The sequence below is a fragment of the Capra hircus genome, chromosome 10, assembly GCF_001704415.2.
Source record: "Capra hircus breed San Clemente chromosome 10, ASM170441v1, whole genome shotgun sequence".
In the NCBI taxonomy this organism is placed as follows: Eukaryota; Metazoa; Chordata; class Mammalia; order Artiodactyla; family Bovidae; genus Capra; species Capra hircus.
In genome coordinates, this window is record NC_030817.1 from 75,405,564 (window position 1) to 75,462,319 (window position 56,756).

General features: G+C 37.1%; 5 protein-coding genes and 1 pseudogene across 5 annotated transcripts; 1 reads left to right on the forward strand and 5 right to left on the reverse strand.

Moving 5' to 3' along the window:
* LOC102184439 lies at positions 674 to 1,634 on the forward strand (annotated as a pseudogene).
* Positions 5,382 to 7,045, reverse strand: LOC108636862 (olfactory receptor 4F4-like). Its single transcript, XM_018053772.1, has 2 exons — positions 7,022 to 7,045; positions 5,382 to 6,302 (listed from the first exon to the last, which is right to left on the reverse strand). The coding sequence occupies exons 1-2, from the start codon at positions 7,043 to 7,045 to the stop codon at positions 5,382 to 5,384; spliced, it is 945 nt and encodes a 314-aa protein (XP_017909261.1).
* Positions 18,887 to 19,828, reverse strand: LOC102183877 (olfactory receptor 4K14-like). The gene has a single exon (XM_005685580.3). The coding sequence runs from the start codon at positions 19,823 to 19,825 to the stop codon at positions 18,887 to 18,889; it is 939 nt and encodes a 312-aa protein (XP_005685637.2). The 5' UTR covers positions 19,826 to 19,828.
* Positions 38,569 to 39,510, reverse strand: LOC102183604 (olfactory receptor 4L1-like). Its single transcript, XM_005685579.2, has one exon. The coding sequence runs from the start codon at positions 39,508 to 39,510 to the stop codon at positions 38,569 to 38,571; it is 942 nt and encodes a 313-aa protein (XP_005685636.2).
* On the reverse strand, positions 47,787 to 48,728 carry LOC102183332 (olfactory receptor 4K13-like). The gene has a single exon (XM_005685578.3). The coding sequence runs from the start codon at positions 48,726 to 48,728 to the stop codon at positions 47,787 to 47,789; it is 942 nt and encodes a 313-aa protein (XP_005685635.3).
* LOC102183072 (olfactory receptor 4K13-like) lies at positions 52,579 to 55,961 on the reverse strand. Its single transcript, XM_005685577.3, has 2 exons — positions 55,044 to 55,961; positions 52,579 to 52,623 (listed from the first exon to the last, which is right to left on the reverse strand). The coding sequence occupies exons 1-2, from the start codon at positions 55,959 to 55,961 to the stop codon at positions 52,579 to 52,581; spliced, it is 963 nt and encodes a 320-aa protein (XP_005685634.3).

Here is a 56,756-nt window from a genome sequence, read left to right on the forward strand (position 1 = left end):
TTCTTTACATTGAAGCTTTTGTAACTGTTTGAGAACAAAAAGATTACCAGCTACAACTGAATATCCCCCAGATTTTCTACTGCTCTTAGGATAAAAAGCAAAGTTCATAACATGGATACAAGATTCCATCCTGTCTGGCCTGTTTCTCCTCCTGAGCTCAATCATTCACCTTCCTTCCTCATTGTCCTTCATGTCTCAGGGTCTTTACACTTGGCATTCCAAAGTCTGGACCACTGTATTTACTCTTCAAAAATAACTCATATTTAGCAGAGTTTGAGTAAATATGATGGTGATGTGTCATATTGTTCTCATAGCCCTCTGTTCTTTTCCTTGAAATCAGTTGTCAGAGATGTATCTGTATTTAAATTCATTTAATCTATGTATCTACCTGTATCTACCCATAGAGATCTAGTCCATTTTCTCTCAAAGTCAGAATTACTGTTTCACCTCAGAACTTGACACTGAACTTGCAATATAGTGGATACTCATTAGTAATATCAGTTACACTCATTAGCTGCATTAGTTGAAGAAATAAATTAATGCATTATATTTTCAGAATATATTAATGGCTGTTAGGGAAGATTTCTGATTTAAAACCATATTTGATAAAAGCTTAAATCTGTTTCTTTAAATAAAAATGTTTCATAAATGCTTTGGTTATGTTTTGTTTCTAGTCTTTAGGTATCTCCAGACCAAGTCAATGTATGAAGCAAATGACTCTTCGGTGTCTCAATTTGTTTTCCTGGGACTTTCTACCTCTAGGCCAGTGCAGAATTTCCTCCTTGCCTTCTCTACAGTGTTTTATGTAACAATTGTTCTAGGGAATCTCTTTGTTGTGTTTACAGTGACCTTTGACCCTCATCTACATTCCCCCATGTACTTCCTTTTAACCAACCTCTCATTCATTGATTTGTGTCTTTCTACCTTAACAGTGCCTAAGATGATCTCTGACCTGTACTCTGGGCACAAAACCATATCCTTCCAGGGGTGTGTCACCCAGATATTTGTCCTTCACACCCTGGGTGGGTCTGAGATGGTGCTGCTCACTGCCATGGCCTTAGACCGCTATGTGGCCGTATGGAAGCCCCTGCACTACCTGACCATCATGAGCCCTCGGGTGTGCCTTTTGCTTCTGTGTGGTGCCTGGGCTACTGGCCTCATTCACTCAGTGGTCCAGTTAGCTTTTGTGGTCCATTTGCCTTTCTGTGGTCCTAATGAAATCGACAGCTTTTACTGCGACCTTCCTTGGTTTATCAAACTTGCCTGCACAGATTCCTACAGAATGGAATTCATGGTCACTGCCAACAGTGGGTTCATATCCATGGGCACTTTCTTCTTGTTGATCATCTCCTATGTTTTCATTCTGGTCACCGTATGGAGACGCTCCTCATGTGGTTTGCGCGAGGCCCTCTCTGCTCTGCCGGCGCATCACTGTGGTGGTCTTGTTCCTTGGACCCTGCATCTTTGTTTACATGTGGCCATTTCCCACGGTGCCAGTGGACAAGTTTCTTGCCATTTTAGACTTTCTGGTTACACCCATCCTGAATCCTGCCATTTACACGCTGAGGAACAAGGAAATGAAGACGGCAGTGAGGAGACTGAGTAGTCAGTTCTTGAGCTGGAAGATCTCTTAAGTAACTCATGGGAGCACAGTTTATTTCAAACAACTTCATGTAATAAAAGTGCTTAAATTAATATACAAAATTTGGGGATTTTTTTTTCCTAAAATCACCATTTTAGAATATTCAGACCATTTATTATGAGGTTACACTGAACTCTTTAGGTAACAAGTTGTTTGATAGTCAGATTAATCCCAGGAATTGCTTGGTGGAAATTTTTGAAAAAGTGTCAGTTATACACTTCAAATCTGCCGAGTGTATGGCCTTATACATCACCCTGCTTAGATTCAATTAATAAATTTAATTCAATTAATTGAATTAACTTATACCTAATATTGTCAAAAGTTTGAGAGAGTTGTGAAATATCTAACTTTCCTTTGATTTAAAGCCAGGATGTGAAAAAATCATATTTTTTCTGAAAGACAAAAAAGTGTGGATTTAAATGAGGATTTAAAACCTGCAGAAACAAAACAGGGTAATAGAAGTGGAGTGGACAGAAGATGGATAAGGTAGCATAATAAAGGGAGATTAACAGAGGGCAGAAAAAAAGCATTTGGGAGAGCCTCATAATATATTTCATGAGCTTGGCCTCTGGCTACTAATCTCACCCTAGCTTATCTCAATTTCAGACTCAAGTCATCTACAATTGGCTTCAGACAGCGAAATTTATGAATATGTTGTTATTTCACAATTTTCTGAAATTATGACTTAATCCATCAATGAATATTCCTCCAACACTGAAACGTTGGTCTGACCATAGCCTGGCTGGTATAATCATTAGCTAACAGCCATTCTGTCCAAATCACTATTTTTCTTTGATAACTCATCTTATATAACTCTTTTATGTCAAAACATGGGTGTCAGTTATGTGTTATTGTGTATAACCTGTGTAAATAACAAAACTAATTTAATTTATAGATTACTTTGATAACTAGAAGACTGAACCAAATTTTCTGCAAAGCTGTGAAAGGACCCTATGTTTGAGTATTGTAATCCAAGATTCATTTAAGATTATCAATCAGTTGTACATTTTATATTTTTCCTGTTCACAATTATTTCATTGCTTTTGTATTTTTAATGGATTCTTGTTAGGTACATTAATTAAAAAGAACAATGTAAAGCAAATTTCTCTTTGGGTAATTTTCCATACTTTTTGAAAGTAGCAAGAGAAGGAAGAAGACTAAAGTCTAAAGTTTTAAGCATAAAAGTTCTGAAGGGCAAAACTGAATCACCTGAATTCTTTCAGACTGAGGAGAAAAAGATCTAGCAGAATCATCATCCAAACGTGGATGGGATATATACAAGGAACAGGAATAAACCTGAGGGTATACTAAGTTTTATAAAATTTACAATCCAGATTCAAATAGGCTTTAGTACTTGACTGGATTGAAGTGATTACACCATAATCTTTTATTCCTCATAGAAGAGAGAGTAGATAATTTGTGGAGGAATAGTGACTCAGATGGAAAAGATTCCACCTGCAGTGCAGGAAACCTGGGTTCGATCCCTGGATGAAGAAGATCCTGCGAAGAAGGAAATGGCAACCCACTCCAGTGTCCTTTTGTGGAGAATTTTGTGGACAGAGGAACCTGGTGGGCTTCAGTCCATGGGATCGCAAAGGGTCAGACATGATTGGGTGACTAATACACACATATCATGCCAGAGCTAAATATTCGTTTATACACAGTATTTAAAATAGAAAAAAATATGATATATAAGTAGCAAGGATATGTAACTGATAATTAAGCGGAAAATAATAGAAGTAGACTATGGATGGCTCAGTTGTTGACATTAGCAAAGAGTATAACTTGTATACAGAGAAGGCAATGGCACCCCACTGCAGTACTCTTGCCTGGAAAATCCCATGGACGCAGGAGCCTGGTAGGCTGCAGTCCATGGGGTCGCTAAGTCGGACATGACTGAGCGACTTCAGTTTCATTTTTTACTTTCATGCATTGGAGAAGGAAATGGCAACCCACTCCAGTGTTCTTGCCTGGAGGATCCCAGGGATGGGGGAGCCTGGTGGGCTGCCATCTATGGGGTCACACAGAGTTGGACATGACTGAAGTGACTTAGCAATAACTCATATAATTTAAAGCAACGTGAAGAAGTTGAAAAACTGAAAAAAATTTCAGAGAAACAATCTAAGAAAGAATCAAGGATGTTTTGAAATAAAATTAACTATGTGCAATTATGAATTTAAGGGGGCTTGATTTAAAAACAGACAGAAGAAAGGCTCAGTGGATTCAAAGACAAGTCAATATATATTATCCAAACTGAGTAAAGAGAGATTAAAAGAACAAAAAATGTCAGAATACATACACGTATGAAAATAGCAATTCTTTTATTTAAGGGTTTATTCCTGAGATTTTCTATTGGGAATGTTACAAAATACACAGAACCATGTCATCTTTTGCTTCCGTGGAGGCTCAGATGGTAAAGAATCTGTCTGGAATGCAAGGGACCTGCCTTCAATCCCTGGGTCGGGAAGATGCCCTGAAGAAGGGAATGGCAACCCACTCCAATATTCTTTCCGAGAGAATTCCATGGAGAGAGGAGCCTGATAGGCTGCAGTCCATGGGGTCACAGAGTTGGACACGATGGAGTGATTAGCATACATGTCATCTTTAAAAAGTAATATAAATTTGAGATATATCTACATCCATGGATTCAGATAAATGGATGTAAACTTGTATAATTTTTTGAGGAAGATTTCTGAATAAAAGTTTTGTTTTGTTATATGTAGTAATGAGTAATTTGCAAACTTTGTGTATAACATTGTTTTTACAGGCTATTTGAACACTGCAGTGAGTTAAATGGATAGTTTATTACAAAACTAAATTTTTTTTACCTATCTATATGATGAACTGACTAACGTATTTATAAATTGGAAGGAAAAAAGCAAACTCTCTAAAGGTTTTTAATATAGCCATCTTTGTATTTCATACACATCATTTAAAGACACTTACGGTGTTTCACAAATAAAACATGATGTTGAGGGAACAAAGCTCTATCTAGATTACGATTATGATTCAACTTTCTGAATATGATTAGGAATGCTTAATGATTACTTTTATAGATACGTCTATAGAAGATAATTAGAATGTTTTGTAAAAGTAAAGAGAGCAATATAATGCAGTAACATTAAAGAAAACATTAGAGAAGGTCTATATGCAATGTTCTGCTAAAAGAAATGCATAAGATAATAGAAAATTATTATCCACACTGATATAGTGGTCAGTGTTGAAGTAATAGTAAGAATAGTAATATAAAATATTAACATTCTTACTAATTTCAAGTCATTCTTGAGAACAATCAAAATCATGCTTTTAAAGACTGGCCAAATTTTCCAAACAGGAACTCATTTTAACAATTCTAGACTCCTAAAGAATTGACACAAAATTTTCATCAACAGATACACATGATTTCCATATGTGAATTGGGAAACTCTTCCCAGTCTTAAGTAACAGGGTGAAAGTGAAAGTGAAAGTGAAGTTGCTCAATCGTGTCCGACTCTTTGTGATCCCATAGAGTGTAGCCTGTCAGGCTCCTCCGTCCATGGGATTTTCCAGGCAAGAGTGCTGGGGTGGATTGCCAATTCCTTCTCCAGGGACTCTTCCTGACCCAGGAATCGAACCCGGGTCTCCCTCATTGCAGGCAGACGCTTTACCGTCTGAGCCACCAGGTGTGGCTAATTTAGTGTGCTCACAGTAGACATTCTGATAATTTGAAATGATGAAATACCAACAGAAATCTAAGTCATCATAGCCGCTTAATGGCATTTCTAATCTCTTTGTTTCTTAAAGTATAAATGACTGGATTTAGTAGTGGTGTGATGATTGCGTAAAATACAGCAAGGAACTTGTCCACCCAAGTGATGCTGAGTGGACATAGGTAGATGAAGATGCAAGGCCCAAAGAATAACATGACCACTGTGATGTGGGCAGTGCAGGTGGAGAGCGCCTTGGATGTGCCACCCTTTGATTGGTGACAGACAGTAAGTAGAATATAAGAGTAAGAGATCAGCAACAGAATGAAGCAAACGGTTGCAAGTACCCCACTGTTAGCATTTGTCAACACTTCTAGAATATAAGTGTCCATGCGGACTAACTTGATCACCAATGGAATATCACAGAAAAAGCTATCCAGTTCTCTAGGCCCACAGAAGGGCAGTTGTGTAATTATAGCTAGTTGGCTTATTGAATGCACAAAGCCAATGATCCATGATGTCATCACTAGTCGAATGCACATTTTTGTATTCATGATGCTGGAGTAATGGAGTGGCTTGCAGATGGCCACATAACGGTCATAGGCCATCATCACTAGGAACACCATCTCACCCCCTCCAAAAAAATGTCCAAAAAACATCTGACACATGCAGCCTCTAAAGGAGATGGTCTTATTTTCTTTCAGAAAGTCTGTGATCAATTTAGGGGTGGTTACTGAGGAAAAGCATAAGTCAGAGAATGACAGATTAGCTAATAGGAAGTACATAGGCGAGTGGAGGTGAAGGTCAGCAATAACGAGGAGCACAATGAAGACATTGCCTAAAATGGTGATCAAGTAAAGTGAAGAAAATACCACTAGGAGGAAGGCCTGGAGGTCCCATGAGTCACACAGCCCAAGCAAAATAAATTCAGATATCACAGACTGGTTTACTTCTTCCGTTCTGTTCAGTGTCTTCTAAATTTATCTGAAGAAAAGATGTAAAAATCGATTTTCTAAATAAACAGTCTGTGCATCAAGTGTGTTTTTTATGCGCTACTAATGAAAGTGTGTACTTACATAATCACTGTAAAAAGCAATTGGACTTCTCTTTTAATGCTCAATATACATATATTCTATGGTGCAGCAATTTCACTCCCATTTGTATGCTCAATGTAAACTCTTGTATCTGTATACAAGGAAAATTTACAGCAATGCCTATAAACATAGTGATAGAATCTTAACAAAGTACAGCTATATAAAATGACATGAGTGTGTGTTAGTAAAATATAGTAATAAAGAAATAAAAAGCCTCAAATAGATCCTCTCAGCATAAATTTTATAAGATGAAGAGCACTACAAAAATAACAGTATATTTTGCAGGAGCTTGTATAAGTCATAAAGCTATGTCCCAAAATGTAACCTCAATTGTGGAAAGCCAAGATTCTGTGTGAGGATGAACACATAAGCAATTGTCCATTATTATCATCTGTTTAGGTCTTGGACTGGGCAATGTTTCATAGGTATAGTTTTATTATTATGTAAACAAGCAAACAAACTCAAAATGGACATGGAAAAATTAGGAGAATATACTGTGAATCAAGAATGATGATCTATTCAATACAGCAGACCTGAGTTAAATAATGGTTTCAAAAAAATGACATTTGCATTTGTTAATTGAAGTATAGTTGACTTACATTAAATGACTTAAATTCTGCCATCCACAGAAACATAGATGGACCTATAAAGTATTACTGTTAGTGAAATACCAGAGAAAGACCAGTACTGTTTGATATCACTCATATGTGGAATCTAAAAAATACTACAAAAAGTGACATTTTATTAATATCTTTTGAAGCTGTGTGGTAAAAAGACATTTATTATACATAAATTTGAAAAACTCAAACAATATTTAATGCATTATTGAAGAGTAATAATAATTTTAATGAATAGATCCAGTAAAAAAGAGATATTAATACTAGCTTTGATAAAATGACAAAATGCTTTTACCAAGAAACAGTTAATTATGTATAAGAGCAGATAAGCTAATCAACGATAGTGTGGAAGAGTACATGTTGCGTGCATAAGGAGTAAATCACAAGCATCAGGAAGAAACGTATTCTGTTCATGAAATTCAAAGCTATATAGCCTGTAATTGAGATAAGAACATACGTGTTTCTCAAACTCTATGAAGTTGCATTACTGCTCTTGGCACTCATTGCTTCTGGTTTTGCTTTCCTTTAGTCTTGGTTTACTCTCCCTGTTTTCTATAATTGAAGTTGTTGTTGATTATATGTTTGTTGTGTAAATCCACACAGTTATTATACTAGGGATGAAAATAAGAACAGAATTAGAAAACCCTAGATGTAGAAGGGATTTTCAATTTTTTCTGATAGGGTAAACAGGAATTTATTGAATGCTTTCTTACTGTGAACTGTAATCACTTTTGAGCACTTCACTGAAAAAAAAGTTGATTGCAGTCATTCGAGGTTATACTAAAGAAGAAAAAGGTTATGTTTACTTTCTCACCTAATTGCTGTAAATGGTGTTAATATTATTTTAGTTGAATTACAAAAGATAAAATATCACTGCTAAATTAATTATGAAAAATGAAAGTGAAAGTTACTCAGTCATGTCTGACTCTTTGTGACCCCAAGGGCCATTCCAGTCCATGGAATTCTCCAGGCCAGAATACTGAGGTGGGTAGCCTTTCTCTTCTCCAGGGGAACTTCCCAACCCAGGTATTGAACCCAGGTCTCCCACATTGCAGGTGGATTCTTTACCAGCTGAGCTACTATATTTAATTTTCAAGCAAATACTACATGGGAGAAGTAAATCTAAAGATTTTTAAGAGTACAGTTGCAAAATCAAATGAATTAAAGCAAGACTCACAAAAAAGAATCAAAAGTTAGGATAATTAAAAATAAAAAAGAAAAGGAGGTAATTCTCATTTTTTTAAGCTGCTATTTTTAGGGTCATACATAAATTAAGTCTCTCTGTTTCTTTGTATCTCCCTGTCTCTCTCTGACTAGCTCCCCTGTGCTAGAAATTTTCACCCACATTATCAAAAGTAATCTTCACAATAAGCCCGTGAAAGACATCTTATTCTGAGTTTGACCATCAGTGTAACCTGTTAGAGTCTCAGAGCTGAGAAACAGCATGACTAGAGTGCAATCCCAGTGCTCTCTGATGCTAGTCCTTCATTTATGCTGTCATTCTGCGCATCTTTCTGTTCAGTTTCAAGAGCGTAATTCCATTTACATGGTAACTATTGACTGTTACAAACTTTAAGAGATTTCTCTTTGTGTTCTTTGTCATTTTCCTTCCTGAGCTAAATTAATAGCAATCACTTTTCTCAATATTCAGAAATTTCTGTTAATTACAGTTACACACCTGTGTCTAGAACACAGTTTCCCTTAATTCAGGGAAACTGTAGACACCAATGATTGTGGCTCTATGAGGACATGAACGCATCCTCAAAAAGGGAGCTGTAAGGCTGTATAGAAGGTATTCCTTTTGATGCTGAAGGGAGTCTAGAAGTCCCAGCATGTAACTGGGAGAAGAAATCCATGATATTATTGGAAGGCATACAGCAATTCCCAGAGAAGGCAATGGCACCCCACTCCAGTACTCTTGCCCGGAAAATCCCATGGATGCAGGAGCCTGGTAGGTTGCAGTCCATGGGGTCGCTAAGAGTCGGACATGACTGAGCGACTTCACTTTCACTTTTCACTTTCATGCACTGGAGAAGGAAATGGCAACCCACTCCAGTGTTCTTGCCCGGAGAATCCCAGGGACGGTGGAGCCTGATGAGCTACTGTCTATGGGGTCGCACAGAGTCAGACACGACTGAAGCGACTTAGCAGCAGGAGCATACGGCAATTCCAAACCATCCTAATTAGCACGTATGGAAATATGATATTGAAACATCCTCTTAAATGTGATAGAGGAAGGGAACTAAGGGGGAAATTAAGATATTTACAGAACATATAGACTATATCCTTACCAGAGAGACGCCATACTTGATTACCTTTTTTTCCCAAGAATAAAGCATTGTTTATATTCTTAACTAGAATCTGAAATAAAATTATTACTTCATCAAAATAGAATCTGCTTTCTGTTGTGATCAGCATTCATGGGGGACTGTGAGACATACATTTAGTGTAGAAAGTGGCCTCTGGGATAGGAGACTCTCTAGCTAGGTTCCTTTGGGACCACTTTATTCTGAGTCTTTCTGAATTGAGAGTTCACCTGGAAAGTGTTCCTTTTGTGTAGATCAGAAAGAGACCTGTGGGGACAATAATAAAAGTTCTACTGGTGGAAGTTAAGCACAGTTTTAAAACATCTCTTTGCTTACTGTTTTAAAAAAAGAAAAAAAAATTATTCCAGAACTAAGTTGTCATGTCTAGTTCCAGATGACTTGGGTGGGTAGACAGGGGATGACCAGCAGAGGGAGATGACCTAGTCACTGCTGTTCACCACCTATGTCCATGGTGAAACAGCCTTGACTGCTGGCTTTGTTGGGTTTCAATGAAGATTAGAAACATTATAAACTATCAAAAATTTCTGATTATTTGAACAATGATCTTGGTTTAGCATTGAGTAATGTGTATGTACAGTTGTTCAGTCATGTCTGACTCTGTGGCCTCATGGTCTGTAGCCCACCAGGTTCCTCTGTCCATGAAATTTTCTAGGCAAAATACTGGAGGGAGTTGCCATTTCCTACTCCAGAGCATCGTCCTGACCCAGGAATCGAACCATGTCTTTTCTGCATTTCCTGCATTGGTAAGCAGATTGCTCAACATTCAGAAAACGAAGATCATGGCATCCGGTCCCATCACTTCATGGGAAATAGATGGAGAAACAGTGGAAACACTGCAGATGGTGATTGCAGCCATGAAATTGAAAGACACTTACTCCTTGGAAGAAAAGTTATGACCAACCTAGATGGCATATTCAAAAGCAGAGACATTACTTTGCCAACTAAGGTCTGTCTAGTCAAGGCTATGGTTTTTCCAGTAGTCATGTATGGATGGTGAGAGTTGGACTGTGAAGAAGGCTGAGTGCCGAAGCTTTTGAACTATGGTGTTGGAGAAGAGTCTTGAGAGTCCCTTGGACTGCAAAGAGATCCAACCAGTCCATTCTGAAGGAGATCAGCCCTGAGATTTCTTTGGAAGGAATGATGCTGAAGCTGAAACTCCAGTGCTTTGGCCACCTCATGTGAAGAGTTGACTCATTGGAAAAGACTCTGATGCTGGGAAGGATTGGGGGCAGGAGGAGAAGGAGACGACAGAGGATGAGATGGCTGGATGGCATCACTGACTCAATGGACATGAGTCTGAGTGAACTCCGGGAGTTGGTGATGGACAGGGAGGTCTGGCATGCTGCGATTCATGGGGTCGCAAAGAGTTGGACACGACTGAGCGACTGAACTGAACTGAACATTGAGTAAAGGGAAATATTATTAATATTCTATAAGATAAAAGGCAATAAAGGAAGCCTACATTTATTTTTCATTTAGGGACTATTATATAAATTCAATATTATTGACAAGATTCCAACATTTTAGAAGCTTGAGAAAGAAATGTGATAGTCTGTCTCCACCCATCTCTGTTACTTTTTTCACCAGAAAAAAAGTTATCCATACTTAGTGGTTATTCCATGCAATTACATATGCATATGTTAGCATATATGTTATGGAGGAGTCTTCTTTGCTTTGTGGATTATATAGTACATGTAAGGGTGTTTTAAATTCCAATTTATTTAAAATCAATTTATGCTTAAATATCTGTCAGTCAATGTAAATGGTTGCTTTTAGAGAAATTAAGAGAGAAATTTATGTAACAACACATTTTTAGTGTTTTCTTCACACTTTAGGAACAGATGCTTGTGGTTTGGAAAGCAGATGTGAAAAGATAATGAGGTACAAAGATGGGATTATTGGGCTTGACATTAACTATACGGATACTGTTAACGATGTCAGCCCACCACTGATCAACTTGGCTGATGATCAGGCATGGGAAGATCCTCTGTCTTGACATATAGCCTAGAACATCTGTGCATTAAAGTATCGTTGACTACAGTTAAGGAATAGAAACTCAAGGTAAATCAGGAAACTACTTCAAGCCCAATATTCTTGAACATAGGGTAGCACAAACATACAAATATGACAACTATACTAAAATATTCTTGAATATGGAGGGGGCAGAGTCAAAGTACTTCATCTCAGCTCCACATAAACTCATAAAGAAAAGGTGGCTATAATGCAGCATATCTGCAGGATGACTTTTGTTCATTTCTTTTCCTTCTCATTGTTAGAGAACTTTTGATAAACAGACATTTCACTCTTCCCGAGTGATGGGGAACTCTGGACAGGTTTCAAGAATTTATATAAACTTAATAGTCACTGTCTTATCTACCTGGTAAATCTATCTATGTGTTCTAGGGAAGAAATGAATCCCATGTTTTAGCTTCACCAAGTTTTTAGGTGACACAACAGTAGAGGAGGATGGTGACAAGATTCTATTCAGTTAATCAAGGTAGTAAGACTGTTATTCTTATACTCCTATGCAAAGAAATCAAATGGGGCAGCCAACCAAATAATAATATATTGAAATCTCTAGCCTGGTTAATACAATTCTAAATAAAGACATACATTTGGAAGATAGCTTTGTGGTGCCTTATAAAGCTAAAGATCCTATTGCCATTTGATAAAGTGGTAGTACTCCTAGGTATTTACCAAATTGAGTTAAAAAAACCTGTTCATACAAAACCTGAATGTTAATGTTTCTGGCAGCTTATTCATAATTTTCAAAAACTAGAGATAACCAATATTTCTGGAATTTTGTTCATGGACAAACTGTGATACATCCTTATAATGGAATACTATGCAACAATAAAGGGATGTAATCTATCAAGTCATGAATAGATATAGAAAATCCTTAATATCTTGCTACATGAAATAAGCCAATCTGAAAAATCTACATACTATATGATTCCCCATATACGACATACTAGAAAATGCAAAACTATGGAGACAGTGAAAATAAAGGTGATTCTTAGAGATTTACAGGGACGGATGAATAGCTGAAGCATAGGAGATTTTAGTATGGTGAAATTACTTTTTATGATGTTGCAGTTTTGGATATATGGACTTAGACATTTGCTGCATCTTCTGTGAGGACCTAAAAGGAATGACACTGTAGTAACAATGAATGCAAATTTGCTTCTAATGCCACTATCCAGTAGCAGGAGCCAAGGATCTTTGGAGAAATGGCTATTGTAGGAATAGGGAAGAATGAAGAAGAATGGTGCAAAATAATCTTGGAGCATCCTTTAATCTTAGAATATAAGGAAGTGCTCAAACACACATAAAATCACAAACTTTGATGTGGATATATATCAAAGGGACTTAGGAGGCAAATAAAAAATCTCCCAATATTAGATTAGAATAATTATATATATATGATATATAGATTATAATTAGTATTATATTATAATCCAAAGTATAAAATAAAATCCATGATTTCATACAGATATAAATGATTGAATAAATTAGTACATGAGGTAGAAGAGAAATCACCCATGTATAAGAATAACAGAAAAATTATGCTGTCCTATACAAGAGGAACTTAGCTCCCTATTCCTTAAGTATTGGCCGAGTATAATGACTTTTTTTTTTTTTTTTCAAAAAGTGCATTGTGGATAGTAGGGAAAGAAACTTTACAGTGAAGCAACTGACAAAGATTTCAATCAGATGATTGAGGGCAACGTTAGCAGTATAAATCATGTTGATGGTATAGACCCTTGATAGGAGGTGATGAAAATAGGACTTTATCTGTGATGTTCCTCCCTTGAGCCCATGATTCTGGTGTAATCATGGGAAAAATGTCATGTAAGTGTCAATACAATGTATCCTTCTTATGTTGCAGTTCCTTAAAAAATTAAACATACAATTATCCTACAACCCATCAATTTTGCTCCTAGTATTTAATCCCAAAGAAATAAAAGCAGGTATTGAAATAACAACTTGTACACAAATGTTTAGAATAGAACTATTCACAATGGCCAAGGGTGGAGACAATCCAAATGTTCATCAGCTGATGAATGGATAAACAAATATGGTAATCCATACCAAGGAATATCATTCAGCCACAAAAAGGAACAGTGCACTAATACACGTTTCAATATGGTTAAACTTGAAAACATTATGCTACATGAAAGAAGCCAGACACTAAAGGTAACATAATTGTTTTGATTCCTTTTGTGTATGATATGCAGAATAGGTTAACTCATAGAGACAGGAAGCAGACTAATAAGTGTCAGGGGCTTATTAGTGGACAATGATTGTGAAGAAATGATGATTGAACAGTACCATGAATGTACTAAATGTCATTGGATTGTACTCTTCAAATGATTCACATCACATTATGTGAATTTTACCTCTATGATAAAATAGCATAAAATTTAATACGAAAAAGATAAATGAGAAAATATCATTTTCCATTATGAACAAAGACTTTAGTTATCGACTTTGTTTTACCTTATTTTTTTCAAAATCATACTTGGCTTATGTGTACCTTTCCCTTTTTTAGGTAAATGTATAATTGTTATGTAAAAGAGAATGCTGCAGTTCACACACTAAATTTTTGCTCATTTCTCTCCAAGCTAGATGTTATGTAGAAATTAGTCTAAACCAACCAGTCCATTCTGAAGGAGATCAGCCCTGGGATTTCTTTGGAGGGAAAGAGGCTAAAGCTGAAGCTCCAGTACTTTGGACACCTCATGCGAAGATTTGACTCATTGGAAAAGACTCTGATGATGGAAGGGATTGGGGGCAGGAGGAGAAGGGGACGATCCAGGATGAGATGGCTGGATGGCATCACGGATTTGATGGACATGAGTCTGAGTGAACTCCCGGAGATGGTGATGGACAGGGAGGCCTGGCGTGCTGCGATTCATGGGGTCACAAAGAGTCGGACACGACTGAGTGACGGAACTGAACTGAACTGATTATAAAATGAGATCATAGCAGTTTAACTAACAGAAATCCAATTCTGGGGACAATGTATTAAAATGGAGCTCCCTGGTGGCTCAGCGGTGAAGAAACTGCCTGCCAATGCACGAGACCAGGGAGTTCAGTCCCTGAGTCAGGAAGACCCCCCTTGGAGAAGAAAATGGCAGCCTACTAGAGTACTCTTGCCTGAGAAATCCCATGGACAGGGGAGCCTGGAGGGCTACTAGTCCATGGGATTGCAAAGAGTCAAGCATGACTTAGCAACTAAACAACAAAATAATGGTGTTAAAGAAGATAAGAATGGTGACGTTTGGTCTTCTGTATGTGCACGTGGATGTTTTGAATAGCATTAAAGAGTTAGAGATATTCAGTATGTCTGAATTTAGTTAATGTATAGAAAAAAAATCACAGGGCTTATACCAAAGCACACAAATTCCATTACCTTTTCGTTTATAACTGACCTGTCACAATCTTATTTCTTCATCTGATATGGAAGAATATTGGGTTTCCATCTCACCATTTTATTAGAAATAATATATGAGATAATATAGGCAAAAATACTCAGCTAAGCATAGAGCTAAGTAGACCCATGAACTCTTACTTATGTGTTCTGCAATGATCTAAAAAAGAGAACATGTAGCATAGGAATTAAACCCATGGACGTTGGAATCAGGAAATTATTGTGTTTGAATATTGGATCTGACTTCAGCATATTAACTTTTGCCAACGTATTAAATTTCCATATCATTTAATATTAGTATCTCTATGAGGTAAAAAGCAGGTTTAGTGTTTTCAAGGAAACTCCATGGATATGCTTCCAATGGAATTCTAATTAATTTTTACTAATGTGTTTGTTAATAGGTATTGCGTCTGCCTATAATGTGGGAGACCCGGGTTTGATCTCTGGGTTGGGAAGATCTCCTGGAGAAGGAAATGGCAACCCATTCCAGTATTCTTGCCTGGAGAATCCCACGGACGGAGGAGCATGGTAGGCTACAGTCCATGGGGTCGCAAAGAGTCGGACACGACTGAGTGAGCTTCACATTCCTTTTCCACTGGTATTGGTCTAAACGATATTTATCAATAGGCATTAAAATGTCAGGAGATAGTGGTTTTCCTTGAAGATAGTTTGCTGCCGTATTTTATTAGACATAGATTCCTTTGTTCTCCATTTACTTTTTAAACCAAAGTTCCAATATTTTTTTCTTCTCTTAATGTCATGAGAATTCAAAGTAGAGATCTCATAATAAATGGCCAGGGGACTCAGTCCACTGAATCATCAAGGGTCCAGGCTTGCTCTGCTCTTCACAGGGTAAGTCAATGACTGAGAGACAAGGTGTTGGGATCAACAAGAGACTTTATCAGGAGCTAGCCGGCTGACTGAGAAGATGGTGCTGGCACCTCAAAATAATCATTTTGTCAGGGCCTGGCTGCGAGGTTCTTTTATGGATCAGAGATGCGGTGGGGAGATGAGGAGACAAAGTAAATACTATTCAGTCCTTGCAAACATCCCCCAGAATGCCAAGCCTCAGGCAGCGGAATGTGTTGGTTTCACTTCCTTATGGTCTGTCACAGGCAAGCAGCTCAGGTTATCTCCTCAAGGCAGTCCATTATTCATGCTTACAAAAGTGGCAAGATGAGAGGTAAAGTTACAGAAGCAGATACAGCATAAATCCAAAATTAACCTTTGCCAGTTGCAAGGGGTCACCAAAAAACTGTTGTTAGTCCTGCAGCGGTTCTAAGGAGTACTAACCACAGAGATCAAAGAGGGAAACATTTCTTAAAAGGGCTCAATTATAGAGAAAATACTGTTTTCTGAGCTCCTTTTTTTTGAGAGATCAGATTATATGGGCCGGTATAATATAAGTGACTAGCCTGCTAAAATTATCAGCTGTTTTCCTTATATGGGTAAGGCAGAGCACCTCTGCGACATTACAACAAATCTCCCACTCCCTCTTTCCTCTGACTCTTCATTTCTGTTTTCAATTCAACAAACATTTGCTGAACCACTACAGGTGCCAGCGTTTCCAAAGAGAAGTTAGTATTTCATTCCAAGTTGCTTGAACTGCTTCATGTACCTTGACTGTTTCTTGATTTATAGGGAACCTTTTGGGTCTGGACTATATTTCACTAGGAACTTGAAGTGATAGTTGCTCAGTCGTGCCTGACTCTTTGTGATCCTATGGACTATAACCTGCCAGGCTCCTCTGTCCATGAAATTCTCCAGTCAAGAATACTGGAGTGGGAAGGCATTCCCTTTCTCCAGTGATTTTCCCCACCCAGAGATTGAAACGAGTTGTCCTGCATTGCAGGCAGATACTTTACCGTCTGAGCCAAACAAGTGGAATACACATACTGGAAGGACAGAGGAGGGGATAAAAAGCCTCCAGTTGACTGGGTCCAGCTTATCAGTCCAAATGGTGATTACGTCTTTGTGATGATCTTCCTCAACACCATCATGAAGTGGATGCTATCTTACTATACAAGGCTTTAAATTGAGATGCAAAAAGAGTATTTTATTTTCAAGTGGAAATCATACATAAGAGATTAGGTTTAGGCAGGGCCACAGGCATAGAGAAGTTACATTAATTTATGACTCAATTCATTCAACAACTACTGCTGTCCAGTTGCCTTCCTTTGCCCTCAACGTACACCTATAGTTAACACAGGAATTCCTTATAATGAGTAGAATGAAAATTTAAAATTTGGGCCTGAACATACAGACGGTTTTGCATGATATGTTGGTAGCAACTAGGAGAAAAAGGCTACAGCTTTAAAGTCCCAATTTATTGAAATATTGTGGTTGAATATAACTTAGTTGTGGTTAGTATTTGGGCTTCCCAGGTGGTGCTAGTGGCAAATAACCCACCTGCCAATTCAGGAGATATAAGAGATTTGGGTTCAATCCCTGGGTTTGGAAGAGCCCCTGGAGAAGGGCATGGTAACCCATGCCAGTATTCTTGCCTGGAGAATCCCATGGACAGAGGAGCCTGGTGGGTTACACTCCATGGGACTGCAAAAAGTTGAACACGACTGAAGCAACTTAGCATGCACATTGTCAGGATTCTGATTATGGTCCTGAAAAACACTAATAAGAAATTCTCCCATTTGAAAGAAATGCAAGCAGTGTATTTGGTTGTCCACTTTGTTTGGCTAGAAGCATGCATATATACTGATTCATGAAAAGTTATTAATGGTTTGGTTACATGGTCAGAACTTAAAGTTAATAAAATTGGAAGACTGGTGGCAAAGGATTCTTGGGGGAGAATTGGTGGTAATTATCTCTCAGAATGGGCACAGATTATGAAAAATCTGTGTCTTGTGTATTCTTACCAAAGGGTATCCATTATAGAAGAAACTTTAGTAGTAGACTAATAAATTCTATGCATGCTAACCTATTTTTCCAGCCACCTCCAGTGCTTGCTAAATGGAATTTAGTACAAAATAACCATGGTCAGAAATCATTTATTGCTAAACACTGCATTTGATCAGGTTTATTCTATAGCAAAGCAATTAGCAACAATGGTTATAGAAGTGGATTTGTGGGGTCATGGAATTCACGGATCATAACATGTACTTCAGTTCAGTTCAGTTCCGTTCACTTCAGTCGCTCAGTCATGTCCGACTCTTTGAGACCTCATGAATTGCAGCATGCCAGGCCTCCCTGTCCATCACCAACTCCCGGAGTTCACCCAAACTCACATCCATCGAGTCGGTGATGCCATCCAGCTGTCTCATCCTCTGTAGTCCCCTTTTCTTCCTGCCCCTAATCCCTCCCAGCATCAGAGTCTTTTCCAATAAGTCAACTCTTCCCATGAGATGGCCAAAGTGCTGGAGTTTCAGCTTTAGCATCATTCCTTCCAATGAACACCCAGGACTGATCTCCTTTAGAATGGACTGGTTGGATCTCCTTGCAGTCCAAGGGACTCTCAAGAGGCTTCTCCAACAACACAGTTCAAAAGCATCAATTCTTCGGTGCTCAGCCTTCTTCACAGTCCAACTCTCACAACCATACATGACCACAAGAAAAACCATAGCCTTGACTAGATGGACCTTTGTTGGCAAAGTAATGTCTCTGCTTTTGAATATGCTATCTAGGTTGGTCATAACTTTTCTTCCAAGGAGTAAGCATCTTTTAATTTCATGGCTACAATCACCATCTGCAGTGATTTTGGAGCCCAAAAAAATGAAGTGTGACACTGTTTCCACTGTTTCCCCATCTATTTGCCATGAAGTTATGGGACCAGATGCCATGATCTTCATTTTCTGAATGTTGAGCTTTAAGCCAACTTTTTCACTCTCCACTTTCACTTTCATTAAGAGGCTTTTTAGTTCCTCTTCACTTTCTGCCATAAGGGTGGTGTCATCTGCATATCTGAGGTTATTGATATTTCTCCCAGCAATCTTAATTACAGCTTGTGCTTCTTCCAGCCCAGTGTTTCTCATGCATAAAATATAAGATATAAATTGAATGCCTAGAATTTTCAACCTCTTTTATAAGGTCAGTATTGTCAATTTAAAGTGTTTTCAGTGAGGTTTCTGGGCATTAAATATTTCCCTTGGGATATATGTAGTAGCTTCTGAATCTCTTTATCGCAGTTTTTATCTCTTTATTTCTCAGGGTATAAATGGCTGGATTTAGAAGAGGTGTAATAACAGAGTAAAACACAGCAAGAAATTTGTCCACCCAGGTGATGCTGAGTGGCCACACATAGATGAAGATGCAGGGCCCAAAGAAGAGCACCACCACTGTGATGTGGGCAGTGCAGGTAGAGAGTGCCCTAGATGTACCAGCTTTAGAGCTTTGGCGAACAGTAAGAAGAATATATGTGTAGGATATTAACAAAACTATAAAGCAGGTCATGGCTGGAACACCACTGTCAGCATTCATTAATATTCCCAAGTTATAAGAGTCTATGCAGGCAAGTTTGATTACCAGTGGTATATCACAGAAAAAGCTGTCAATTTCCCTTGGGCCACAGAAAGGCAATTGCACAATCACAGCCATTTGACTCATGGCATGTGCAAAGCCAATGGTCCAGGAAGTTGCCACAAGCCCAACGCACTTTTGCAGGTTCATTATGGTTGAATAGTGGAGTGGCTTGCAGATGGCCACATAGCGGTCATAGGCCATTACCACCAATAGCACCATCTCACCCCCTCCAAAAAAATGCACAAACAGGACCTGACACATGCAGCCGCTAAAGGAAATAGTTTTGTTCTCTCTGACAAAGTCTGTAATCATCTTAGGAGTGGTCACTGAGCAAAGCCACATATCAACAAAAGAAAGGTTGGCCAATAAGAAGTACATGGGAGAATGCAGATGGGGGTCAGTGATGATTAAGATTATGATGGCAATGTTTCCAAATACAATGATCAGGTAAAGCATAAAAAACATCAGTAAGAGTAAGACCTGCATAGTCCATGAGTGACAAAGTCCCAGAAGCACAAATTCTGACACTACAGACAGATTTCCTGCATCCATTTAATTCAGTGTGTGCTCTAAAATAACCAGGAGAAAAGACAGATTTTTCGGTTAGTGGGATGGGAAAGGATACTTAATCTTTAGAAATTGGTTGGAATTCTATCTCAATGAAGTTTAAATTCATTGAAAATTAATATCTATATCTGAAAGTGAAAATTTAATTGGGAAGACAAATATTGGGAAAACTCATAGTATGATGACCAAAATAGAAGTAAATGCCTAAAATCTGCTTTCCAAGATAGATTCCTTATAAATGATTAATTAAGAGGATATTCCCACAAAGAACAAGTGAGGAAGGTGGATAGAAAAATGAAATGCTGAGAAAAGATTGTAGTGTCACTGAGAAACTAGTTTCAGTCTACTTCCCCAGTGAAAAGAATCTGAGTGCAGGACCAACAACTGTTACACTGTAATAATTATGATTTGAGTAGTCTACTTAAGAAGATGATGGTGAATAGATCCTGAAGTCCAGAACAAAAGCCATGGCACAAAATTACAGTTTCTCTCTATTATGCACACTGATTTCTTTAAGCCCCCTTTGAGTGTCTTCTATAAGACATCATTTAATTAAAATTTTACCTTATTTTCTACATTATATATTGGAACAATCTTTAGGAAAAAAGCCATATAATAAATACCAGGCATGATAATTCACATGCAAAATCAAGCACATAATTTATCATTATTTAAGATCACAAGTCAATAGAATTCATTTAGTTAACTAAATCTATTAGAAAAAAATATCTGGAGACTTATGTGAGAAAGGGAGTTTAACTCAGATGCAGGTTCTGTTTTGATGACACCTGAATGAACGTTCCTTATAACTCAAGCTTATGAATAGAAGATATTTACTTTCAATTATATCAGTAGATGGTAGGAAACCCCTAGGTTTTGAAATATTACCGTAAATGTATAAAAAATATTTTCTAAGATTACAATAAGCTACAGACATGTGTAAGCAAAGTATGTCTTTGTTAGTACTGACTGAACATAAAGTTAAAACTTCAGAGATCATCAATTACTGACCTCTAAATAGAATAAAGATATAGCTTATATTAATCCTTAAGTACATTAAGAATTCCTCTCGAGCTGAATGGTGGAAATATAACTGTGTATCTCTGAAAGTGAAAGTGAAAGTCACTCAGTCTTGTCTGATTCTTTGTGACCCCAAAGACTATACAGTCCATGGAATTCTCCAGGCCAAAATACTGGAGAGGGTAGCCTTTCCCTTCTCCAGGGGATCTTCCCAATCCGGGGATTGAAAACAGGTCTCCCACATTGCAGGTGGATTATTTACCAGCTGAGCCACAATGGTCTGTGCCTCTCTTCCCTCTCTGTTTATTTCCCTTGGCTTTGTTTTACCTTTTAGGTGCTGCATTTTCTTTTATCCTTTGAAATCTCAAGGGTGGTGCTAAGGAGAACAGGTGAACAATGAAAACTATTACCTCATCATGAGCACAGGTTTCCCCTTCCCTTATAATGTGAACTCAGAAGTATAAAGGATGGAAAGAAAAACTAATTTCTTCAAGAAATTAGATGACTCACACATGTGCTGTGAAAGGGAGAACATGTAATAATAGTCTCATGGCTTAAAGATAAATATATCCTCCATGATAGAGATATGTTTAATTTCTAAAGAAAGTATCCTATATTACACACAATAGACCCATGTCCCCTGAGAAATTTGGACCATTTGACCTTTACTTGGAAACTTAATTTTTGTCAAGATAAACTTGTCAAGATAATAGATCAGGATTAGTTTTCTATATATATATTTTTAATACCTCTTGGGATAAGGGATATGGAAGATAGCTAGTAGCAAAAGCAGAATTTCAACTGGGTTTGAGAGAGGAATTTCTTAAAAGATTAATATGTACATTGCTGAGGAACCATTTACCAAAAAGAAATGATAGTGTTTTTAATGGTTAACATTTCAAAACTGATTTTAAAAACACTATCATTTCTTTTTGGTAAATGGTTCCTCAGCAATGTACATATTAATCTTTAATATTTCATAATATTAGTAGACTGATTATATCAATTAATATCAATCTAACATTTGAGATGATTAGTAGAACAACCATGGCCTTTTAGATTAGTCAGATCTGGTCTAAACTCCAGCTTTATTATTTGTTGACCTTGTGATCTTGAGCTAAATTTATTTCTATTTCCATTTCCTCATCTGTGAAAAGAGAACACTCAATCTAATAGAAAGTGAAGTCACTCAGTCATGTCCTACTCTTTGCAATCCCATGAACTGTGGTCTACCAGGCTTCTCTGTCCATGGGATTTTCCAGGCAAGAGTACTAGAGTGGGTTGCCATTTCCTTCTCCAGGGGATCTTCCTGACCCAGGGATCAAACCCAAGCCTCTTGCATTGCAGACAGACACTTTACCCTCTGAGCCACCAGGGAAGCCCCCCAATCTAATAGAGCATTAGAAAACACAGAAATTACTTAAAGTTATCTGGTATTCAGCATATGTTTAATAAATACTGGTTATTTCCCCTCCTTATTGAATGACTAAAGTTCTTCAGTTTCCAAAGGTTTCAAGAAACAATCTTAGTTAACTGCCAACCACCTTCTATAACCAAAATATATAAAGTAAATTTTATTTAAAATAATAACTGATTATGTTTTCTTTAAATTACATTGAGCAACTTTATAGGATATGGATGCAAAGGAAATATCAAGAAGCAAGAATTGCTTCTTGCTTTCCATGAGCTTAACAACTTTTTCACCTTTTACATCAGTTTCTATCTAGGAAGTGTTTTGTATTTTAAGTAAGCCTTCAAGAGAAAAGTACATTTTTTAAAAGTACCTTTAGAATCCTGTAACTTAGGGTCAGTTTTCACAATAAGAGGTAGTTATAACTTTGGGAATAGTGAAAATGAAAAAAAAAATTAGAGAAAGGAGAGAAATTGAGTTACTCTTTTTAGAGTATTAAAATACAGCCAAGTATTTTTCATCCCCATCTAGACGCAAGATCCTTCTATTAATTTTTTATAATAGCAATTCTAAAACTGTGATTATCAACACTTTTAATTTTACAAAGAGAAACTTGGACACAGAGAATTTAATAGATAGTCTGAGATATACACTAGGGAAAGTACACAGGGAAATTGTCCAAGTTCCTTTCTCTACCTAAAGCTGCTCTCTTTTCTTCCCAAGGTTATGAGTTTTAATCCTGTTAAATCCTATTAACCCTACAGTAATTTAGTACTGCATCACTTCTCACTGGATATATAATTATTTTTTCTTCTATCTTTATGCTGAATGTTACCTTAGTATGTAGTACTCTCTCTGATATAAAACTCTTATCTTTTAAATGGGAAGGACCATTTAGCCAAGATAGCTGGAATTTGCTCATAATCAAGTAGTTGTTATAATATTCAAAGAACTGTGATCTCTCGAAGCAGACTTGAGAGCACCTCTGAGGCAAGGCATTATGATCGTATGCACACTGTTGTTAAAGTGAGCCTGGAAATTCCAGTAGGATAACTGATTATATCTTTAAAGGTCAGAAGCTAAACAAGTCATACTCAACTCTAAGCATAGTGGGCATGCATAAAACAGATACATAGAAATATTTTTTAAATTATTTTAAGGAAGAAAGTTCTAGAGAATATGAGATAACTTACTAAAACCATATTTTTCTAAGACCAGATTACTTTTTACTCTTCTCTTCTGATATATGCTTGAGATAACATCCACTGTAGAGTGGAAACAGTATCTGTGGGAGAAATTTCCCTCAGCCTGACATATATTCACCACTGGAAGGAATCCCTTGGGTGAATTTTTCCTATTACCTGTTCTAGACAGAACAAGAATCATGAAAATAATTTACATTGTACATCTCTTAGGGGCATTTTTGCTAAGAGCAGTAACCTTTACATATTCTGGAAATCAGAACTGGGAGTGAGCAAAAATCACAGATAAAGGAGCTAAGAATAGTGGTTTTTAAATTACTTTTATTTAACTTGTAAGTACTAAGATGTATTCTGCAGTCTCAATCTATAACTAGATATAAGTAATCAAATGCAATTAAGATTTAATTCCAGTTTTAGGAAACCGTATTCTGACCAGTGTGTGATATACGACCACCAATAGAAAATCCTCATGTGAATGGCAAGATTACTTGTCTATTTAGAAAACATTCAAAGAAGATTTGATACCTACCTTTTTCAAACTCTCTAAAAATTTAGAGAGGGAAAATTCTCCAAACACATTAATGAAACCAGCATTACTCTGATACCAAAATCAGACAAGGACATCACACACACACAAATTATAGGCCAATAACATTGATGTACATAGATGTAAAATTCCTGAACAAAATATTAGCAACTGAATCCAACAATTAATTAATTTAATCATATATCACAATCTAGTGACATTTATTCCAAAAATGTAAAGATGTTTCAGTATTCACAAATTTATCACTGTGACTTATTGCATTAACAAAAAGAGGGATAAAAGTCAGATGATTATCTGAACAGAAGCAGAACTGCATTTGACAAAATCCAGCATCCATTAACAATAAAAACTCTGAACAAAATTTGAAATATTTTCCTCTAAGATCAGGAACAGAACAAGGATGACCAGTTCCCATTATTGTTTAACATAGTATTGGAAGTTCTACCCATTAGTGGTTAGGCAATAAAAATGAAAGTCATCAAAATCTGAAGAGGTCTTCCCTGATAACTCAATTGGTAAAGAATCTGTCTGCAATGCAGGAGACCCAGGTTCGATTCCTGGGTCGGGAAGATCTGCTGAAGAAGGGATAGGCTACCTGCTCCAGTCTTCTTGGGCTTCCCTTGTGGCTCACTGATAAAGAATCTGCCTGCAATATGGGAAACCTGGGTTTGATCCCTGGGTTGGGAAGATCCCATGGGGCTTCCTGTGTAGCTCAGGTGGTAAAGAATTTGCCTGTAATGCAGGAGACCCGAGTTCAATTCCTGGGTTGGGAAGATCCCCTGGAGAAAGAAATGGCAACTCACTCCAGTATTCTTACCTGGAGAATCCCATGGACGGAGGAGCCTGGCAGGCTACAGTCCATGGAGTCACAAGAGTCGGACACGAGTTAGTGACTAAACCAACCAACCAAAATCTGAAGAGAAGATGTAAAAATGTCACTATTTGAAGATCACATGGTACTATATATAAAGAGCTCTAAAGACTTCACAAAAAAACTGTAAAAACTAGTAAATTAATTCAGTAAACTCAGAGAGTACTAAATTAATTTACAGAAGTCTGTCGCAGTTGTACACACTAATATAAAAGTGTCGGGAAGGTAAATTAAGAAAACAAACCCATTAAAAATTTCATCAAAAAGAATTTAAAAACCTAAGAATAAATATAATTACAGAGGTTAAAGTTCTGTATAGTGAAAACTGTCAGACACTGATAAAAGCAATTAGGAGATACAAATTAAAAAGATGTTTTGTGTTCATGAAGTGAAAGAATTAATATTTCTAAAATGTTCTTCTACCCAAAGGAATCTACAGATTCAGTGCAATCCTTATCAAAATTCTAAAGGTATATTTCACAGAACTATAACAAATAACTGTAAAATTTGTATAAATCAAAAACAATCCTCAATAGCCAAAACAACCCTGAGAAAGAATAATAAAGCTGGAGGTATCATATGGTCTGATTTTAACTATCAAGCTATAGTAATCAAAATATTTTAGTATTGGCACAAAAACAGACACACAAGATTAATAAAACAGAGGTGAGAGTCCAGAAATAAACCCACATGAATATAAACAATTTGTGACAAGAGAATACGTCATACATTGAAGAAAAATAGACTTCAATAAATGGTGTTGGGAAAATTGGACAGCCATTAGTGATAAAATAAAACTAGAGCATTATCTTTCACCATTCACAAAAATTAACACAAAATGGATTAAAGGCATGAGTGTCTTTAAAGAAACAATTCCATTCACCATTGCAAAGAAAAGAATAAAATACTTAGGAATATCTCTACCTAAAGAAACTAAAGACCTATATATAGAAAACTATAAAAAATTGGTGAAAGAATTCAAAGAGGACACTAATAGATGGAGAAATATACCATGTTCATGGATTGGAAGAATCAATATGGTGAAAATGAGTATACTACCCAAAGCAATCTATAGATTCAATGCAATCCCTACAAGCTACCAATGGTATTTTTCACAGAGCTAGAACAAATAATTTCACAATTTGTATGGAAATACAAAAAAACCTCAAATAGCCAAAGCAATCTTGAGAAAGAAGAATGGAACTGGAGGAATCAACCTGCCTGACTTCAGGCTCTACTACAAAGCCACAGTCATCAAGACAGTAAGGTACTGGCACAAAGACAGAAATATAGATCAATGGAACAAAATAGAAAACCCAGAGATAAATCCACACACCTATGGACACCTTGGGGCTTCCCTGGTGGCTCAGAGGATAAAGCGTCTGCCTGCAATGCAGACCGGGGTTCAATCCCTGGGTTGTGAAGATCCCCTGGAGAAGGAAATGGCAACCCACTCCAGTATTCTTGCCTGGAGAATTCCATGGACAGAGGAGCCTGGAGGGCTACAGTCCACAGAGTCGCAAAGAGTCAGACATGACTGAGCTACTTTACTTACTTACTTACTTTATGGACAGCTTATCTTCGACAAGGAGGCAAGAATATACAATGGATTAAAGACAATCTCTTTAACAAGTGGTGCTGGGAAAACTGGCCAACCACTTGTAAAAGAATGAAACTAGAACACTTTCTAACACCATACACAAAAATAAACTCAAAATGGATTAAAGATCCAAACGTAAGACCAGAAACTATAAAACTCCTAGAGGAGAACATAGGCAAAACACTCTCTGACATAAATCACAGCAGGATCCTCTATGACCCACCTCCCAGAATACTGGAAATAAGAGCAAAAATCAACAAATGGGATCTAATTAAAATTAAATCTTCTGCACAACAAAGGAAACTGTAAGCAAGGTGAAAAGACAGCCTTCGGAATGGGAGAAAATAATAGCAAATGAAGCAACTGACAAAGAATTAATTTCAAAAATATACAAGCAACTTTTTTTCACTTTTATTTATTTATTTATTTATTTTTTTTTAATTAAAAAAATTATTTTTACTTTATGTTGTTTTACAATACTGTATTGGTTTTGCTATACATTGACATGAATTAGCCACGGGTGTACATGAGTTCCCAATCCTGATGCAGCTCAATTACAGAAAAATAAACAACCCAATCAAAAAATGGGCCAAAGAACTAAATAGACATTTCTCCAAAGAAGACATACAGATGCCTAACAAACACATGAAAAGATGCTCAACATCACTCATTATCAGAGAAATGCAAATCAAGACCACAATGAGGTACCATTTTGCACCAGTCAGAATGGCTGTGATCCAGAAGTCTACAAGCAATAAATGCTGGAGAGGGTGTGGATAAAAGGGAACCCTCTTACACTGTTGGTGGGAATGCAAACCAGTACAGCCACTATGGAAAACAGTGTGGAGATTCCTTTAAAAACTGGAAATAGAACTGCCTTATGACCCAGCAATCCCACTGCTGGGCATACACACCAAGGAAACCGGAATTGAAAGAGACACGTGTACCCCAATGTTCATCTCAGCACTGTTTATAATAGCCAGGACATAGAAGCAACCTAGATGTCCATCAGCAGATGAATGTTTAAGAAAGCTGTGGTACATCTTCACAATGGAGTATTACTCAGCCATTAAAAAGAATACATTGGAATCAGTTCTAATGAGGTGGATGAAACTGGAGCCTATTATACAGAGTGAAGTAAGCCAGAAAGAAAAACACCGTATACTAATGCACATATATGGAATTTAGAAAGATGGTAACGATAACCCTGTATGCGAGACAGCAAAAGAGACACAGATGTATAGAACAGACTTTTGGACTCTGTGGGAGAGGGAGAGGGTGGGATGATTTGGGAGAATGGCATTGAAACATGTATAATATCATGTAAGAAACGAATCACCAGGCTAGGTTCGATGCAGGATACAGAATGCTTGGGGCTGGTGCACTGGGATGACCCAGAGAGATGATATGGGGAGGGAGGTGTGTGTGTGTGTGGGGGGGGTGGTTCAGGAAAAAAAAAAAAAAGACATGAGTGTAAGACCTGAAACCATAAAATACCTAGAAGAAAGCATAGCCCATATCCACATTGACATCAGTTTTACTGATGTTTTTGTGCATGTGACTTCTAATGCAAGAACTGCAAAAGCAAAAACAAACAAATTAAACTACAATAGCTAGAATGCTTCTGCACAGCAAGGAAAGCTATAAACAAAATTAAAAGAGAACCTAAGAAGTGGGAGAAGATGTTTGTAAATCACATATCTGACAGGTGGTTATAAAATATATAAAGTCATACAACTTAACAAGCACACTAATTTAAAAATGAGTAGGGGGTCTGAATAGACATTTTCCCAAAGAAGACAACAAATACATGAAAAAATGTTCAATACCACTAACTCTTGGGGAAATGCAAATCAAAGCCATAATGAGATATTACTTCACACATGTTAGAATGACTATTGTTGAAAAGAAAGTAATAACAAATGTTGGAGTGGGTGTGACAAAAAAGGAGTCCTCGTACATTATTGGTCAGGCTGTAAATTAGTGCAGCTACTATGGAAAGAAATATTGAGACTTCTCTAAAAATTAAGAATAGAGCTAACATATGAAACAACAATTCCATTTTGAATATTCAAAGAAAACCAAAGAACTAACTTGAAAATGTATATGCACCCCTATATTCACTGTCCCCTTGTTTACAATATCCAAGATATAGAAACTAGTACCCACCAGTGGATGAATGGATGAAGAAGATGTGGTGTATATACAAAATGGAATATTACCCAGCTCTAAAAGAGAATGAATTCTGTCATTTGTGACAACATGGATGGACCTTGAAGGTTTTATGTCAAATGAAATAAATCAGATGAAGATGACAAATACCACATAATTTCAGTAATATGTGAAATCTGGGACAACAAACCAAACACAAACTCATAGGTACAGAGACCAGATTAGTGACTGCCAAAGGGGAAAGGGGTTGCAGAGTAGGTGAAATGAGTTAAGAGTGTCAACTGACTGATGATGAATGATAAGTATACTTAGACTAGATGTTGATTACTTTGTAGGGTTTACAGATGTCAAATTATAATTCTATACACCTGAAATTTATATAGTAAATAAATACATAAAAAATAAATAGAAGCAACCTGAAACACATTAATTTTACTGAGCCATTTAAAATGTAATATACACTTGAAATTAATATATTAATAATATTGTAAATCAACTATACATCAACAAATTTAGAAGAATAAGTGAAGTCGTTCAGTCGTGTCTGAGTCTGCAATCCCATGAATTGTAGCCTACCAGGATCCTCCGTCCATGGTATTTTCCAGGCAAGAGTACTGGAGTGGGTTGCCATTTCCTTCTCCAGGTATCTTCCCAACTCAGGGATCAAACCTCGGTGTCCCACATTGTAGGCAGATGCTTTACTGTCTGAGCCACCAGTGAAGTCCTTAGAAAAATAAAATATGCAATATTACTGAGTGTTTTAACACTGATTTAAGTTCACCATTAAAATAATTGCATTCATTGTGTAAAAAAAATTTAATGCTATTATGTAAAACATTTTATACCAAACATGATTTCTCCTATATTATTTTCTAGGATACTTATAGCTTACATTTTATAATACATCTGTGATCCATAATGAGTTGGTGTTTGTGAAAGATGTAAGGTCTATTTTTAGATTCTTCAGATTTTTGCATGTGGATATCTAGTTGTTCCTTCACTAATGAGATATTTGGTGTACTATATTGTGCTTGTTTCTTTGTCAATTGATTGACAAACTTGCCTACATATGTCTATTTCTTGGCCTTTATACCATTACATATATATCTTTCCATTCTTTCAGTTCAGTTCAGTCGCTCAGTCGTGTCCAACTCTTTGTGAGCCCATGAATCACAACACGCCAGGCCTCCTTGTCCATCACCATCTCCCGGAGTTCACTCAGACTCACGTCCATCGAGTCAGTGATGCCATCCAACCATCTCATCCTGGGTCGTCCCCTTCTCCTCCTACCCCCAATACCTCCCAGCATCAGAGTCTTTTCCAGTGAGTCAACTCTTCGCATGAGGTGGCCAAAGTACTGGAGTTTCAGCTTCAGCATCATTCCTTCCAAAGAAATCCCAGGGTTGATCTCCTTCAGAATGGACTGGTTGGATCTCTTTGCAGTCCAAGGGACCCTCAAGAGTCTTCTCCAACATCACAGTTCAAAAGCATCAATTCTTCGGCTCTCAGCCTTCTTCACAGTCCAACTCTCACATCCATACATGACCACAGGAAATACCATAGCCTTGACTAGACGGACCTTAGTCAGCAAAGTAATGTCTCTGCTTTTGAATATACTATCTAGGTTGGTCATAACTTTTCTTAAAAGGAGTAAGCGTCTTTTAATTTCATGGCTGCAATCACCATCTGCGGTGATTCTGGAGCCCCAGAAAATTAAGTCTGACACTGTTTCTAGAGTTTCCCCATCAATTTCCCATGAAACGATGGGACCAGGTGCCATGATCTTCGTTTTCTGAATGTTGAGCTTTAAGCCAACTTTTTCACTCTCCTCTTTCAGTTTCATCAAGAGGCTTTTTAGTTCCTCTTCACTTTCTGCCATAAGAGTGGTGTCATCTGCATATCTGAGGTTATTGATATTTCTCCCGGCAATCTTGATTCCAGCTTGTGTTACTTCCAGTCCAGAGTTTCTCATGATGTACTCTGTATATAAGTTAAATAAGCAGGGTGACAATATACAGCCTTGACATACTCCTTTTCCTATCTGAAACCAGTCTGTTGTTCCATGTCCAGTTCTAACTGTTGCTTCCTGACCTGCATACAGATTTCTCAAGAGGCAGGTTAGGTGGTCTGGTATTCCCATCTCTTTGAGAATTTTCCACACTTTATTGTGATCCACACTGTCAAAGGCTTTGGCATAGTCAATAAAGCAGAAATTGATGTTTTTCTGGAACTCTCTTGCTTTTTCCGTGATCCAGCGAATGTTGGCAATTTGATCTCTGGTTCCTCTGCCTTTTCTAAAACCAGCTTGAACATCAGGGAGTTCACGGTTCACGTATTGCTGCAGCTTTGCTTGGAGAATTTTGAGCATTACTTTACTCGCATGTGAGATGAGTGCAATTGTGCGGTAGTTTGAGCATTCTTTGGCATTGCCTTTCTTTGGGATTGGAATGAAAAGTGACTTTTTCCAGTCCTGTGGCCACTGCTGAGTTTTCCAAACTTGCTGGCATATTGAGTGCAGCACTTTCACAGCATCATCTTTCAGGATTTGAAACAGCTCAACTGTAATTCCATTACCTCCACTACCTTTGTTTGTAGTGTTGCTTTCTAAGGCCCACTTGACTTCACTTTCCAAGATGTCTGGCTCTAGATTAGTGATCACATCATCATGATTATCTGGGACGTGAAGATCTTTTTTGTACAGTTCTTCCATGTATTCTTGCCACCTCTTCTTAATATCTTCCGCTTCTGTTAGGTCCAGACTACTTCTATCCTTTATCGAGCCCATCTTTTCATGAAATGTTCCCTTGGTATCTCTAATTTTTTTTAAAGAGATCTCTAGTCTTTCCCATTCTGCTGTTTTCCTCCATTTCTTTGCATTGATTGCTGAAGAAGGCTTTCTTATCTCTTCTTGCTATTCTCTGGAACTCTGCATTCAGATGCTTATATCTTTCCTTTTCTCCTTTGCTTTTCACCTCTCTTCTTTTCACAGCTATTTGTAAGGCCTCCCCAGACAGCCATTTTGCTTTTTTGCATTTCTTTTCCATGGGGATAATCTTGATCCCTGTCTCCTGTACAATGACATGAACCTCATTCCATAGTTCATCAGGCACTCTATCTATGAGATCTAGATCCTTAAATCTATGTCTCACTTCCACTGTATAATCATAAGGGATTTGATTTAGGTCATACCTGAAACGTCTAGCAGTTTTCCCGGCTTTCTTCAATTTAAGTGTGAATTTGGTAATAAGGAGTTCATGATCTGAGCCACAGTCAGCTCCTGGTCTTGTTTTTGTTGACTGTATAGAGCTTCTCCATCTTTGGCCGCAAAGAATATAATCAATCTGATTTTGGTGTTGACCATCTGGTGATGTCCATGTGTAGAGTCTTCTCTTGTGTTGTTGGAAGAGGGTGTTTGCTATGACCAGTGCATTTTCTTGGCAAAACTCTCTTAGTCTTTGCCCTGCTTCATTCCGCATTCCAAGGCCAAATTTGCCTGTTATTCCAGGTGTTTCTTGACTTCCTACTTTTGCATTCCAGTCCCCTATAATGAAAAGGACATCTTTTTGGGGTGTTAGTTCTAAAAGATCTTGTAGGTCTTCATAAAACCGTTCAACTTCAGCTTCTTCAGCTTTACTGGTTGGGGCATAGAGTTGGAATACTATGATATTGAATGGTTTGCCTTGGAGACGAACAGAGATCATTCTGTCATTTTTGAGATTGCATCCAAGTACTGCATTTTGGACTCTTGTTGACCATGATGGCTACTCCATTTCTTCTGAGGGATTCCTGCCCGCAGTAGTAGATATAATGGTCATCTGAATTAAATTCACCCCTTCCAGTCCATTTTAGTTCGCTGATTCCTAGAATGTCAACATTCACCCTTGCCATATCTTGTTTGACCACTTCTAATTTGCCTTGATTCATGGACCTAACATTACAGGTTCCTATGCAATACTGCTCTTTACAGCATCAGATCTTGCTTCTATCACCAGTCACAACCACAGCTGGGTATTGTTTTTGCTTTTGCTCCATTCCTCCATTGTTTCTGGAGTTATTTCTCCACGGATCTCCAGTAGCATATTGGGCATCTAATGACCTGGGGAGTTCCTCTTTCAGTATCCTATCATTTTGCCTTTTCATACTGTTCATGGGGTTTTCAAGGCAAGAATACTGAAGTGGCTTGCCATTCCCTTCTCTAGTGGACCACATTCTATCAGACCTCTCCACCATGACCCACCCGTCTTGGGTTGCCCTGCAGGCATAGCTTGGTCTGCGCACTAAGCGCAGGCAGATGCGAGAACCACTACCCCACGTCCACGGTCAGGGGCAGCAGCCTAGAGTACCAGGCTGCGATGGCACAGGAACGGCTGAGAGGAGCTACCCTGTGTCTGAGGTCAGGGGCAGCAGCCGAGAGGAGCTACCCCGCGTCCAAGGTCAGGGACAGCCGGGAGAAGCCACCTCGCACCCAAGACCAGGGGTGGTGACCCTGAGGAGCCACCCCGAGCCCAAGGCCAGGGGCGGCAGCTGGGAGGAGCCATCCTTGCCCGAGGCCAGGGCCGCGCGGCAGGGAGGAGCATCCCGAGGAGCGGTGACTGCGCAGGCACAGGAGGGCCTAGAGGAGCTATCCCACGTTGAAGGTCAAGAACAGCGGCGGTAAGGAGATACCTATCATCCAAGGTAATGAGCAGCTGCTGTGCTTTGCTGGAGCAGCCATGAAGAGATACCCCATGCCCAAGGTAAGAAAAATCCAAGTAAGATGGTAGGTGTTGCAAGAGGGCATCAGAGGGCAGACACACTGAAATCATACTCACAGAAAACTAGTCAATCTAATCACACTGGGACTACAGCCTTGTCTAACTCAATGAAACAAATGGAAGGGTATTTATCATTAAAAAATAAGAAAATCCTATCATATGCTACAGCATGGGTGAACTTTGAGAACAGTATGCTAAGTGAAATAAGTCCATCTCAGTTCAGTTCAGTTCAGTCGCTCAGTCGTGTCAGACTCCTTGCGACCCTATGAATTGCAGCACACCAGGCCTCCCTGTCCATCACTATCTCCCGGAGTTCACTCAGACTCACGTCCATCGAGTCCGTGATGCCATCCAGCCATCTCATCCTTAGTTGTCCCCGTCTCCTCCTGTCCCCAATACCTCCCAGCGTCAGAGTCTTTTCCAATGAATCAATTCTTTGCATGAGGTGGCCAAAGTACTGGAGCTTCAGCTTTAGCATCATTCCTTCCAAAGAAATCCCAGGGTTGATCTCCTTCAGAATAGACTGATTGGATCTCCTTGCAGTCCAAGGGACTCTCAAGAGTCTTCTCCAACACCACAGTTCAAAAGCATCAATTCTTCAGCACTCAGCCTTCTTCATGGTCCAACTCTCACATCCATACATAACCACAGGAAATACCATAGCCTTGACTAGACGGACCTTAGTCAGCAAAGTAATCTCTCTGCTTTTGAATATGCTATCTAGGTTGGTCATAACTTTTCTTCCAAGGAGTAAGCGTCTTTTAATTTCATGGCTGCAGTCACCATCTGCAGTGATCTTGGAGCCCCAGAAAATAAAGTCTGACACTGTTTCTAGAGTTTCCCCATCTATTTCCCATGAAGTGATGGGACCAGATGCCATGATCTTCGTTTTCTGAATGTTGAGCTTTAAGCCAACTTTTTCACTCTCCTCTTTTACTTTCAGTAAGGGGCTTTTTAGTTCTTCTTCACTTTCTGCCATAAGGGTGGTGTCATCTGCATTTCTGAGGTTACTAATATTTCTCCCGGCAATCTTGATTCCAGCTTGTGTTACTTCCAGTCCAGTGTTTCTCATGATGTACTCTGCATAGAAGTTAAATAAGCAGGGTGACAATGTACAGACTTGAAGTACTCCTTTTCCTATTTGCAACCAGTCTGTTGTTCCATGTCCAGTTCTAACTGTTGCTTCCTGACCTGCATACAGATTTCTCAAGAGGCAGGTTAGGTGGTCTGGTATTCCCATCTCTTTGAGAATTTTCCACACTTTATTGTGATCCACACTGTCAAAGGCTTTGGCATAGTCAATAAAGCAGAAATCGATGTTTTCTGGAACTCTCTTGCTTTTTCCATGATCCAGCACATGTTGGCAATTTGATCTCTGGTTCCTCTGCCTTTTCTAAAATCAGCTTGAACATCAGGGAGTTCATGGTTCACGTATTGCTGAAGCCTGGCTTGGAGAATTTTGAGCATTACTTTACTCGCATGTGAGATGAGTGCAATTGTGCGGTAGTTTGAGCATTCTTTGGCATTGCCTTTCTTTGGGATTGGAATGAAAAGTGACTTTTTCCAGTCCTGTGGCCACTGCTGAGTTTTCCAAACTTGCTGGCATATTGAGTGCAGCACTTTCACAGCATCATCTTTCAGGATTTGAAATAGCTCCACTTGAATTCCATCACCTCCACTAGATTTGTTCATAGTGATGCTTTCTAAGGCCCACTTGACTTTACATTCCAAGATGTCTGGCTTGTCCCAAGGAAAAGAAATGCAAAAAAGCAAAATGGCTGTCTGGGGAGGCCTTACAAATAGCTGTGAAAAGAAGAGAGGAGAAAAGCAAAGGAGAAAAGGAAATATATAAGCATCTGAATGCAGAGTTCCAAAGAATAGCAAGAAGAGATAAGAAAGCCTTCTTCAGTGATATATGCAAAGAAATAGAGGAAAAGAACAGAATGGGAAAGACTAGAGATCTCTTCAAGAAAATTAGAGATACCAAGGGAACATTTTATGCAAAGATGGGCTCATTAAAGGACAGAAATAGTCTGGACCTAACAGAAGCAGAAGATATTAAGAAGAGGTGGCAATAATATAGGGAAGAACTGTTCAAAAAAGATCTTCACGACCCAGATAATCATGATGATGTGATCACTAATCTAAAGTCCATCTCAAAAACATAAAAATACTTCATGATTGACTCAAGTACTCAAATCCTTAGAAACAGAATGGAGACTGGTGGTTGCCAAGGTGAGGTGAGGTGAAAATAGCACTTGTATAATGGCTATGTAGTTTCATTTTTGAAAGATGAAAAATTTCTTGAGGTCTATTTCACAAGGTGCATATATTTAACATCATTGTACAAGTGAAAATTAAGATGTTATATTTTAACCACATTTTTAAAAAGAATGAACTAGAACAGAATATATTTAAGTAGATGAATCTTTGCAACATAACAATGAGTGAAAAAACAAATTTTAGAATAATGGCAATAATATATAGGTACCATCTGTATCAAGTTAAAACTACACAAAATGTAGTTTTTCACAATGTATGAAAAATGAGGAAAATATTTTTTTTTAATATACAAGGTAGTGATACTCATGGAGTTGATGATAGTTATTATCTTTACTATGATAAAATAATTGGATATAGAGGATTGCTTAGAGGTCTTTATTATTTCTAATAATCCACTTTTGTAGTAAAGAGGAATCTGAAATAAATAAGGCAAAATGTTAAAAATTAGATCAAACCACATGCCATATCAGTGTCTACATTAAATTCTACAATCGAAATACTTTATAGGAAAGATACAAATATGTCCAGTGATCTCCAGGGACCTTTCCAACCCTCCTCAAAGTATTTTTTTAAATAAAAATTTAGCATGAAATATATCAAGCATATATGGCTAGAGATTCATTTTTAAAGCACACTTTAGCATATAATTAGTATGGACTGAAAGAAGATCAAACCAATCAGTCCTAAAAGAAATCAACCCTGATGCTGAGGCTGAAGCTGTAATACTTTGGCCACCTGATGTAAAGAGCTGACTTATTAGAAAAGACTTTGATGGTGTGAAAGGAAGGCTAAAGGAAAAGAGGGCACCAGAGAATGAGATGGTTAGATAGCATCACCAACTCAATGGACATGAATTTGTGCAAACTCTGGGAGACAGTGGAGGACAGAGGAGCTTGGGGTGCTGCCGTCCTTTGGCCTGCAGAGAGTCAGATACGACTTAAATGACTGAACAACAACAAATTGTTTAGAGGCAATGAAGAAAAAGTATTGGATAGATGCCCATAATAGGAACACTGAATGTTTGGGGAAAAGCAGAGCATTTGAATTTGATGCCAAAGAGATCATAGAATGTTTTTGTGTTCTAATACCCATGAGCTGTTTATCAAACTTGTAAATTGGCACAGTTCATGCAATGCAAGTAGCTTGAATACTTTGTTTTATTGTGAAGTAAATAACTGAATATAGAGAGACTTCTTTATTTTTTCCTTTTCCATGTGGATTGAAATAGTACTAATGTTCTTACTTGACTCTTGATAGATATATGAGAACACCTGCGAATACAAACATGAATGATGGAATAAGGGAAAATGAACTGTATGTAACTTTTATGTTAGGGTGAAATTTCTATTTTCCTTAAGAATTAAATATGTGCTTCTTGCCAGCAGATGACTATTACTTGTATCTATCTACTTATAGAAAATTTTCCTTGTCAAAAAAGCAATAATCTTATACATATTAGGATAATATGCAAAATTGTAAGTTTATGTGCATATGTGCTTGTGAGTTAATACTTTTGTTTGCACATTTGGTCAACTGGAGAATTTAGCTGAAAGATCCCTCATTTTGAATTTAAAAGTGGACCAATTCATACTTGAGTTCTCTTTATTTAATGAAATTTAGTCTTGAATATTTCTGGGTTTCCCACTACACTTAGTGAGTCAGTTTTTTTTTTTTTTCTCCTTATTTCTTTATCTAAGAAATTCAATCCCAGCTGAACTGAATTCAATTAAAAATTATTCTCTCAATAAAAATATATCATAGAGATGTGATGATGGAGCATTTGGTAGGTTTAATATACATTATGAATATTGAAAAAACTACAAAAAGACAAATTCAGTCAGTTTAGTTCAGTCACTCAGTTGTTTCCGACTCTTTGCAACCCCATGAATCACAACATGCCAGGCCTCCCTGTCTATCACCAACTCCTGGAGTTCACTCAAACTCACGTCCATTGAGTCGGTGATGCCATCCAGCCATCTCATCTTCTGTCGTCCCCTTCTCCTCCTGCCCTCAATCAGGGCATCAGAGTCTTTTCCAATGAGTCAAGTCTTCGCCTGAGGTGGCCAAAGTACTGGAGTTTCAGCTTTATCATCAGTCCTTCCAAAGAACACCCGGGACCAATCTCCTTCAGAATGGACTGGGTGGATCTCCTTGCAGTCCAAGGGACTCGAGAGTCTTCTCCAATACCACAGTTCAAAAGCATCAATTCTTCTGTGCTCAGCTTTCTTCACAGTCCAACTCTCACATCCAAACATGACCACAGGAAAAACCATAGCCTTGACTAGATGGACCTTTGTTGACAAAGTAATGTCTCTGCTTTTGAATATGCTGTCTAGGTTGGTCATAACTTTCCATCCAAGGAGTAAGTGTCTTTTAATTTCATGGCTGCAATCACCATCTGCAGTGGTTTTGGAGCCCCCAAAAATAAAGTCTGACACCGTTTCCACTGTTTCCCCATCTATTTCCCATGAAGTGATGCGACTAGATACCATGATCTTCGTTTTCTGAATGTTGAGGTTTAAGCCAACTTTTTCACTCTCCACTTTCACTTTTAAGAGGAGCCTCACAAGAGGCTTTTTAATTCCTCTTCACTTTCTGCCATAAGGGTGGTGTCATCTGCATATCTGAGGTTATTGATATTTCTCCCGGCAGTCTTGATTCCAGCTTGTGCTTCTTCCAGCCCAATTAAAAATTATTCTTTCAATAAAACAAAATATATCATAGAGATGTGATGATGGAGCATTGGTAGGTTTAATATACATTATGAATATTGAAAAAAACTACAAAAAGACAAATTAATACCAACTTATTCCAAGATGTACTATATATGGGTTTTGGTCTAGAAATCTTTGACATCATGGTAGTTGCCTAGAAGATCTTTCTGGAGTTCACATGTTGGGTCCTCAGTCTATTCATGGCTGCTTTCATCTCCTGATTCCTCAGAGTATAAATAATGGGGTTCAGTAAAGGTGTGATAACTGAATAAAACACAGAAAGAAATTTATCCACTGAAAAATTACTAAATGGCCAAGCATAAATGAAGATACATGGCTCAAAGAACAGAGTGACCACTGTAATATGAGCAGAGAGTGTGGACAGAGCTTTGGAGAGACCACCAGAGGATTGGTGTCGAATGGTTACCAGAATGACAGTGTAGGAAATGAGCAAGAGTATGAAGGAGATGAAAGACAATAGACCACTGTCAGCAATTACTAGCAACTCCAGAACATAGGTCTCAGTGCAGGCAAGCTTTATAACCAGCGGAAGGTCACAGAAAATATTGTCTACTATATTGGGACCACAGAAGGGCAAGGTGATGGTAAACACCATCTGGCTCATTGTATGCACAAAGCCAACAGCCCATGATAGCAGCACAGAGCCTCTGAGTACCCGGTGGTTCATGATGGTTGTGTAGTGAAGAGGTTTACATATTGCAAAGTACCTATCAACTGCCATAACTATGAGAAGTGTCATCTCACTACCCCCTAAAAAGTGAAGGAAGAACATCTGAGCCATACAGCCCCATAGAGAAATAGTTTTATTCTCCCTGACAAAATCTGCAACCATCTTAGGGGTTGTGATTGTAGAAACAGACATGTCAAGAAAGGAGAGGTTTCCAAGGAGGAAGTACATTGGTGTGGAGTGCAGATGAGAGTCCAAGGTTATGGTGACCACAATGAGAAGGTTTCCTGCCATAATCGCTGCATAGGCCAATAAAAATATGAAAAAAAAGAAAAGCTCAAGTTCCCAGGTGTTGGTGAGTCCTAACAAAACAAACTCAGATATCATTGAACTATTCATCATTTTCATTGTTTGTTTATGTGTTTTCAGAAAGTCTTTAAAATGAAGGTAATCCAGAAAAAGTGATTATTTAATCTATGACAGTTTTGAAGGTATGGGCATACAGAAAGTAGTATTTGATTCCTACAGAAAAATAAAAGGTAGATATTTCTGAAAAATACATTTTAATTGACTAATGCAAGCATATTACTCGTAGACACTTTCACATTACTGCATTTATTTTCAAACAGAAAGGCACAAAAGGGAAATTTATTGTAAAATTTTGTAAATATAGTTTGTGGGTATAGATTTTCTCTTCACATTTATTTGTTGTTTTTACCATGAGTTCATGACTTTATGAACCCTGAGTTTAATGGATCACATAATAATCAAATGGTCTTTGGTCATAAGTTAATTCAAGTGGATTAGAATATAGTCATGTAACTTTTTGGCAGCTAGTATTCAATCTTTTACCCTTTACAGCTTCCTAATTTGAAATATTCAGATATGTTCATATGAGTTGAATTATATACCCACTTGGCAAATTGTTACAGTACTTTCTTCTCTCACCTATACTATATTCTCATCCTTCCCTTTTATCTCAAATATATATACCAAATGCTTTAACTTATTCCTGAAGGTTTAAACTGGCTACAGTCTGTCATGTGTCCTACCTCCCCCAAATAATAATAAAATAAGCTTCCTAGGACGTTTCTGCACAAGAACATAAATATTTCTGTGTTAATGTTTCTTTCTTCCTTGTTCTTTCCTTCTCTCTCTATCCCTCCTGCCTTCCCTTTCTCCTTTCCTTCCTTCTATTTTCTTTCTTTCTTTTTTTTTTTTTTCAGTAGTGTTCTGTATCTCATACTTTGGTTCGTGAATAAAACTCTTAGCCTCCACTTTTTGTCTATTTCCCTGACTCTCTTGTTGCTGGATTCCTGGCTGGAGTTTTCTTTCTTGTCCCTTTGCATTCTCTGTGTAAATGGTCTCTAAACAATCATCAAATCTTTCACAAGTAGTGCTTATTTTTTCCCTTGGCTCCTAATTGCTTACTTTTTTCTGATGATTGCTTTCCTCTGACTTTTCAAACTTGTGTCCAGACTGACTCTTGATAATTCATGGCTCAAATATCCTTGATACTTGTACTCTGTTTTTCTACAATGAGTGGGCACTATTGGCTTACTTTCGTCTACTTTTCTCTTTGATTTAGATCTTTTGGCCCCATCTTCCTGTTTCTTTTTTGCCTTTAAAAAACTATTAATGGCACATACCAACTGCACAGACACAGATGCAGAATCACAGATATACACACATTTGCTTATACCAAGTTCTAGTTCTAGAGTACAAGGACAGAATGTGGAGAATTTACTCTGAATTTCCCTTTTTTTCTTTATAGTTCATGAAATATTCAGAAGTTATTGTTTAGTCCAGTTATCAAAACTTGAAAACAACAACAACAACAAAAACAACAACAACAACACTGAACCAAGAGTCAAGAATCAAATTCTAGTCCTGCCATAACATGTACTAGGGAAATATACTCTTTAACTCTTTTCAACGTTGATTCAATTTTCTATAGAAATAAAATAATATCTACTCTTCAACCTCTCAAATTGTTATAAGACTCTAAAGGGCAACAGGTTGGTTTTGTTGTTTGGTTACTCAGTTGTGTCCGACTCTTTGCAACTCCATGGACTGCAAATTCTCCCAGAGCTTGCTCAAACTCATGTCCATTGAATCGATGATGCCATCCAACCATCTCATCCTCTGTCGTCCCCTTCTCCTCCTGCCCTCAATCTTTCCCAGCATCAGTGTCTTTTCCAGTGAGTCAGCTCTTCACATCAAGTGGCCAAAGTACTGGAACTTCAGCTCCAGCATCCGTCCTTCCACTGAACATTCAGAGTTGATTTCCTTTAGGATTGACTGGTTTGATCTCCTTGCTATCCAAGGGACTTGCAACAGTCTTCTCCAGCACCACAGTCTGAAAGCAGCAACTCTTTGGTGCTTAGCCTTCTTTATGGTCCAACTCTCACATCCATACATGACTACTGGAAAAACCATAGCTTTGACTATATAGACCTTTGTTGGCAAAGTGATGTCTCTGCTTTTTAATACACTGTCTAGTTTTGTCATAGCTTTTCTTCCAAGGAATAAGCATTTTTTAATTTCATGGCTGCAGTCACCACCTGTGTTGATTTTGGAGCCCAAGAAAATAAAGTCTGTCACTGTTTCCATCTTTTTCCCAAGTATTGGCCATGAGGTGATGAGACCAGATGCCATAATCTTCATTTTTTGAATGTTGAATTTTAATTCAGCTTGTTCACTCTCCTCTTTCACCTTCATCGAGAGGTTCTTTAGTTCCTCTGCAATTTCTGCCACTAGGATGGTGTCATTGGCATATCTGAGGTTATTAATAATTCTCTCAGCTATCTTAATACCAGCATGTGCTTCATCCAGCCTGGCATATTGCATGATGTACTTTACATATAAGTTAAATAAGCAGGGTGACAATATGAAGCCTTGATGTATTCCTTTTCCAATTTTGAACCAGTCCATTGTTCCCTGTTCCCTGTCCAGTTTTAATTGTTGTTTCTTGATCTGCATACAGGTTTCAAAGGAGACGGTTAAGATGGTCTGGTATTCCCATTTCTTTAAGAATTTTCCACAGTTTGTTGTGATCCACACAGCCAAAGGCTTTAGCATAGTCAATGAAGAAGAAGTAGATGTTTTTCTGGAATTCTCTTTCTTTTTCTGTGATTGAATGGATGTTGGCAATTTGATCTCTGGTTCATCTGCCTTTCCTAAATCCAGGTTGTACATCTAGAGGTTCTTGGTTCACATATTGTTAAAGCCTAGCTTGAAGGATTTTGAGCTATATTTGTGTTATTTTATTCTACACATAGGTGCTAAACACCTATGTGCGTTCCCCAAATTTTATCTTTAACATTATCTCATTTTCTCGTGATTGTGAGGATACTCAAACCAATAAGGACCACAGAAGGATTTTTACTATGAAAGATTTGGTAAAGTAGACTTAGTGTTAATGGACATGTTTTTCTTCATTAAATATAAGTGATAAAATTACCTAGGCTGTCTTCTTTAAAAGAGTTTTTGTCATCATCATTGGTATTATATTTAATGCAATAATTGAGTCTACATAATAGTTATGAAATTATCAAAATTATGCTGTCCTCGATCTCAAAATACTAAAAAAAGAAACCTTTAGAAGTAATTTTTATAGTTTATTATGTAAAATTGGAAAATTAAAAGCAAAAACTATATTTATTAATTTATGCTTTTTAAAAATTTTGAAGGTGTATTTATAAAATATATCCATCTAAATGAACATAAACATAATTCATATATGTTATAAGAGACAAAATAATTCATTTTGACAATTTTTACATATAATCAATGTGAAATATTTTAAAAATACTTACTCTTCTACTCAGACACAGGTAAAAATTAGTTAGAATCAGAAAAATAATACAGTTATTGTTAACTTGAGGCACAGTTTAAAATTTACATGAAAAAATTTAAATTTTTGAGTGGTATGTATTTATACCAATAATATTGAACTGAAAAGGAATGAAAAAATAATTGAATAACGCTCAATCAGTCAAGGCTTGGTTTTTCTCTAGCAGAAATTTCTGAGACTGGGATAGTTGCCGGTGACCGAGGAGCCTAGCTCTTTCTGTGCTGTTTATGTGACTGAATGAATAAAAATTATTAGTTCAACTGTGGTGCAAACTTGAAGAAAGAAAACTTTGTTTAATATTCTTTGTCTAGGTTCAGTAATAAAGCCTTTCTACACATTTTCATGAAAGCACTTAATGTATGTGGAGATATGTAACTGGAAGCTCTTTTGTTAAGAAAAAATAGTCTGTGAAGTTTCTATTGATCTTGAATTTTTTTAATGATTATTTGTCCTCATAGTGTTAAGCTATGTATGGATTAGATAACCCAGGGGTAATATTCACTCATCACAAAAAGTGTTTGACATTCAGATTTTCTGCCAAAATAACCATTATAACTATTTTCCTAATTAAAAAATAAGATTGTACAGTTGGTAGAAAAAGTGCCAAAATTATATGTGCCCAAAGAACTCTTTTCCCATATATTGATCAAGATTAACACATTAAAGTTTGTATTTGTTATAAATGTAGATAGAAAGAGTGGTAAGTTTAGAAAAATTGGAAATAGTCCTTAGGTTACAAAATCACCAAAACAAATATATTAGCAGTATAATTAGACAATCATTTTGAATAGAAGGTTTGTTACTTCAGAAAAATAAATATAGACTTGAGGGGAAATCTTTTAAATATTGGTTTAAATTAATCACATTTAATCTAGAATTCCATAAGTGTTTTCTCAGCTGAAGTAAATATCCAATGTAGGAAAGTAAAAACATGAAGAATTAAATGAAAATAAAATAAAATAAGTCAATGTTTTCCATTTTCTTGATATGCAATTTTTATTAGACAACATTTTGGATTGTCAAAGATGGTAAATGTAGCCAAGGATGAAACTAATTTTTTTTTACTTTATCATATTCTAAATTATTTTGTCTTTTTATCCAATAGTGGTTAAACAATAAACAGACTCAAATTTATGTTCTCAAAATACAAACTCAAATTATAAAACTGACCCCTTAGATCAGGATATCAGTGGTATTTATCCTTCACAGACTGGCTTTCTTCTTATTAAAACTGGGTAAATTTGTCCAGATGCTATCTGACCCAAGATGTATTTTATCATTGCCTTCATGATCAGAAAAATCTGATTTTCATTAATTTCTAGGTTTCGTATACAAAGTCTCCTCCTTTATTAAAGTATATAGTTTCTCTATGTTATTAGCATTTCTATTTAAACCTACCAGTTCTAGCTGAGGAATGGTCTCTTCAAAGATACGTAGACAGAGTGAGATTCTGAATAGATATTTATCTTTTTGCCTCTGTGGATATACATGACAATCACTTGCAGGTCAGGAAAAAAAAGACACAAAACACATACATAAGGTGTATACTAGTGATTAACGCCCAGAGGGAATTATTAGAGTAAAGGTGCTAGTTAGTTGTCTCTATAGAGTTCAGAGCAAGGACTTAGTCTCTCATTATTTAAGTTGATTATGAATTCACCAAGTATGTGAGTTGTGTGGAGTCTCCCTAATAAGTGTTTTCCAGGAAAAAGCATTAACTTAAGTGTTTTGGTTGGTAGATGGTAAGCAAATTAGAGCTACCATAGATGATGGACTTGAGAAAACTATAATTCTATTCATTTGACTTTACCAGTCTGAATATTTATAATTTGATAATTGAATGCATTTATTCAATTAGAATTAAAATAAATAGATCCACACAGAGCAAGGCATATAAGGAAATTCATAGACTATAGACTAGATCTTAGCACAGAGAAAACTTTCCTTTTACTCCGTAAGGGAATAAGAGAGAGAAAGAAGCACACACACTCTTAAGCTAGAACAGCAGAGGAGGTTTTCACCAGTGAAGTGAAGTGAAGACGCTCAGTTGTGTCCAACTCTGCGACACCATGGGCTGTACCCTACTAGTGTCCTCCATCCATGGGTACTGGAGTGGGTTGCCATTTCCTTCTCCAGAAGATCTTCCAGATCCAGGAACCAAACCCAGGTCTCCCGCATTGTAGGCAGATGCCCTACTGTCTGAGCCACCAGGGAAACCCTGGCCTTCACCAGGGTAATCAATAAATGATTTATGGTACTCAAGAAGTGATTAGTTAGTGGAGTTTAGCAGTGAAGGCAATGGCACTCCACTCCAGTACTCTTGCCTGGAAAATTCCATGGATGGAGGAGCCTGGTGGGCTGCAGTCCATGGGGTTGCACAGAGTCGGACACGACTGAGCGACTTCACTTTCACTTTTCACTTTCATGCATTGGAGAAGGAAATGGCAACCCACTCCAGTGTTCTTGCCTGGAGAATCCCAAAGACGAGGGAGCCTGGTAGGCTGCCGTCTATGGGGTCGCACAGAGTCGGACACGACTGAAGTGACTTAGCAGTAGCAGCAGATTTGGAATTTCATGTAGTCTTTTACAATTATGTTGAACTTCATGATAGATCAACAGTATTAAAAGAATATTATGGAGGTTACTACAGTAAAACTTTTATGGTAAAACATAATTAAGCAGGTAAATTTCTAAGGGCTATCTGAGTAGCAGTATATGACTGCAGAGGATTTCACCCATTTGAGGAATTTTTCTGTTTTTATTCTTATATGTAACTCTGCCATGTCTCCTCAATTACAATCCTCTTGAAAAGGTTACAAGAAAGTGAGGGTTGTAAATATGTGATAAATGTGATTCTTTTCCAAAGCCCATAGTAGATATTGCTAATAAATTTCTTATTCTTTCTAACTGAACCTCAGAATTTTTTTTCAATGTAGTTCTCCAGGCAACTGCTAGCAATTAGAATTACTATTAAAAAAATATTTCAACTAAGGTGATATATACCTCAACATAGCATGACCTTTGAGGGGATGTTTGCAAGAGAGCAGAGCATTCTTAAAAATAGAAATTAGAAGGATAATATGAGCACAGTATTGATATCCAGATGAGATTACCCATACCAGTGGTTAAGGATGGTACACATATAATTTTTCAGAATAAACTGAAATATTAGGTGCACAATGTCTAAGGTCAAACTAAAACTGGGCAGTGTCTTGCTTCTTATCCTGTTCGTGATGCCAATTGTCTAGCTATTCATACTGTGTGCTCTGTTCCTTGAACCCATGATAGACAAGGTGCAAGTGGGGAAGCTGGAAGAAAACCACAGCACAACCTCTTTCTTAGCTGGCAAGCGGCCATAACTGTATTCTCTCCTGGCTGATGCAGCAGTGGTATAAGCGAACACGCTACCTTCTCTCCTGTTGTGGCTTACCCAACAGACACAGCCGTGATGTAGCAGTAATGCCACTGCTCTCTAGGTGGAGTTCAGATATCTGTATCACACGAAGTAGCCCACAAGCAAGCAGGACCTGGTGAAGTGGATGTGCAGTGCTCCAAGTGATCAGAGCTGTTACATAATCATTATTTGCAAAATGTGGGGCAAGAGCACGAGGCTGTAGGGTGAGAAAGCCTGACCTTGCCATTTTGGCTAATTTGCTCTTTCCCTACAGGCAGATACAATCTAACACAGGGGAACAAACAAATAAGATGAAAATAAGGACAGAAAATATGCCTTATTCCAGGTTCCTTGTTTTGCAATATGTTAATAAAATACATGAAAAGAGGTGGTGCCAAAGATGTTTGCATAATTTAGGTTTCCAGTAAGTCTTTAGAAGGACTCTTTGCAATGTCTCCATAAACTCACTGAATCATTAATTAATTCAGATTTGTAACCTGAAATAGCTGACTATTTTCTCTGCGTTCATTTCTATTACAATTTATTCTCCACTTAAGAAGACAAACCTTCATGACACTTTAGAAGTATGTTGAATCTATTCTCAAACCTCCCATTCTCAAAACTCTTTAATTGCTTTATATTGCTAAAAACTAGGATTCACAAGGCCTCAATACTCTGGTCTCTACCTTTCTATATAATCTCTGCATAGGTCTTTCTTCCTTTTATTCATCAACCTCCTTCATAAATGTCTGTCTTTGGTAACTAAAATGAATTTCTCACTTTACAATATCCATATAAACTGGCTCTTCTGCCTGGAATGCTCTTTTTCCCACCCAAATATCTATTCTTTAGCTTTCTTAATGTGTTTTTGTGAAGACTTCTCCTTAACATGATCTTCTAACATCACCACGCCTAATATGGATGACTCCTCATTATCTGCAAGGCAGAGAGCAGTGTTGTGTGATAACCATGTATGTGTATTATGTTTTTTAAACATTCATAAGGGTTCCCTTGAATTCTAAGACAAGGAGGTAAAGGAGGTAATGAATGCAAGCTTATTTATTACATTTGTGATAAGAATATTTTCCAATAAAATAGAAAGATACCTTAATATTCCTCACATTTTGTAAGGTGGAAATTTAATATTATTTAACATTTGATTTCAATTATTTGAAGAAATATTTAAATGGTCTTCCCTGGTGTCTCAGCCATAAGAATCTACCTGCCAGTCTAGGAAACATGGGTTTGATTTAACCCCGGATAAAGAAGATCTCCTGGAGGAGGATTTGGTAACCCACTCTATGGACAGTGGAGCCTCTTGGGCTACCATTCATGGGGTTGCAAAGAGTCGGACAACACTGAGCAACTAAATAATAACAATAATAACCGCCAAATTGCAGAGAACAAAAAACAATCGTATACAACAGACAATATTTAGGGGTTGAGCCAGGAACCAATATGCTGGTTGCTCAGTCTCTTAATGGCTGCCTTCATTTCCTGATTCCTCAGAGTGTAAATAAGTGGATTAAGGAGAGGAGTGATGATAGAGTAAAACACAGAAAGAAATTTTTCTACAGAGTAACTGTTAAATGGGAAAGCATAGATGAAGGTGGCAGGGCCAAAGGAGAGAGTGACTACAGTGATGTGAGCAGAGAGTGTGGACAGAGCCTTAGAGGATGCACTGGAGGAGTGCTGCCAGATGGTGACCAGCATGACAACGTAGGATATGAGCAAGAGAATGAAGCAGATCAGGGACAAGAGCCCACTGTTCACGACCACCAGGAGCTCTAGGATGTAAGTTTCAGTGCAGGCAAGCTTGATGACCAGGGGGAGGTCGCAAAAAAAGCTGTCCAATACATTGGGACCACAGAAGGGCAAACCCACCGTAAAAACCATCTGGCTTGTAGTATGGATAAGCCCAATCACCCATGAGAGCAGTAGAAACCCAGTGAGCACCCTGGGACTCATGATGGTCTTGTAGTGCAAGGGTTTGCATATGGCGACATACCTGTCGATGGCCATAGCTATCAGAAGAGCCATCTCTCCACCCCCAAAGAAGTGCATAAAGAACATCTGGGTCATGCAGCCCCACCAGGAGATGGTCTTGTGTTTTCTAAGGAAGTCTGAAATCACTTTTGGAGTTGCAGCAGAAGAAAGACATAAATCAAAAAATGATAAATTTGCCAGAAAGAAATACATGGGGGAGTGAAGATGGTTATCAACTATCACAGAGATGACAATGAGGAGGTTTCCTACTATGATGGCAACATAGACAAGAAAGAGGATTGCAAAAAAGGATACTTGAGTTTCTTGAGAAGAAGTAAGTCCCACGAAAATGAACTCAGAAACGCTTGATCTGTTATTCAGGAGATCCATTCATTCTTCTGCAGAAGCTTTCTGAAAAGGAAAGCAAACAGTATGTGATAGGGACTAGCAGGTCAGGGAATCTAGTCTTAATCATCCTATTTCTTATTCAGGAAAGTAACCCTTTTTATAACATGACTGCTTTGTAGATATGTTACAATTGGAGATATCTTACAGAACCACAAGACCATAAAAGTGTGGTGGTTATGAAACCAACTAGATTACATTTTTCTCTTGGTTAGTGCAAGTCAAGATCAGCTAGACATTGAGCAAACTTGTCTTCTTTAGTGTTCAGCTCCAGATCACACTCTGTATAACCACTTAATTTATTAGAGTTTTCAAAAGCATTAGGGGAATAGATTTTTTCTTTTGTGGGTTTCATATAATATATTTACTGACATATTTTCTTACATCCTACATTGGCACTTCCATGGTGGCGCAGTGGTAAAGACTCTGCCTGCCAATTCAGGAGATGCAGGTTTGATCCATGGGTTGGAAAGATCCCCTGAAGCAGGAAAGGGAAAGCCACTCCAGCATTCTTGCCTAGAAAATTCCACCGACAGAGGAGTCTGACAGGCTATAGTCTATGGGATCACACAGAGTCAGACACGACAGAGTGAAAGAGCTTGCATATACTATGTAGTAAAATGTGTACCATATTAAAGAAATACTGCTGAAACTGCATGGAAAGTGAAGCCTCTCAGTCGTGTCTGACTCTGCGACCCCGTGGACTGTGGTCCACCAGGCTCCTCTGTCCATGGGATTCTCCAGGCAAGAATACTGGAGTGGGTTGCCATTTCCTTCTCCAGGGGATCTTTCTGACCCAGGGATCAATCCCAGGTCTCCTGCATTGCAGGCAGATGCTTTAACCTCTGAGCCACCTGGGAAGCCTGAAGAGGAATAATGATGAGTATGACTGTGACTATATTATGATAGAAAGTTGAATTATGAGACAGCTATATAATAGTTAACAAAAGTATTGAGATTTTAGATTTGAATGACTTAGATTGACTCTCAAAATATCAGATGTTCATCTCACTTATTTGCCTAACTCTTCAGTCTATGTGGTCAGATAAGTAAGTGTATCTTATTTGTGCATTCTCAGCCAATTGTTACAAAATTGAATCAAATGACCATTTTAGCTGATATTTCCTTTCAATTAATATATTTTCACATATAATGAGTCTATAGAAATACCAAAATAACCATCAGTAAGACTATAAACTAGTGAAGATTCCATGGTACTCTTGTTCAACTTGTCTGTCTTAAAGAGTTGTAAGGAGTAAGGGGAATACTTTTTCATTGTGATTCTAAACTCAAAAAAGTTAATGATGTATTGTTTGAGCAGAGTAGTATTTTCAGGTTAATTTCTTATCCTCTTTGGACCCATGTTCCTCACAGTAATCTACATTAAGTTTCATTTAAATGACATTTAACCTTGTCAAGGATAGATAGGCTCATAATATTGTGTTACTGACTGAAGTGAACTCAGCTAAACTAAATTAAAAATTTCGAATACACACTTACACGGAAGGGGAAGAGGTCAGTGCTCAGTCCACATAAAGTTACTTATTTCAATGCCTCCCCCTGCTTATCTGAGTTTAGATGCATTTTTCAAATCTTATTCCAGGCTTGTTGATTATCTTCAGTGCTTTTCTGGCCTTCTTCAGAGTCTAGAACCAAACCTAAGGCCAAAATGAGAACACAAAATAGGGCATATTTGATAATCCATGTACCCTTAGCCTTTCCATCACACTGTTTAAATGTTAGAAGTACAGTATATGTAGTTAACCATAATGAACATTTAATTATATACATTTATGTATGTAAGTTTACTTACATTAAGACACACGTTTGATCATAAATGGCCCATACTCTAACCATTATGCTTGACTTCATCACTCTGACTAGCATAAAACTTCTTGTTTTCACATAATAATGGAATGGAAAATAAAAATCTATATTCTTCTTTGTGCTTTGTACTCTTACCACAAGACAATGATTTTATCTTATCCAAGCTACAGTCTTGGATGGCTTTGTTTTTCTAAAGTTTGCAAATAAATAAATAGATTTATAGGTACAATGAGCTGGGCAAAGACAAGATCTCAGACAAGGTGATTTCTCTCAGATTTTTTTTAACCAATTAATATTTGTTTAAATATATGGCTATTTTCAGACTGTTAGAAGATAGTTGTATATTCCTCTCTAAAATTTCTGACAAGCGTAATGATAGCATCAGTATTTTGGAAGCGGTGACTTTCTATGATTTTTTTCAAGCCATGAGTCAGGCGTTTTATCCTTGCAGTTTTCTTAACTCTCATTTAATAATTGCATCCCTAGAAACAAATATGCAATTTTCTCTACACTATGCAATAATTCAAAGTCTGATAAGTATAACCAGTCTGATAAGTATAACCAAACAATTTAAGCTTGCCCAGATCCTTTTTCTGTACACATAAATTATTTAGCCTGGATTACTGTATTATTATCTTAATTCCCTGTAAACATCATAGAGTGACTTTTGTATCTTTTTTCCATTTTTATAAAAATTGAATTTTTTCCAGTTTAAGGTCTCCTTTCCCTCCCTTCTTTCATTTATTATTTTGACATTTGAATTCACCAGTATGGACGGACACACTTACATTGTAAATGAAATTTGTGATAGGTGTGGTATATAGGCAGGAAAACATGTCAGGATTATGTAACCTACCTGTTGGACTTCAGAGGTAAAGTCAATATGAAATCCTGAATGCTTATCTTCATCATCCAAAGATTTTCCTCTCTGAACTTCAAAAGACAACAGTATATAAAAGTATCCCTTGATGGGTGACATAAAGGAGAAACCTCATTTGGTTGTTTCAGAGTCCTCAGAGACTGGCCATAAGAAGTAATTGGGATTATTCAAAGACACTTTTGCCACTGCAGAACATGAGAAATATTTTTTCACCTCTCAAATTGACAATACTTTAAAGATATCAATAAATGATCAAGAGAGTATTGAAAGATATCACTAGCTGTGAATTGTGTTTTTTTAGATGATGTTTTGTCTTGGCTGTAGTTTCTTTTCTACAGCAAACATTTATGATTGTTCTTTTCAGGCAAAATATGAATATTCAGTCTAGATAATTTTGATTCTAAATCTTATTAAAAGTGAACTTTTCCCATGTTTTAAGTTTAATCTCTTGGAATTTATTGATAAAGGATGTGAGATAATTATTTATATCATTGTAATTAGATAAGTTAATTCCACTGAATTTTATATTTCTTTTTCCATTTAAAGATATGTGTAGACAAGTCTGCTTCAAGCTTACCTATTTTTCTCCTTTTTTAAAAATAAACTTTATTTTTTAGAACAGGTTTAGGTTCACAGCAATATTGAGAAAATGGTATTTTCCATACACATGGTATTTTCCTTCACACATGCATAACCTCCCCTATTATCAACATCTTGCACTATGGTGCATTTGTTACAAATGATGAACCTACGCTGACATATAGCTGTCACTCAAAATCCATACTTCACACTATAGTTAACTCTTGATTGCACATTGGATGGATTGGGACAAATCTATAATGATATATAGACATTATTATAGAATCATATGGGTTAGTTTCATTGCCATAAAATCCCCTCTGTTCCATCTAGTCTTTCTTTTTCCCCCCATTCACTGACAGCTAGAGACCTTTTCCCTGTCTCCGTCGTTTTTCCTTTTTCAGAATATCACATGATTAGACTTACACAATATGTAAACTTTTTAGATTGGCTTTTCATTTATCAATATGCATTTTTCTCCAAGCTTTTTCATGGCTTCATAGCTCATTTAACACTGAATAAAATTCCATTGTCTAGATGTATCATAGTTTATTTAACCATAAGCCTATTGAAGAACATCTTGGTTGGTTTCAAGTTTGGGTGCTTATAAAGAAAACTGCTCTGAACATCTGTGTGAATTCTTTTCTGGATAGTTTTCAGTGCATTTGGGTAAATACAAAGGAACATAACTGCTGAAGCATACTGTAAAAATATACTTAGTTTTGTAAGAAACCACCAATTGTCTTCTGAGGTGGCTGTACCATTATCATTCCCACCAGCAGTGAATGAGAATTCTTGTGTTTCCACATCCTTGCCAGCACTTGGTGTCATCGGTATTCTGGAATTTGACCATTCTCATAACTGTGTAGTGTTTTATTACTGTTTAATTTGCATGATCCTAATGATACATGATGTATGACTTCTTTGGTGAGGTGTTAGTTAAGGTCTTTGCCCATTTTCAGAATAGGATTGTTTATTTTCTTATTTTGAGTTTTAAGAGTTCTTTTTATATTTTGGATAGTGGTCCCTTTCGGATACGTATTTCACAAATCTGTTCTTCATCTGTGACTAGCGGTTTCATTCTCTTGACATTGTCATTCAGAGAGTAGCATTTTTTTTTTATTTTAATCAATCGAGCTTACCAATTCTGTCAGAGACTGTGCCTTTAGTGATATATCTGAGAAGTCATTGCTTAACCCAAAGTCATCTAGATTTTCTCCTATGTTATCGTCTATGAATTTTATAATTTTATATTTTATGTTGAATTCTGTGATCTATTTTGAGTTAATTATTGTGACAAGTGTAAAGTTTATGTTTAAATTTTTTTTTGTATGTGAGTGTCCATTTGTTGAAAGTCTATCTTGTATTACATCTGCTCACTTGTAAAATAAGTTGACTATATTTATGCGGGTCTATCATGTTCCACTGATCTACCTATTCTCTCTCATATTGTTACCACAAGTTTTCATTTTACTCATTGTATTTTACAGTGCATTTTAATATCAGGAAAGACATGTTGATGCTTTAGTCATTCAGAATTTTCTTAGATATTCCGTATTTTTTAATGAAATAGAATTATTTTCTGAAGTTAAAACAAGTCCCAGTGGGATCAATCAATGCAATATTAGAAACTCATGATAAACATAGGAGAAATGAACAGCTTTACAAAATTGAGCATTTTTATCCCTAAAGAATTTATGTACTTTTAAATCTGTCATCTTTTATAGCTTACAACAAAGTTTTATCATCTTGATTATATGAATAATGCAAAATTTTTATTAAATGAAATGTTACATATTTTGTAACATTTGTTTCTATAAAGTAATCTTTTTCCTTAACAAAAATATAGTCATATGAAATGTTATTATGTCTATATAACAAGCAAATGTCAGCACACTGAAATTTAATTTTTAATTTTATTTTTATAAGGAAATTCATAGACCACAGAGCAGTTGTATCATAGGCAAAAATCTTCTTTACCATATGAAGGCTTTTTGAGACAGCAAGAGATGGGGGAGGCATGAAAGCTGTGAAGGAAAGAAGGTACGGAGAAATAGCAGAAAGTGCAAAAAGAGAGACAAAGAGGCAGAGAGAAAGGAGAAGGAGGAGAAGGCTCTTTTCACCATATTGACAGCTCTTTATAGATGAATGGCAATTAATTAATGATTAATTAGTGGAGTTGAGTGGTCATCACTCTAAAATTTTCAGATTTTGCTATGTCCTTTGTGTAAATCTTTCAGAGGTTAAAAACTTTTAATGTTTAAAATATTTTAAAAATTCAGTCATAAATATCTGAATTTAGTTAAAAGAATATTAGTATTCAAGCTGTCTGGTATAGCAAGATACAATGAGCAGTTTATGATTTTGATCTTCAATATTTCAGATAATATAGTGTTGAGAAAACTATTTGGGTTGCCAAAGAAAGTTTTGAAATATTATTTTCTAACTACATGATACATTCTACTAAAGATGATTAGCTTATTGAAGCTATACAGTGAAAAATTATTTTCCAAATTGTCATTAAAATCATAACTCCTCTGTGAAGCTTCTATATGGTTGACATATATTGGTAGATTAATACCTGGTAAATTACTACATACAACATGAAAACTAAAAGTCACACTAAACATCATATAATGTGCTTTCATTAAAATTTCATATTTTTATAGATTGATTCACTGAAATATTTTTATAAGAATAATTTTATTCATGGATTTTTATACATAAGAAAATTTATATTATTTAAATACTTACTTATAATATTTTTATATATACCTAAGACTCACTACCCCAAAAAGCTCTGGAGGAGGAAATGGTAATCCTCTCCAGTATTCTTGCCTGGAAAATCCCATGGACAGTGGAGCCTGTTGAGCTACAGTCTATGGGGTAGCAAAAAGTTGGACATGACTGAAGCAGCTTACACACAGACACACACACACACACACACAAATAGCAGAGAACATAAAACGATTGTTTGTAACAGACAATATTTAGTGGGCGAGCCCAGCACCAATATGCTGGTTGCTCAGTCTTTTAATGGCTGCCTTCATTTCCTGATTCCTCAGAGTATAAATAAGTGGATTAAGGAGAGGAGTGATGATAGAGTAAAACATAGAAAGAAATTTATCTACAGAGTAACTGTTAAATGGGAAAGCATAGATGAAGATGGCAGGGCCAAAGAAGAGAGTGACTACAGTGATGTGAGCAGAGAGTGTGGACAGAGCCTTAGAGGATGCACTGGAGGAGTGCTGCCAGATGGTGACCAGCATGACAACGTAGGATATGAGCAAGAGAATGAAGCAGATCAGGGACAAGAGCCCACTGTTCACGACCACCAGGAGCTCTAGGATGTAAGTTTCAGTGCAGGCAAGCTTGATGACCAGGGGGAGGTCGCAAAAAAAGCTGTCCAATACATTAGGACCACAGAAGGGCAAACCCACCGTAAAAACCATCTGGCTTGTAGTATGGATAAGCCCAATCACCCATGAGAGCAGCAGAAACCCAATGAGCACCCTGTGACTCATGATGGTTTTGTAGTGCAAGGGTTTGCATATGGCGACATACCTGTCGATGGCCATAGCTATCAGAAGAGCCATCTCTCCACCCCCAAAGAAGTGCATAAAGAACATCTGGGTCATGCAGCCCCACCAGGAGATGGTCTTGTGTTTTCTAAGGAAGTCTGAAATCACTTTTGGAGTTGCAGCAGAAGAAAGACATAAATCAAAAAATGATAAATTTGCCAGAAAGAAATACATGGGGGAGTGAAGATGGTTATCAACTATCACAGAGATGACAATGAGGAGGTTTCCTACTATGATGGCGACATAGACAAGAAAGAGGATTGCAAAAAAGAATACTTGAGTTTCTTGAGAAGCAGAAAGTCCCACCAAAATGAACTCAGAAACGCTTGATCTGTTATTCAGGATATCCATTCATCCTTCTGCAGAAGCTTTCTGAAAAGGGAAGACAAACAGGGTATGATAGGGACTAACAGGTCAGGGAACTTCATATTTACTCAAGCATTTTGCCTTTTATTCAGGGAAATAACAGTTTGGCAGTAGGACTGCTTTGTAGGTATTTTGCAGTTGGCGATACTTCACAGGACCATGAGACCATAAAAATGTGATGACTATGGACCAAATTAAATCAAATTATCTCATGGTTAGTGCAAATCAAGTTCAGTTAGACACAGAAAATGTGTCTCCTTTCATGTTCAGTCCAGATCACACTGTGTAGAAACACTTAAACTATTAGAGTGACAAAGGAGAGTTTTCAAAATCTGGAGGTAGATTTTTACCTTTTGTGAATCTCAAGAAGTATATTATGATATCCTCAGTATGCAGTAATAAGTTTACCTTACTAAAAAAGATATTATGAAGACCAATTCAAGCCTAAAGCAACATGAAGGAAATAAATAACAAAAATTATAGCAAAAATTAAATGGGGAATTCAGAGAAAGCTAACAAAGGAAACCAGTGAAACCAAGACCTGGTTGTTTAAAAAAAAATGAATTAAAGCAATGATACTCTAAATAGGCTAAGAAAAAAGAGAAGATGCAATTTAGCAAAATCAGAAATGAAAGAGAATTCATCACTACTGGTCTACTCATCCTATAAACATTATGAGGATAGTAAATAACTCTAGAAAATAAATAAAAAATTATTGCCAAAAATCACATTATGTACATTATGCTTCCTGAAGTATATTGATTAAAGGCATGTGTTGTT

Coding starts and splice junctions, on each gene's coding strand:
- LOC102183604 (XM_005685579.2), bottom strand. CDS start 39,510: ATGAAAATGATGAATAGTTCAATGATATCTGAGTTTGTTTTGTTAGGA.
- LOC102183877 (XM_005685580.3), bottom strand. CDS start 19,825: ATGGATGCAGGAAATCTGTCTGTAGTGTCAGAATTTGTGCTTCTGGGA.
- LOC102183072 (XM_005685577.3), bottom strand. CDS start 55,961: ATGGATATCCTGAATAACAGATCAAGCGTTTCTGAGTTCATTTTGGTG. Junction 52,624..55,043: donor AAAGACTGAGCAACCAGCAT/ATTGGTGCTGGG, acceptor AAGCACCCAAAC/TTGAAACCAACCAAGATGTT.
- LOC108636862 (XM_018053772.1), bottom strand. CDS start 7,045: ATGGCAGAATTTAAGTCATTTAAT. Junction 6,303..7,021: donor CAGAATTTAAGTCATTTAAT/GTAAGTCAACTA, acceptor AGATAAATTTAG/AAGACACTGAACAGAACGGA.
- LOC102183332 (XM_005685578.3), bottom strand. CDS start 48,728: ATGGATCTCCTGAATAACAGATCAAGCGTTTCTGAGTTCATTTTCGTG.